Source organism: Gavia stellata, chromosome 12 (genome assembly GCF_030936135.1).
Source record: "Gavia stellata isolate bGavSte3 chromosome 12, bGavSte3.hap2, whole genome shotgun sequence".
NCBI lineage: Eukaryota > Metazoa > Chordata > Aves > Gaviiformes > Gaviidae > Gavia > Gavia stellata.
In genome coordinates this window covers 6,041,401-6,112,916 of record NC_082605.1, presented here as the reverse complement: position 1 = coordinate 6,112,916, position 71,516 = coordinate 6,041,401, and the positions used below count along the sequence as shown (strand labels likewise).

The 71,516-nt window shown below is 48.6% G+C and overlaps 1 protein-coding gene across 2 annotated transcripts; it reads right to left on the bottom strand.

Annotated features, from left to right (window-relative positions):
- Positions 1-17,127: 17,127 nt before the first annotated feature.
- Positions 17,128-71,280, bottom strand: RBM6 (RNA binding motif protein 6). 2 transcript variants are annotated; one of them, XM_059823102.1, is made up of 23 exons: positions 71,187-71,280; positions 67,818-69,156; positions 66,953-67,042; positions 65,887-65,956; positions 53,479-53,552; positions 33,288-33,362; positions 31,276-31,336; positions 30,104-30,172; positions 29,711-29,713; positions 28,747-28,998; positions 28,067-28,227; positions 27,829-27,926; positions 27,293-27,335; positions 26,640-26,700; positions 25,583-25,674; positions 24,718-24,870; positions 23,541-23,630; positions 22,684-22,773; positions 21,779-22,048; positions 21,122-21,196; positions 20,460-20,557; positions 19,082-19,193; positions 17,128-17,273 (listed from the first exon to the last, which is right to left on the bottom strand). In XM_059823102.1, exons 1-23 carry the CDS (start codon positions 71,228-71,230, stop codon positions 17,148-17,150), a joined length of 3,546 nt encoding a protein of 1,181 aa, XP_059679085.1. In that variant the 5' UTR covers positions 71,231-71,280; the 3' UTR covers positions 17,128-17,147. The 2 variants fall into 2 exon arrangements, with proteins under 2 accessions (XP_059679085.1, XP_009810149.2); XM_009811847.2 differs by lacking the exon at positions 29,711-29,713.
- Between the last annotated feature and the right edge of the window lie 236 nt (positions 71,281-71,516).

Here is a 71,516-nt window from a genome sequence, read left to right as displayed (position 1 = left end):
CATTGGAGTTAAGCGGCACGGGCGGTGACACCGCGGCGCTGGGCTGACTTTGCGTGGCAGCAGTCCACGGGATGCCCTGGTCCCAGCGGTTACCCTGTGCTCTCCCCTCCCTTCCCTTCCACTGGTGACCTGCACAAGTCCAACAGGTTTAAGGCTCTGGGCTGTCACCTGGAGTTACCGTTTCATGGCACGGTGCTGAATTTTTCCTTTGGCAACAAAGTCCCATGGAAGGTCTTGCCAGAGACTGAGCAGCACAGGGAAAAGACAAATCCCTCCTGTTTGAGACATGCGGGTATGGGAGGGAATTGTTTAGCCGTGAAAGCACCAGTTTCCTCCTGACAACGCCTATTTGCTTCGATGCTGCGAATAGCATAAAACAGCCCAAATTTCAGAGGGGGAAGGGCCCTGGCAGTGGATTTATCGGGCTAAGGATTATCTCCCGAGAGGGAAGAGCACGCTGAACTCGAGCTCTTCAGCCATCCTGCGGCACTGACAGCAGCCCCCCACGCTGCCACCCTGCCCAGCGCAGCCCGCCATGTGCTCCACCACTTTCACAAGCCCCGATTGTGTCCCAGCTAATCCCCACACACCATTTGCAGCCTAGTGCCTTCTTCAGTTACACGGCGGGGCTGGCCGGGCCACGGGCTGGGGGACGTGCTGGCCCCCAGCAGCTGGGGGACCTCAGGGGAGAGGGGCTGCAGCCCCTGTCAGCATTCAGCCCCAGTGACCCTCCCTGGGGGGGAACAGAAACGCTGTGCTAGAACTCGCTGTGAGAGAGGGGAGCCTCAGGGAGCCGAGACCCCCCGCCATGGGCTGGCACTGCCCGAGGCTCCCGGGCAGCCAAGCCCTGGCTCCCAAACCTCAGCCCCACGCTCCTGAGACTGTCCTGCCTCCCCCCGCAGAAGCCCTGGGTGCAAACACCCTCCTCTTGGCCTGGGAGGGCAGGTACTGCTCTGCCACTTTTGGGAGCCGGGAGAAAGGAGCCTCACCCTAGCAAAGAACCTGAGGGGCAAAGCCAGGCAAGGAGGTCCAGCAGACAGGAGAGCCATCAGAGAGCCTCCTCCTCTCCCGCGCCTTCCCACGGCTCAGCCCATGTGCCCGTCCCTGCACGCACATCCGCACGTTGGTCGCGTGCACGTCGGTCTGTGCCACGCGAACGCGGTGCCACGCATGCAGGGAGCGTGCACAGCTGGAGCTGTTGGTCGCGTGCCGTGGCGTGCACCCCTGCCCGTGGCTGTCCCTCTTCCTGAAGTGCTGCCTGCCCCCCTTCCTGCCCACGCAGGCACAGAAACCCTCCCTGCTCAGCCCAGGGCTTCGGCTGTTCCCCTCCATCCCGCGCAGGATGATGGATGCCCCAGCAGCTGCAGGGAGAGGCAGCTGTCGTCCTTCTCCAACCAGGAGGACAAAGGCACCGGGGTGGGCCCTCAGCCCCCTCCCTGCCTTCCCCTGGCACTGCCTGGCTGGGGCAGGACTGACGCCGGGGAAGCCTGCGGTGCTGAGCTGCTTGTGGGATGGGGACGGAGGCACGGGATGGGGACGGAGGCACGGGATGCTCCGGCAGCATGACACCAGAGCCAGGACCACAACATCCAGCGCCAGAGCTCAAGTGGCACCGGGGTGTCATGGTGTGCCCTGCGAAATAGCAGGGTTTTAGTGAACCCCTCAGTAACACAGGTCACACGTGCCCACACAGAGCCCCAAAGATCGAGGGGGAGCGGATTTTGGAGGGTTTAAATGGAGGAATTGTTGAACAGCAGCAGAAGGCTGAGGGTGCTGAAGCTTCGCCCATGTTTCTCCGCCATCGCATGGCAAGGTTGGCCAGTGGGCTCCCTTCCAGCCGGGACATCTCCCGACAGCCTCCTACATTCCCGCCTCCTGAGATTAAAGCCCACAATCACAATTAGCCCCAGACCACTCTTTCTTGCCAACCACCGCTGCCAAAGCGTGCCAAGTGCCGCGAACGGGGGGAAATGAGTTCCAGCTGCTGCTGGCACACTGCGGCCCTTGGGCACGCCACCCCTGCCAGGCAGGAGGGCTCCTCGCGGACGGGCACCTGGTGAGAACGGCGATGGGGCAGGGACAGCTCTGTGCTCTGGGTGGTATCGCGGCGGGGGGGCTTCACTGCCTGTGGTGACACTGCAGAGCATGAGCGCTTTTCCCCCTTTTTTACTTTGTATGTGTGCTGATGTGCAAACGTCCCTGGTCCCTGAGACCTGGCACGTCACTTTAGGCGCAGGCCAGCTGTGCCACCGCACAAACACGGACCTTAGGCTCTGCAGCTGGTGTTCCTCCTCCCCTGTTGCGCAGACAAAGCGGTGCCCATCACGGGCTGTGAACCCACCCGCCAGCACTGCCCCGGAGCCCGGCAGAGCCCAGCCGGCTCTTCTGCCCAGGCAGGAGTTTTCTCTCTGCGTGGGGCTTTGGTAGGTGGGAGCCAGGCTCAGCTCCTCATCTTTGGGGGGGGGTGGGGGGTGGGGGGGGGTTAAACCTTTATGTTTGGAAGAGCAAATACAGCATCTTCTCTAACGGTGTTTGTCTCCCTGAAGTTTCAGTAGCTTAAGGCACGCTCGGGTTGGGATCACATCCTTTGAAAGCAAATGGGGAATTACCAAGCCCAAGGCTGGCCAGGATAGCAATTAATAACTGTTTATGAAGGGATAAGGAGCTGGCTTCACTTAACATCCTGCTAATCCCTTTCTCAGGAGGCTGCTGGCTCAGCCCCTACATTTCCCTTGCTACTGAGAGCGGTGAAGCCTGCTCTGGCTTGGCTCTCAGGCATCAGGCTGGGAAGCCAGCGAGCGGCTGGGCTTGTCTCACTGCACAGTGATGGGCACAGCGATGGGCACGGCGATGGGCTGGACTGGCCCGTGCTTTCAGCCAGCAGTTCCCACAGGGCTTTTTGGTGTTCCCGAACGTGCTGCTTGAGCCACGCAGTGCCAGTTGAGTAACTCCACCGTTCCTGCCTCTCATTCACTCCAAAGGCATCGAGCACCAGGGAGGTAGCAAGTCCAGTGTGCAGGGAAAGCCGGATGGAGACGCAGCGCAATCGCACTTTGCAAGTCTCCCCGCACCTAAAACGCTGCCAGAGTACAGGCAGCTTCCAGTGCCGCCGGACTGCTGAGTCTGGGCAAACACACCTCGGGGAAAACCTAGGCAGGCAGGGACTTCTTGGGACTCTGCGCACCCTCCGGCTCTCTCCTCGCCATACCAGCACCACATTTCCCCACTTCTGTTCACAGCTTTCGTGCCTGCATCCCCAGCACAGGGCAGCGCTCAGGTCCTGCTGCCACGGCCCAGCTCAGGCAAGCGGCTGCGGGATGCTGCCCAGGCCAGGGCTCCCGGAGGGGGCAAACCATGCCAGGACGCCAGCCGGCAGCGGCGCAGAGGCGAATTCGGAGGAAGAAGGCTGGGCTCCTCCCCAGACAAAGCGGAGGGTCAGGGAGGTGGGACAAGCACGGAGCAACGGTGTCTCATGCTGGGCAGCAGCCGTAGAGCTCATCTCAGCCCGGCCAGGATTGACTTGGCGTATTAAACTCCAGATTAACTTGGTATATTCAACTCTGGATTGACTTGGCATATTAAACTCCCAACCTGCCTCCTAATGCAATTGAGAAGCTTAAAATTCTTTCACGTTTGGGAAGGGGCTTGCCACCCTCTGTTGTTGTGTTAGAGAAAAAGTACCCAAATAAGGTCACGAAGAGGCTCTGTGCTGCCCGCTGCGCTGCCAGGCCAGCTCCCCAAAGCCTCGGGAGTCCCCAGAGGCAACACCGCATTCCTCAGAGCCATTTATACCACGACGCTGCCCGCCGGCTGAAACCCACCCTTGTCACCTGTCCGCCACATGGCCTGACATTCAATACAGCCCTCGGCAGGCTCCGGGAGCGCTGCCCTGCTCCGGAGCTGTTTTAGCCCCTGCTAAAACCCGGCAGGGGCTCCAAGGCCAGGAGTCAGCATGGACTCTAGCCAGGGACAGGTTTGCTGATGCTTCTTGCCCCAGGCTGGCTGAAAAGCCTCTGCTGGGGAGAGGGGCCGGGTGACACCCAAGGTTTTCATACAGAGCTTGCCAGCTCTGGGTCACCAGCTCGGACCTGACAGGCTCAGCCATCACCTCGTGTCATGGGCTGCTGCTCTTATGGTGGCCCCTGGAAAAGAAGTGGTGGGCTTGGTCAGGGTCCTGCTGCGCATCTATCAACATCCCGGCGGGACCTCCCGGAGGTGCCTGCAGAGAGCCAAGGGATGGAGACAGCCCCATCCCAGGGCTGTCTCCTGAGAGAACCCGCTCTGGGGAGCACAGAAGCACCCCTGCTCCCTGGACAGGCAGGCTGCAGCCTTTTCCAGCGCTCCCAAGCCAGAGCCTACTGATGCCTTAAGCTGCCAAGGGATTTTGCAGCAAACCTGCACGATTTATAACATGCATTTTCTTCATTCACAGTGAGATTATTGCTTCCCACCTCCAGACCTATTGGGCAGGGATGCTCAGCATCTCTCAGAGAGCTGTGGGCTTCGCCACATTTCCCCAGCTATAATCCCAGGGCCATTCCAGGTGGGAACTGGCTGTGAAGCACCTGCTCCGCTGCTCGGTGACCCGGCTCATCCACTTCACCATTGCCTGCCAGCAACACGGCTGCCGGTCGCTCTCCCAGGGCCTCTCGCTGTCCCAGCCGGGGCCGCCCGCCTCCCCCAACACTTGAAAGCTCTGCAGTGTTTTCTTTTCATCAACGGGAGCCCTGCTCTCTGCTCTCCCTGGCCCGCTGCGCTAATTGGAACAGGCTGGGCAGGCGTGGGGGGCTTTGCCGGAGAAAGTATTTTAATGAGGATGGAGGGTGCCTGCACTGTTATCTGCTTCTTCTCAGAGGCTCTTGGCTGGGCTCCTCGGTAATTACAGCCTGGATTGCCGGGTAAGCTCTCTGGCTTGCAAGGCTTGGACCCCTGCAGAGCACCACGCTCCAGCAGCCTCCTCAACGGGCTGCCCTTTGCTCCGGCACGCTGCTCGGGGAGCCAGGGGACACAGCTGTGCCTGGCGGTGAGCTCCCGAGTGGCTGAGCGACCTCGCGGTCCCCACTCCAGCAGCGCTGCGGTGGCAAAGGGAGTTGTCCGGAGCAAGGCTGCAGCCTCTGTGCAGGGTGTTTCCTAGGATCAGTGACCAGCAGAGACACTGCGGATGGACGCTGGGCTGTTCACCCCAACTGGCTGCTCCTTCATTCTTCCCCAGGAGACACCAGGTCATCTCCAGGCTGAGCTGAAGACGAAGGCACATCTGGCAGGGGTTGGGGCAGGTCAGTCGCTGGTCAGCTGCCGTAGCTTTTGTGCGAGAGGAACCAGGGCAACTGCTGGCAGCAGCATGCTCCAAGGCAGACAGATCCCCTTGGTGCAATCATTTAACTGGCGAGCCAAAACAGGGATAGCCCAGCCCGGAGGATGGTCACAAATGGAGGCACCTCCTCACGGCACGGCTGCCCCTGCCAGTATCCCCAGCTGCCCAGTGCAGCCCAGCAGCAACCACCACCGCCTACCACATCCAAGGCGCTGCTCCCAGCACAAATCCTTCCCCTAGTTCATGTGAAGGCGTCTCAGTCCTCCCTGTACTCATCCGCACAGCGTCCTGCTGTGGAAGGCCACTGTGGCTGTCATTATTCCAGCGTGGAGCGGAGGTGCAGACAGACTAAGTGATCTGCCCGTGGCCAAACGGGGACCCTAGCAGGGCAGGGATTGACCCCAAGAGTCCCGCCTTTCTCCAAACAGTGGATCATCCTCCTGCAGCACAGAGCAGAGCTTTGAGAAAGCTCAGCGCTGAGCCTGACTCTACCACCGCCCATGCACAAGCAAGCACGTAGTAGCACGTGGTGTCAGAGCTGTCACCACCTGCGTGGGAGCACGCACCGTGGGAAGACCAGCTCTTCTCTCAGTGGCCGACGGACAGACTGAAAGCGAAAGCCTTTTTTTTTTTTTTCACACTACAAAGTGCTCAGGCCAAATTAGCTGACATCAGTGGTCTCCTCCTGGAAAACGGGGAAATAAACCTGAACTCGACAGTGGGAGAAGCAGAGTAGTTCCTGCGCACAATAAATGGCAGCTCGCCAGCACGCGAGACGAGAACAATAACCCCACATGGCTTGTGAACGGCATTGTTTTAGGGAAACCATATCCTGGGCAGGCTCCCAAGTCAACCGGGGGTGACACTGGCAACAATCGTGCTCCGTGCCATGCCATCCCACTGGCGGAGCTGGGCTGTGCCGGCCTGGAGCGCACGCATGGCATGCCTGCAGGTACAGCAGAGCCGGGGGTGGATCGGAGCGTACGTGGGGTTGTTGAGCGTGGAGATGGCAAAGCCCAAATCTCCTACAGCGCCCACATTGGGGAATAATAAAGGCTTCTCTCTGCTGGGAATATGGAGTGCTCCCTCCCAGGTACCACAAAATCACTGTCATTCCTCGGCATCTAGCTACAGGTAGATGCTGGATATTCATGGCTGTGATTTGGGATAATCTAGTCTATAGGGAGGCAGAATGACTCGATCCCCTGCGCTGTGAGCCCAGCTCTGCAACCTGACGCTGGTCGTTTTGCCACTGGGTGCTTCAGTATCCCCAGGCAAAAAGAGTGGGAGAAGGTACAGCCAGCTCCTGTGAGCGGGGCAGAAGTGGGAAGCCGGTGGGGACGCCATGGGTGGCTCGCAGGGACCAGAGAGACCCAAAGCTGGAGACCCAGTCCAGAACAGGTAACGCTGTTTTCGCCCTCTTTCCCGGTGCAGCCTGTCCTCTGCAGGAGCTCCTTGCCACCCCAAGCAGGGTGGAGCGGGTGCCCCTGAGCAGACCCCTTCCCAGAGGAGGGCTCCTCAAAGAGGGCAGGTGAGGCTGGGTACGTCCCCCCATTCCCCGTCCGAAAGCCGTTCCCAGCTGCCCCCAGCACCCGGGGGTTACTCAGCTGACTGATCTCTATGTCTTTGCTATCAACACCAGGTTTGTAACTGTGTGAGCGAGTGCCTGTAAAGACCTCATTACCCCCTGCTCTCGAAGATGCCTCTCGCTGTAATCCCAGCTGGAGTGGGGATAGACCAAACTTGGAGGAAGACGCAGCTCCGAGAGTCCGGGAGCCAAGGTTTACAATAAATCTTCATCCTTGCTGTAAACAGCCCCTGAGAGGGTGTCACAGGAGCGCAGCGGAGAGTGAGGCAGCCAGAAACCCTCGCCGGCGAGAACATCCGCCAGCGCTGCTGGCTCAAGGGCTTGGTTTGGCAAAGAGCGTCGCTAGCAGCGAGTCCTGCCGAGGACCCTGGGCTTGGCTCCCGCTCCCTCTGCTCGAGCTTGGCGCTGCTTGGCAGCCCCACGGCCTGGCATCGCCTCTTATCTAGCAATTCGAGATGGCTCAGACCGTGGCACCCCCTCTCCGGCCTCCACGCACAAGCGCATTGGTATTTGGGAGAACAACACAGATCCTTGGGGGTTTCCTGTTTAAATCTCAACCTAAGGAACCGGAGCAAATGATCCCTGTCTTGCATCCTTGTGGAATTCGGTGAGATTAGATTAGGGATGAATTCTTCCCATATTTCTTATAGAGCTGATATCTCTGCCCTGGCTCTCCAATTGACTTCCCCATCCCCAGCTCATAAATCACAAGGGTGTTTGTGCCTCTGTCGTCTTCAATACCGTTAACTCAGCAGGGGAAATCTATACATTACAGCAACCCATCGTGTCAAGTCAGTGACCCATCAGGGCTGCCAGACCTCCCCTCCCTTTGAAGGCTGTGCGAAGACCGGCCAGCGGAAAGCTGGGACACGCTCCACTTGGCAAAGAGAAAGCTCCCCGCGGCTTGCGTGTGGGTCGCGTGGCCGGCATGTGTGCGGGATAGCCGCAATTCTGTGACCAACTCTTCTAGAGCACTTTCCCCTCTTCCCTTGGGCACGAGGCTGCATCAAAAAATGCTGGTTTCCAGCTTAGCAGAAATTTCATGGCAGCGCTCAGCAGCCGGATTAATGCAGTGATTCCTTAAGGGCAATGAACTGCTTAACTGAACACAGGCACAGCAGCAAGCTGAGGCTTGGGGCTTACCGAAGCCCAGCTACACCCTGCCTGTGAAATGCCTCCTGAGGATTTCCAGCGGGGAGTGCATCCCTCGGCCGGGCTGCCCGGCTGCCATGTAGGGCTGCCCCACGTTTTCAGGAGCCGTAATTCACGCCAGAGGTGGTCTTATTTCAAGATAGTAAGTAAAAACCCTCGTTGTCTCAATTTAAGTTCATCAAGTGCTTTGTTATTTGTTTCTAGACATAAATAAACATTTAGTCTTCTCCCTCCCGCCCTCACGCAGAGTATCACAACCCCATCGCACTCAAACATCCACCCATCGCTTTCAAGACGCTCGAGGTGTATAAGGCACCCGACTCCCGGCCATCTGTCCCCGGGCTCTGCAACGCTTCCAAGCAGAAGGCTCATTAGTTAAAGGACTCCTTTGGAGAGCACCCGGCATTTCTCAGGCTCTGTTTCTTTTCTGCCCGCTATATTGTGTGTTTCTGAGCGCTGAGGCATTGCGCAGAGGGAGGTTGAATGTGTCCCGACAGATTTCATGAAGCCCGAGCAGGGGATAATTCCCCCGCCACGGACCAGGGAGGCTATTTTTTCTCCTCGGACCAAGGTTGTCACAACTGCTCGGAGGCAGATGATCGATATTTATTCGGGGGGTGGGGGAAATCTGACAAAGCTGCCTTTGAGCAGTGGAAAAGTCCCCAGCACGGACCGGGCGTTTAGTGACGATCTATCCAAGACGGGATTTCGGGGGTTAGAGCTCGGCGGCGAGGCAGAGCGGCGAGGTCAGGGAGCCCCAGAAAGAGCAGCTCTGAAGACAGAGAGCTCTACCACAGCAACAAAACCGCCCGGCATCCAAGTGAAGGCACCGATAGATACAACCATAAAAGATGATGGCCACAGCCTTTCCGTTGCCTACCGCGGCACGCTGAGGGCAGAACGAGCCCCGCTCTCTGCGGGCGCTGGGAAGAGGCGGGCGGCGCCTGAGCTGCCCCGCACAGAGGTGCGGAAGGCCGCGGGGCGGAGGGGGAAAGCGGCAGTGCCCGGCGGGCCGGGCCCGCTGGGGCCCCCCGGCCTGAGCGGCTCTCCCGCGGAGGGGAGGGAGGCAGCCGAGCCCGGGCCGGGCCGCCGGGCTCAGGGAGAAGTCAAAGCGCCTCTCGGGGCTACTCACCGGTGAAAGAGCCCGCGGGACCTCAGCGCGGCGACGAGCCCGCCCTGCTGCCGGCCCGGCGCGCTGCCCTCGGCGAAGCCGAAGCACCTGGAGGCTGCAGGGAGGAGCCGGGGGGTGGGCTGGCAGCCGGGGGCAGCCCTTCATTCATAAAACCGGCCCGCGGCCGCCGCCGAGCGCGGCCCGAGCCCGGACCCGCACCCGCGCCCGCGCCCGCACCCGCGGGCGGCCGCCGCCACCTAGCGGCCAGGGCGGGCGCCGGGCCGGTACGGAGCCGCCGCCGAGCGCCCGGAGCGCCCCGGGGTGTCTCGGTCCCGCAGCCCCGGGCCCAGGAGCGGGGCAGGAGCGCGGCCGCCGGGCCCATGGCTCCTTTTTTTGGTGTTGGTTTGGTTTTTTTCCCTTGTGAGTTGGGAAGCCGGGGTGCGGAGCGGGGTGGAAGGGGACCGGCGGGACGCGGGCACCGTCCCGCTGCTGCCTGGCGGGGGGATTTCGGAAGGAAAGCGCTGGGCGGTGGGAGGCTCGAGCCATGAAATGCCATGGGAAGGGAAATCTGGGAGGATTTGGGCTCCGGTGGCTGCGCGCTAGCGTGGCGCAGCGGGAGCGGAGCCATACAACCAAGGCCCCAATCTATGTGCTATACATTTACCTTGTAAACATACCTTGTATAGCACATTTACAAAGCTCAAAATGTATAGCAAAGACATTTACAAAGCTCATCATACTCCAGATGAGCTCTGGGCTGAACGCCCGCCAGCGGCTGGGGAGCATGAGGTGCATTCCTGGAGCGCACCTGATTGGGTTTCATCCGAAAGGAATCCAGCTGACGCTCTCCCGAACCGCTCCAGGACGCAATCCAAAGCGCAGTGAAGTGGGGAAAGGCAGATCGGTTTCAGAAGTGCACCCCTGAGCCAAATTCATCTGCTGGAGCGGACACACCCCGACAGGGGTGTAGAGAAAAGGGACTTTGCTGCCTGACCACCCTACACCCGGAGAGCTGCTTGGCCCCTCTCCTGAGCCCCAGCAATAGGAAGGGCCCAAGGGAGCTGCCCAAAATCCCAGCGGGACCCAGGGAGGGTGTCGGGGCTTTGAGGGGGCACTAACTGGCCTCACCTGGGCCCCCACCCACTGCCCGTGGGGCTGGGGCTCCATTTAAGCCCAGGCCTGGGCCATGAGCCCCATCCCAAGTTGTACCACAGGTAGGTCTGTGCTGGGTCCAGGCTGTTCTCCTGGATAGACTTCAGCCTGGTGTAGGCAGCCCTGGCTCCTGGATGGGCCTCGGACCAACGGTACGGGCAGCTTTGTCACCAGCTTGTTGGTGGGACCCCTCACCACCACCACGCTGGCCCTGCCTGGGTCCCGTGGGGCTGCACCCTGGTGCGAGGGCAGCGCCCGCGCTGGGGTGACCCTGCTCTTCCTGCTCCCGTCTGATGGGAACCCAAACCACCCCAGCACGGGCACTCCAGCTCCTGATTGATCCACTCCTCAGACTGATCCTCTCCTTCCCTCCGGATCAAGCTGGGCATGATGCAATGTGAAGTCACGCGGGACGCAGGCAGACAGGCATCCTGCAGCACGGCGGCTGCGCACTGGGGTTGTCCGCAACAGCGGTGTTTGTAAGGTGATGAGTGGAGGTGGCTCCAGAGGGTGAGCTTCAAGCTGTTATCCAGCTCTCTGCCATTTCTGGACCAGCCCATCCTTCCATTGTGTGGGATGGGGGGGTCTGTCCCCCGGGGGTGTAATGCTCTCATTCCCCAGCTTCCTTACAGCACACCCAAGCGCTCCGCAGGGAAGTGCGATGCACTTTAACACCTGGACAGGACTGGCCTCCTCCAGGCCACAAACGGGCTGAGGAACACACCCATGGAGCAGAACCGTGCTCCTGGAGGTGCCGAGAAGCGCTGTGTACAGCTGGGATGGCCTTCGTGCTGCTGATCCACTTCTGCTTCCTGGGGACAGGGCCAGCCCTGCCTGCCCCAGCACAAGAAGCAGACGCTGGATACGTGCCAGCACGGTCACGGCAAGCTGCAGATCTCCCCTCCACAACTGGAAATCCTATAGAATCGCCAAATGGTTCGGGTTGGAAGGGACCTCTAAAGGTCATCTAGTCCAACCCCCCTGCAGCGAACAGCGACGTCTTCAACTAGATCAGTTTGCTCAGAGCCCCGTCACACCTGAGCTTGAATGTTTCCAGGGATGGGGCATCTACAACCTCTCTGGGCAACCTGTGCCAGTGTTTCACCTCCCCTGTCATAAAACATTCCTTCCTTATATCTAGTCTGAATCTACCCTCTTTTAGTTTAAAACCGTTACCCCCTGTCCTATCAACTGCTTCTGCTTTTTTCCTCTGCTGGGAGTAACCAGCACAACTCATTCTCCTTCCAGCAGCACGTGCACCTCCCCAAGGGAGGAGGGAAGCGGGTGCCAGGCAGGGAGCCGCCTGCAGCAGACCTGCCCAGTGGAGCAGCACGAGTTGGTGGGCAACATCATGCCCAAGGGGGTCCAGAGCACGCGGTGAGGGCTGAGCTGCAGCAGCAGGACCACATGGCAGAGTTCAAGCACTGGGAGGTGAGTGCGGAAGGTGCGTGTCCTCTCGGCTGTCTCTCAGCTGTAGGGAAGCTTTGTTTTTGTGGTGTTCGTTCCCTGAGTTAGTGCTGTTTTACTGATGGCGACGGTGCTGCTGTGGGTCAGCCGGGTGCTATCTTGTCTCGTTCAACCCCTTCCCTGCACACGCCCCAGCAGCAACTTGGCCAAACCATATCCCTTTCAAAATGTGCTGGCAAAAAAAAAGATCCATTTAGAATTTGGACAAGGGCTTGTGTCTGTGCTTATTACAGCTATTCCGGTCATTATGTGACTTACTATAGTGTCATTCATCTTCCTTTGAATCTTTGTGCTACCGGATGCAAGCCTCTGAAAGCGCAGTTTCACAAAGATTATACTTGTTGACATTTGAAAGCATAATGTCCCCAGTGCAAGGAACAAAGAATAGAATGGTCTTTCTTGTGTGCATATGGATAAATACAGAAATACATAACCTACATTAAAATGGGGGCATGATTTGAGTAACAACCTCCTCTGAACATTAAACTCTTGTACCTCATGTCTTAAAACATTAAATAACCTTGTTCGTGATACTCATTGAGTACCTTCCCATATTTAACTAGGGGCATGTACAGATTTTTATTACTATTCTCTTTCATTTCAGATAAAGAGAAGGCGTATGGATTTGTTTGAAAGATATATACAAAAATGACTTATTGCAAGGTATTCACTCCTGAAGATTTTACCAGTAGAAGAACTGTAGCCCGCTCATGTTCTGCTTGCTGGTGTTCCTGTAATTTTGGGGGTGTCCTGGCAGAGGTTTGCCTGTTGAGGACTTGCCTGAGTGCCAAGTCCAGCCGTACCTGTACAAGTGTGCCATGCCCCTGATGTCCAGCAGTAGCTGCACTTGTCTTATTAGGCAAGAAATCCCCGGAGGCTGGGTTTTTTAGCTCACTTGCAGCTGAGTGGTATAAAACCGATGTGTAGAGCATCAGGTTTTGCCTCCGAGAAAAACCTGGGGTTTAATGCCACCGTTGACGGAGTGGGTGTGCCTGGGCTGTAGAGATGGGATGTTTTTCTATGCCAAACTGAGTAAAGCGTTACAAAGAGGGTCCCCAAATGGACCTGCCAGGTCAGGGAGATGCGGCCAGCTCTAGTCTCAGTCTTGGCACTACCCCAGCAACGTGCATTTTGCCCTCCCAGGTCCATGCTGCAGGAGGACGGGTACCTCATCCCGTGCCTACCCCTTGACCGGCTTTTTGGGCCATCTTCGCACACTCCAGCCAGAGCTGCAGCAAGTAAGCGTGCTTGCTCTGCAGAAGGAGCAGTCACGAGCTCCTGCGTTCGTGGACCCCCTCGGTGCCATGCTGCAGAGGGACGCAGCCCCACAGTGTACATGTGCTGCAGAGCGTTTGTTGCTGCCCACTTGCTCTGCTCCCTGCAGCCCGTGCCCCCCTTGCTGTGGAGCTCGTGGAGGGGGCTGAGCAGGAACCGCACGTTAGCAAAAGGCTGTGTCACTCCTGCTCTTTGGAACGGACTCTGGAGAGAGCACGACAGAGATAAAGCAACACTTGTTTTATTCAATCCACAGCAGAGAAGTCCTGCTCCCACCTTGCAGAAGGACAGCTTGCCTCTGTCACCCTGCTCCTCCCAGGGAAGAGCTTTTCACGCTGTGCTGGAGCTGAGAGGGGCAGCTGCAGCCCCCAGCCCCATCCTCCTTCCAGCTGCACCTCTTCTCTCCTTGAAGCAGGTTACTGCTGTGGAGGGAAGCAATGTCACTGGTTTCTTTCTCTCCTCCCCCTTTACAGATGCTTCCCTCATCCCACCCTGCTGTTTTCTCCCTTTTAGAAAGCACAGCTCCACCTCTTTATATCACTATGTTCTGCTTACAAGGTCCTGAATCACTGTGGTATCAATAGTAATATGAATAAATATTGGAAATCAGAGACTATCTACTTGCTTTTCATTGGGAAAGGGAGGAAAAAAGCAGGTCTTGCTCCAGAGCCTCTCAGATGTCCGAATCAGCCTCCTGCATACCAACCTTTGTGGCTGATGTTTGTTGCTCAAAGATGGGCGCCCACCTTGGGCAGAGATCCAAGTCGAAGTGCCCTGCCTATGCCTCCCACCCTCTAAACGGTGGACTTAACCTCCCCTTTGGGCCCCCCAAACAGGCCAACGTGAAGTTCATGGTTCCTAAGAACACCCCTGTGCCGAGCACAGCCTGGCACCAGCGCTGCCAGCAGCCGTGTCCCAGGATCAGTGCCTTCCTTACCCATACAGGCCATCCTTTTAAACCCTCCTTCTGCCTTTTCTTCCCCCGTTTCCTTGTACACACACTTCTATTCATACCCACCTTGGTACTGGTTACAGATTGCCACAGTTCTCCTGTGAATAACGTCTCTATGCCAATCAACTGCTCCAGCACAGGACTTACCTTGTGATCTATTCCAATGCTCTTACCAGGACCTTCCAAAAAATAAATTGTCATCGTCAGTCATACCCACCACCACAGGATGGCACGCAAGGCAACATGCTGTACACGGCACCAGCACTAGCGTAGCTGTGAATAATCTTTGAAATACAAACAAAGTAATTATAAGATATAAAGGTAATTGCAATATAACTGTGGCTTTAAGTGACCATCCTTTAAAAAATATTAAACACATCAAAGCCACTGTACCAACGATAAATAGTCAGGGTTTCTACATCACCACCTATGCTGCCGTTTTCCTAAGAGAATACACCATTTTCTGGCTTGGTGCTTCTTTTTAATGCTTTTAGCTTCTTACTCTATTTACCTGTTCCAGTTTGTTAATAACCTCATTGCAGTCACCTCATCCCAACCCCAGTGGAGGGCTCTTCCACGTTCCCTAATCCTGGATATACCCCGGCTGATGCACAACATGGACAGACATCATGCCTACGTATAGATGTACGTACCTTATATACACACGCACATCTTCAAGGGAATGCACGGAGGCGCTCGCTGGGTTACCTTGGGGAAAAGGAATTAAGTCGGTGTCAAATGCAGGGATTACCTTGCTTTTCCATGGGCTGGTACTGGGATACTCTCTTCAGTCCAGACAAGTGGCGTTTTCAAGCCACACACAACATATCCCCTTGAAATCCCACACTTCTGTGAATAACACAGTATTGTTCCAACATCTTAAGCCACAAGGAATATTCTTGATTTCCCATAATCATTTACTATGATCCTCAAAACAATGGAAGCCAACAAATCTAGTATTTCCATGATTAATATAACTAACGGGAAGTAGATCTACCTCCCTGGAGAAAAAAAGGATTTCTCTTGACTGGAGACAGATGCACCCTGCAATTAGATTTTTTTTTTTTAATTAATTTTTTTTCCTCTTTTCATTGCAGTCTGCTCCTGCTCCTCTCTTCTTCCCGACTTGAGCCCTGGCAATTGGCCTACAAGGAGAGTGCTGTGTTGCCTCTCCTTTCACATATGCACATTACGCTGACTACAAGCGAGCAAGCGAGTGAACGCAGCTAAGACAAGGAACGTACATTATTTAGTGAGGTCCATCTGTCCAAAGGAAGCTGCTCTTACTTTTATCTGTTTTGTTATCTCACAATTAATTACATATCATCAGTCGTTAACAGGTTTTCACTGAGATGGATGTACCCACTTAGCAAGTTAGTAATACCAGATAAAGGGTTCCTGCAGTTGGTGGTTGTAAAGGCTCCCTCCCTTTCTGTTTGGGAATGATGCTCAGTGGGTGTTCATTTTTGGCACACATAGGTGCCCGGTACACCCAGGCGCAGGACAGCCTGTGCAGCAGCTACTGATCTGCTCCCAAATTCCTCGCTTTCCTCCAGTGCCGCTGAAAATGATGTCCCATCACAGTCACCCTTCTTTCCCCTTTGTGTGTCAATAATTTCCAGACTTGAGATCACCAGCTTGCTCCTCCAGACCTCACACCACCATGACTGCTCCCTTTTAGGGAGCTCATCCCCAGGAGCCCATCGCCTTCCCTGTCCTTCCCCTGTGTGCCCAGGATTCCCAAGGGACCGAAGCCCCGGCTTGAGCGGCTCCTCTCCCCTGGTTTGCTCAGGAGTCCCTACACCCATCACGGAGGGGCTCTCCGGCAGGAGGGGGCTGTTACAAACCTGTTCTGAACAATACGACTTGCCCTGGGCACACACGTTCCCTCCCCTCACACCCACATACTCACCAGCACCGCAACGGTCGTCCCCACCTCCACCATCGCCGGGTGCAGCACCAAGGATCGGGGTGCCAGCGAGCAAGTCCTCCACACCTCTCTGGGGTTGCCTGTGTCGGACAGAAGGAAACGCAGCTTGGACAGGTCTTCTGCTCCCTTTAGAAGTCGTCCTGTTGCAGGTGGTCCTTCACCTCCAAATCTTGATGTCTTCCATTTCCTCGTGTCTCCGTTTTTCCCTCCTTGGGGATATTTGAAAGCAATGCCGGGGCCTGCTCCCTGGCAGGCGAGCAGGAAAGCAGTGGTGGGTGCCAGCCACCGCAGCTCGGGCACCACCCTCCTGCCCACCCGGCATGTCACCTGCTCCTGCCGGCCACCACCATCAGCCGTACAAGGCCACACTCAGCCTTGTCACCCGCGGTCCCTGCCGTGCTCACACACGCACGCTTTCACTGTGCTTCGGCCAAACCGCCCCCATTACGTGTCTCTGCCGAGGAGCTGCCTCTGCACCTCCCTGGGCTGCGTGAGCAGCACTTGCTCAAAAAGGCTTTTCCTCTGACAAACACAGCCCCTTGCAGGACTCTAGACAGGCCCTGCCACCCTGCACCAGCACGGCTATGTCCCCACGAGGGTCCCCAACACCACTGCCACCAGATCCAGCCCTCCCCATGCTCTGCGGGGCAGAAAGGGAGGGCTCTGCCCTGGTTGGGAAGCCCAGATGACACCCAGTGTTAGTTAGACCGCCTTTAGCTATTAAGTTGTTGCTACTAATTGAACCCAGCGGTCCTTGCTAACAGCCGGGATGAACCCCACACAGGTCACTCCTGCTCCTGAATTCCTCCCAGGCCTTGGGGCTGTCCCCTGCTCCCAGCTCACATCCTGAGCCACGAGTACACAGCACCAGGAGCATCTGTCCCTGAGCTGGCGGGGAACGCACTGCAGGACAGTGACCAAACCTGTCCCAGCCCCACTGACATGGCCACAAGCCCCAGGGACCTCATCAGCAGAGCGCAAAACACGACAGGAATCTTCCAAAGCATCACATGCTTTTAAAACGCGCCATTTTAAGGAAGCGGGAAGCACTGACAAATTTTCAGTTTTATTAAAAAAAATTCTAGCAGCAAAACCTGTAACAATTCCAAAAAAAAAAAAAAAAAAAGACCAAACCCCCAAGAGAACATGACACAGAGAGAAAGAGATGGAGATGGAGAGAGACAGGCTTGGGGTTTTCTCCACCATTCACTCAAGTTCCTTATAGCGGGCAAACATGACTCTCCTGACGGCATCGCGGTAGGTCTCGTTGGACTGCCTCTTGCTGGGCTTCCCCTGCGCCCCCAGGCCAGGGCCCTTCTTCCGATTTTCTGCCTGAAAACAGACACAGCTTGTGTTAGTGATTTCTCCTCTTCGCCGGCTGCCCATAAAGAAAAAGCTTCCCCTGGGCTGCTTCAGGACAGCTGACTGCTCCCGTATGGATCCGGGAAAGGAGGAACAGCAAGTGCACTGTGTTCTCCAAAAGCTGTTCGGGAGAATCTATCGTCCCTTTACGGGCAACAAAAACACAGCCAGCAAATGCCCGGCGAGAATCGAACCACAGGGATCGGCTGCAGAGACCAACAGCAGCGTACGGCGGGGTGGGAGCGGGCAGCCAAAACAGGCAGCGCGGGCAGACGACAGGCAGCCGTGTGTGAGTGAGGATCGAAACACAGCGAAGGAAAGTGCCAGCAAGAGAGCTGGGCTCCTAGGGAGCTGTTTGCAGTTAGCCTGCATTTGCACAAGCTCAGCTGTTCTCTCCTCTGGGAGAGTTCCCATGGGCTCTGGTAGCCCACTTTGAATTTCAACCAGTTTTTAACGACTGGCTTTTGCAGCCAGCGTCTGAATTATTCAGTAATACCTGCCTACAGTTAGCCCAGGAGAGGAGGCCCAAGGCTGAAAGTTTCTCTTTGCTTTGAAGTCCGACTTATCTGAATATCTGCGATGTGATCAATTAGGCCAAGAGATCAAAGTCCTGTGGGGCTGAAGTGGGCACGTGGCTTTGCCCAAGCATGAATTGGAAGTGGAAGCAAAGCGCATCTCTAGGGCTCTTCTGGGAGGCCTTTATAGGAATTGCAGGAAGGCTGTGTTTGCAACCAGCTCCCCCGTCCGGTCCAGGGAGCCCTGATCAGAGGCCAGACCTCCCAGAGCGCATTGCTGGAGGTGGCTCTTTGACAAATTCCGTTTTATGGCCACAGGAAACTCTCCACGAGGACTGAGCAACATCTGGGGCTGGCTCCTGCTGTCTGCAGTGAAGAGGGAATCTTGCCTCGTGTGTGTGGGCTCAAGCAAACACACGTCATGAAGCCTCAAATATTTGCCTTTCATGATATACTTGACTGCAAGTTGCATGTCACAACGTGAGCTGTGCTGTAAGTCGCCTGCCCCTTGGCGAAGCGCTGACACCGCGGCAGCGAGGCAGCCAGGCGACAAACCCACCGTGACGAGCGACAGCCGACTAGCGACGGCAGCCGCAACGGCGTGGTGCTGCTCACGTGCCCCGGAGCAAGGGAGAGCAGTCCCTGCCGCAGGCCACTTGCCAGATAAACCCTCTCCAGCAAATTAAGGCCCACTGAGAGACCAGCCTGTCCCAGAAGGCAGGATCTACCCAGCCCTGCCTATCCCTGAAGCTCTCTGCTGATGGGGACTCTGCTCCTCATCAGATGACGTACCTTGGCAATTCCCTTCCTAAGTCCAGAGTCCAGAATGGCAGCAAGAGCCTCACAAACAGAACAGACAAATAGTATCACGTGCTCTGTGGCTTTGGTTGTGCTCACACCTCCCCGGAGGAGGTTCACCTTTTCCCCCAGCTCACGTGGCTGCAGAGCACTGAGCTGGTGACCTGCTCAAACCCCAGCCTGGCTTTGGGCAGGCATTAATCAGATGCTCACACCCTCCCTGCTTGCTGTTACTCTATTCTCAACCCCTCCAGATCCGTATAAATTCTAACCTTTTTCACTGCCAACATACCTGCAGCCCCTCCCAGCCTGCAAAGTTAATTAGCACACACATATTATTCCATCAAGTGGGCACCAAGACTTGCAGCTTGACTCTTGTTCCGGCTGGGAACTCCCTTCAGCTATCTTGGGAGACATTACCAGCTACAGGACAGTGCTGTGTTTGGAAAGGAAGGGAAGACTCACCTCCATTGGTGATGTTGTGCCCTGCTGGTTGTGGCCGAAGCCTTTCTTCCACCCCGTGGACTGCAACATTCGGTTCCCTTTGTTGTTACTATCCATCCTTGGGTCATAGTCACTGCAAAAAGAGGCAGAATTAATGGCCTGGTTTTGCAATGCTCCAAACACATGCCAGGGATTTTTAGCTCTGCTAATAGCACCTTCATTGACATTCCAACTTCTCCTGAGGGATACCCAAGTTGCTTGCAAGAAGCGCACTGCCCCAGGAAACCAACACGGTGGATTCTACGTGCAAGGCTCAGACACCTTTGACCGCATAACTCCTTGTCCCATCTCAGGGGAAAACACACCAGGGCACAGGAAATGAGCTCAGGCTCCAAAATATTTATGGTACAAACAAGCCAGGAGCATTCTGTGTTTGCATTTCTTAATCCAAATTCTAGTAATAGCTAGCAAGTGAAGTCTAATCCCTACTGCTCTGTCAGATCTTTCTTTTCTCCCAGTGCTGTGGTCATTGAGCTCAATAGATGTAGTGTTGATTTGGACACCCTTTCTCCCACCTGGTCATTACTCATCCAAGACCATTAACCAAAACCCACAGTTTTGAAAACCACTCAGCACAAAAATAGCTTCCTTCAGGCGAATTCTACCTTTTGGCTGCTGCTGACACCGCACACAAACTGCTTTAGTTTATACACAGCTATTCCAGGAAAACAGAGTAAAGAGAAGATGTGGATTTTTAAACTGCAAGACGTGGAGGAAAGGTCTCCTTCTGAGGTGCTGTACAAGAAGGGAACAGGCACATAACCAGTTTTGTCTTCAACACATGCCTAGCAGCTCCTCAGCCCACTGGAACACGCGAGCTTACAGCAGGCAGGCCTTTTGAGAGCTCCACACAGCACGCACTTTCTTCCTCCACCTACTCTGCATGAGATGGAAACAGCTCCTAGCGTTCCTCTGAGTCAGTGGAACAGATGAAACACAGCTTTGCTCTTTCTTTCAATGGCTAGATGCCAGGACAGGAGGACAGCAAGTGTTGTAAGGATGAGGTGGATGGGAACAGGCTGCATTCTGCTCCCTGCGCCTGGCCAGACACACAAAAACCCTCCATCTCACCCATCCAGCTTGTCTCTTGCTTTCCCTTCAACCCTCGTTTCCGCCCCTGCACTACACACCCCTGGCCCTCTCCTGCCCTCTCTGAGAAGTCCTGCAGCACAACAGGCTCACACTTTGGGGCACTCTACCCACAAGAATCACAGCCCGTCTGGCTGTTACTCTTGCAGATCTACCCCACTGGCCAATTCCTGGCCTTGGCGCGCCAGCAGCACACATGCCATCCCGGCATCAGCAACCCCAAAGAGATCTAACCAAGAGCAGCCATTACCTCTCTGAGTCCCGGTCGTATCTGAGTCGTTTCCTCTCTGGTGAATCCATCTGCTGGAATTTCTCTCTCCGATCATTTCCTTTGTCTTTGTATCTCCCCTTCATAACAGAAAGAACAAACTAAATGTGGGAGCTACAAAGTATTCAACGCTCCACGGGAGACTGCTCTGCAGCCAGGTCTCATCTCATCCTCAGCTGGCTGGAAATCTGTCCTGGGGACCCACACACCCTGGATGTTTCTAGGACCCACAATCCACTTATTCTATCCTGATGGCATCTGTTGGGCTGACCCAGACCTGTGCTTGCAGCCTTCCAGCTATGGCACCGGGAGCAGCTCTGCTACCTTCTGAACAACGGACAGTTACAGCCCTCCCGTTCCTGGCCAGGCAGCAGCTGCCCACACCATCCATTTTAGATGGAAATCTGGGTCCCACTTAGCCCAAAGCCCAGCGCTACCTTGCAGGTCAACAGAACCACACTCAGCCCCTTCTGGGAGGAGGGAGACCCGCTCTTAAGAAGTCACAGCACTATCTACAGGTGTGCCCACAGTTCAGTCTAAGACTCTTTGGGAGGCATTTGATGCCCAGGCGGCAGATACAGGTGCGCAAGTGGAGGGTCTGCCTGGGACCAACATCTTCCTAGTGCCCACTACCACAGACCCACCTCACGCTCTCTCTTCTCCAAATATGCCAGTTCCTGCTCAGATTGTTTGATCTTCATATGTATCTCCAGGTTTTGCTGGAAGGAGGAAAACAGAAGCCGGTGTCAGCAGAGGCTACAAGCTGCCAGGGTCATTTGCTCCACCCATAAGGAGTACAGGTAAAGCAGCATGCTCTTGCACCTGCACTATACCAAATACAACAGCTTCTCTTCCAGCCCAGACTACCTGCTCCCCTCCAGAGACCAGAAGCCCTTCCTCTCCCCAGTAAGGAAGGCAACCAGTCCTATTTTAACCTGTGTGCAGTCTGGCCCTCCTTGAAGGAAGAGCTCAAAGGCAGCACAGAACATGGGGAGGCACGTGCTAAGTTCTTAATGCTATCGGACTCGTGTGTGCCAGCACCCCACTCTCCCCAAGCCTGAGCTATCTCACTACAGCTTAAAAAGTCACACCTTGATGGTCCAGCACTCCCGCAGCAGGAGCAAGCAGCTCGCACAATGCTTTGAACAGAGCTTTGACGGGAGCTTTGCCTGCTACTGTGCCAAACTCAGCACAGCTCTTCCCACCCAACTGTCGCATTTTTCGCTGCAGATCACAAAGCTGTTGAGCCAAAGGCAGCTTGCAGCACACATGCAGCCCCCCAGCCACCAGCTCCCCTGTACCTTGTGCAGGTTGGAAAGCTGCTGGTGCTTGATGAGCACTTCCTTGTTAGGAAACTGCCTCCTGCACAGCAAGCAAGCCAGCTTGTTCCAGTCGGTCAGCTTGTCGTCGCTGGCCTTGGCCTTCCTCGGCTGCTCCTCGCGTTGTGCTGGTGGGTGAGGAGGCGGCAGCCACTGTGTCTGCGACTGCTCCTCCTCTTCCTCCTCCTCTTCATTGTCGCTGTCTCCTCCATACTCTCCCAGAAGTCCTATCAGAGGGTTCACCACCTTGGGCTGAGGGAAGGGGCAGAAGAGTGTGACAATTTGTAGCGTCAAGCCTGCCCTGCCGTGCAGGGCTCTGCTTCCCCAACCAATCTCCCCATGACTTCTGTCTCCGTTACAGCCCAAGAGCCAGAGAGCAGCATCCCAGCAGCAGGGGCAGGGAATGGAAAGAAGCTGGCTGGCCAGCATTTAAACACCACAGGGTAGAAGCCCTTCTGTTCTCTAGACCGGCTGTTTTTTGGTGCCAGGCTTTCCCAATCTGCCACACACCTAAGCACAAGAAGCCGACCGAAGCAGCGGCTATTTGGCAGGGAATTGCTGTCAGTCACTTTCTCCAGCAATGGAGGTCACTGAGGTTTGGCCTTCCTCAGTCTGGAGGCAGCTGGAAGAGTTTTCTGCCTGAGGACTGCTTGAGGGAGGAAACCCTGCTTAAATGCAGGTATTAAATTTCCCCATGCTAGAAGCCCACAAACAAGCTCAGAGTTATAAAACAAACTGCCTTCACCATTCCATCTCCAATGTTCCCTCCTCTGGCATGAGAAGCTGGCACCTCTGCCATCCAAGGTCACAGCCAGGCTTCGGCGAGCCTCCCTAGTCCTCTACCCAGGCTCAAACAAGGCAAAACCCAATCCTATGGAGACACTTACCGGGGCTGCACTCTCATCCTTTTTCACAGAGGGAGGTAATGGTTTTTTAAAGACATCTTCTGCAGAGAACTTCTCCTCCCCAGTCTCATTCTGAAACAGTCAAGATCAGGTGTTAAGACTGCCATAGCATGGACCCAGTACACGCAACAGCTAAGCACCTGTTTAAACAGGCCTCCAAGGAAACCAGCCAGTTGGGTGAAATGAGGTGGTGGTTTTGGTGGGAGACATTCCCATTCTGGGGAATTCATAGCTCTCCTGGAGCTATGCCCTTGGTTTCACAGACAGCTGCAGCAGCTCACCGTGCTGTCCCAGCCTGCTCCACTCTCGCTCTCTGCTAGACTGTGACGCTGACAGCAGTCCCAGCCGTGTCTCAGACCAATGACGGAGCTGGGACAGGGACAGGTCACATTTAGACACCTCTGTGTGTGCACACAGGACATGGAGACCAGGTGCAAAGCCTCCCCCATAGCCAGCCAGCATGGGAGGAGAGAAACCCACCACTCCAGGAAGGGTTACAGTCCTGCTTGCCTGTGAGAGATGAGACAAAGCACAAGTACTACAGATGGGGAGGGGAAAGGACAACAACATGGCCAGGCTCAACCAGCTCGGTGGTGTTTCCAGCATCTTCCTTATACTGGGCAGAGAACACCGGAGACCGCAGTCACCCAGCACTGCAACAGGATGAGACTGTGATGCATACTTGTACGTTGAGCAGCACAAAGAGTAGGCTGGGGTGAAGTTTCATGTCTACATGCTTTACAGAGAACCGGTCTGAAACCCTAGACATGCTGTAGTTTAGGGGTTCATTAGCTACTCATACTTGACTGGGGAAAGACAAGAGCTATGCAACATCTTACCAGGCCTGCACTCTCATCCTTTTTCACAGAGGGAGGCAATGGCTTTTTGAAGACATCTTCTGCAAAGAACCTCTCCTCTCCAGGCTCATTCTGAAAAACCCAAGATTGAGCATTAGGCCATCAGCAGCACAAGGGTCCAAGAGTGCACACAGCAGCCAGGAAGCCACTTCTGAGCATCCACGGAAACCAGGCGGCCAGGAAAAATGATGGCAGGATTCCTACTGGAGATGCTTTCACCATCCATTCAGACACCACCATGTTTCTCCTAGGTCAGTGCCCTTGAAAGCAGGCATCCTCCATACCACATGAGACTCCTTGACTGGCTTGGTACCAGTATCAGGGACAATTACACCGCTCGGGTCCCAACTGCCCAGGACAAGTCATGCCACAGAGCATATCCAGACCAACAGGTAAGGAGAAAAACAATGTTTCTGCATTCGTGGTTCAGTCACTTCTACCAACTCTCTTGGCATTCCTCAGGCTCAGTCGGTATCACAGTACTGTTGTGGAAAATCCTGCTCCAAGCACTCATGCTCAAACATCACTTTGGGCAGCTACTCCCCATCAGCCGCTCCTCACACTGGGGAGACAGCGTTTGCTCACTGGGAGCAGGACTGAAGGGCACTACCCCAGGACTGGGACTGGACTCCGGGAAGGATCGTTCGTCTGTCACAGACGCCTATCTGCATTCGATCTCGGTTCACCTTTGTAGACCATCTGCATGGCCTGCCTCATCTTCCTGTCTGTCTGTGATGTTTGAAGGGGGCAGGAACTGTGGTTAGGGGAGAGCTGAATCTCCGTCTGTTATTATCTGACTTTGTATGTTTAAACATCTCTGCTATTCTTCTGTTGGCTCTGTTACAATAGCTGGGTGCTTTCAGCAATGTGAGTGAAATGTGTGTCTCAGTTACCTGGATGTTTCTGAATCCTTTACCATAAAGAAGGGATGAGAAGCCCTGGCTTAATGTCACAAGAGAAAAATCTCAGGAACTTACTCCCACCTGGCCAGACAGCAACCACGTTCCTGGCCTGCTGGTGACCTCATGTATTTCATCGTTTTCTCTCACTGTCCCTCCCTTTTTGAATCCCTTATAAATTACTCCCTATTTTCTAACCTCTCTTACCTCAGCCTCCTGGCCTCAGATCTCTGATCGTTCTGACACCTGGAGGGATTTACCTTAGTAGAAGTATTTTTCCCTTTCTCCTTTTTGTCCCTATTGTCCCTGCCGTGCGGCTCCTTCCTTTCATTTGTCCGTTCTTGGCTTCCATGCCGCCGCCTTCTGCTCTCTGTAGGTGATGAGCAGGCTTCTCGGTCTATCGTGACTTCTCTCTGAAAGAGGCATTTGGAACAGACTTAGCCAAACCCCTGCGATCTTCTTATTGGGCTTATTGTCCCTATTGGGCTGGGGAGACCAGCACAGTAAGAAGGGACTGCAGAGCCTCAGACAGCTGAGGGCAAAGGTGTCAGAACTTTGCTGGGGCAGAAGACAGTCTACCACAGCCAGGTCATCAGAGCACTACCCTGCTCACCCACAACACAGACATCTCCAGTATCATGAAAACAAGATGACAGACCCAGAGAACCTCTGCTGATGGCTCTTTTTTGGCATCCTTGTAATTACTGCTGGCTGGGGTCGGGGAGCAAAGAGACCACAGATGAAAACAGAGCTGTGCTGTCCATCTTTTAATACAGAGAGCCACATACCACACGTTTTCAGTAAAATCTAGCAAGAATGTTCTGTCCATAAGTCTACTCAATGAAGAGGAAACCAAAAACCCTCCAAAGGCAGGGCTTCAGAGGCCAAAGAGGCAGCTACAGTATCTGGTTCAACACACAGCTAATGGGTTCCTAGCCTCTCATTAAGTTGATATTTTGGAACGTGCATGTCTTTTATTCAGGTCAGAGGTCTGAGTAAGACAAATAAAGCTGCCTCTATCCGTCCCATGCTAGCCTGTCTTCAGGATCTAGGTGCAAAATCTCTCCAGAGAAGGGCAGTTGGTAAGAACGTACTATAGGTAAAGCTTCCCTTCCACGCACTCACCTGAGTCCTGGGGTCATAGTATGTCCCAGCTATGGGATCGTAGTAATTCCCAGTTTCAGGATCATAAATGTATGTGGACACATCTGATGGAGCTGAACAGAGAGACAAGAGTTAATACCACAATCTTCCAAAGGCAAAACTTGCCTTTTACAAAACAAAAGCATGAGCAACTATTACACTGGTGAAAGGATCAAAAGTGGGAAAGAATATTTTTTCTCTCCTGGCAAGACAGGTATGAGTATCCTCACATCACTCAACCTACATCTTCTTTTCTTTAAGGAGTAAGAAGGGAGATAGGTTTTCACAATTCTGCTGGTTTAGGACTCTAACAAAACTTTCACATCAAAACACACTTACAGGGGCTGTGCTGAGATCACCAGACCACAACACTTGGCCGGACAAAGATACGAAATTCAGTAATTTCCCTAAGAATGGGGTAATGAATACCAGGCTGTGTCCACCCACCCCTGTGAACAAGGAAGATCTGTGCTCTTTCGAACAGTCTTCTGTTTAAAGTGATGACACTCCCCACATCCTTTCTGCCCACCCCGTAAGTGCGTGAGTGCATGAAAGCTCCCGACAAGAAAGGGGAGCAAACTGTTTCTACAGGAAAAGCCAAAGGCCTTAAGGGCAGGCCCATAATGCGAGGAATGCTTCTCATTTCCAAAGTGTTATTAGATAGAGCTCAGCAATACTACGTATAAGTGAGTAAAACAATCAGGAGTGTTCTTCCAGCTACTGGCACTGCTGTGTATTTTCTTCCGTCTCACCTAGTAATTGCCAGGCTGATTTTATCCCATCAGTTTACCACAACAAGGAAAAGCATGCAGCAAGTTTCCTTTATCTGCATGTAGTTTTGCTCAGTAAGAGCAGAGAGAAACACATCATCAGATAGGAAAATGTGACTAAACAAAGCTGGCGAAGGAACTCAGAAGTGGGTGTAGCAAACAAACCTACTCTTAGCCTTTAAAAATATTTTTGGGCTGATTTCTACATGTCAGTGCCCTTTTAAGGAAGAAAAGTCTCCACAGTAGGAGTGAGGCAGAGCTTAACTTACACTGTGCTCTGGTGCGTCTCTGTGATTCGCCGCCCCTCCTGTCTCTCATGCCCCTTCTGCCCTGGAGTAAGTGAACAACAGAAACAGATCAGGGACTCTTTGACAAACATCATATTGCTTCTCCTCCCTCTCATAGGCCCGAAGTTCAGGAAAACAGCTCATTTAGCTACCCTAAATAGAGCACAAGCAGGCACAGCTTTTCATCTACAGAGCAATGGACAGTGTTGCAAAGCACAAGATCTCTGTAGCTTCCATGAATCTTTAAATGAGATCCTCATGGCAATCCATATAGAAGCCTCCAGCCCATTCAGTACGGCAAGATCCCTGTAGTCTAGTAACAAGCACTAGAGAAGAGACATTCACTCCAGGAACTGAGATCAGTCATCAACTAAGTCACTCTGTAAAAGCATGGTATAGAGTAATCCAGCCCAGAACTCTCTCGTGCAGCATCTGCACTCTGACTTGCACTTCTATGCACATTATAAACAGTATTATGGGCACTGTAGCAGTGAAGAGCACACTTGAGCATTATCATCCCATCTTCAAACATGTTGAACTTTCAGCAGCCCAAAGGGAAAAAGCCAAAGTCAGACCCAGCACCCCCGGTGCTCCCTCCCTTTCCGGCTACCTGCAGGGAAGCTGTGCAGACCTACCGAGCCATAGTAGGAATTGTCACCGTGTTCCCCATAGTCATTCCTGTGGAAATAAAGGTTACAGGTTAACATCAGTCCAGCTTCACATTAACCTCAGTATACTCATAATGATCAGCAGGACTAATAAAGGCAGAAAGACCATCCTTGCTGGCCACTTGTTGGATTGTGTCCATCCCAGGACACAGATTTTGCAGATCACTGTCTCCACAAGAGTTACGATTACACTCTCTGTTGGGTCCCCAGAGATGAATCTCTCCATCTGCTTTTGAAAAAGCTGAACCCGTTAATTCCTTCACAATGGGATCTGATGGCTGGACAACAACAAAAGGCCAGGCAATATGACGATTAATCCCATACTGCTCAATCACTGAAGCTTCTTGTAGCTCCAATGCCTTCAGCTCTACAACATATTTTTAGGTTGTAGGAACATCTGTGCTAATTCATGTGCCAACCTTTAAGCACTGGGTCTGACAACACAGCTCGAGCTTCACAGCACATCACACAAAGGACAACCCTACTGCCTCATCTGTCTATACCTTCTCCTTCCTGTAGCAAGATTCACTTCCACCGTACGTCCATCAATGCAGATAGGGGGATCCAGATTCTGCAGTATCTTTAGCAATCTCAGTGCCTCCTGTAAAAGGAAAGGAGAATTTCACATCCATGAGAAGGAAACATAAGCCCATTTCCCAGATCCAGATTCCTGTGGTTTCTCTACTTCTACAGACTATAGATGCCAACAGGGGGAGCATGTGAAATCAGGAAAATACTTACAGCATGTGAATCCAGTTCAATGAAGCCATAGGTCTGCCCCATCCGGCCAGCCTTGTTCTTCATGATGCGCACGCTGGATGTGGAGAGACGCACATACGGGGCCAGGAGCCCCACAATCACTTCTGGTGGGGTGAATCGAGTAATACGCTTCAGCATAATTGCTGTGAAGCACAATGAGGGAGGTGGCCAGGAAACAAAAAGTAGTAGAAAAAGGTAATTCAGATCTGAGTTTATTGTGACAGCACAGGTAAAACTAAACCCACTCAAAGCAACAGCATGGCTTCTTGCAGTTGAGTCTGGAAGCCATCGCTTTTTTTCTCTCCACTTTGCAAGATGCTCAGAGTACTGCCTCTAAATGCTAACCTTTCCTTCCCAGAAAACAGAGCAAAAAGTAGGCCTCTCCTCAGAGGAGCTCAGCCCAGGGTAACTTCTGGCCAAAGAGACTTTTGCTGCTGTGCTAAGGTAACTGTAACATTGTGAAGCCAGCTTGCCCTGAATTAGTTTTCCTAAAGGCAATTCACCAGAACCTTTGGAGCTGGACAGCCCACCATTACTCGATGCCATGATTTGCACAACATGGAAACAGCCTCCAGAGGTTTTAGTGAAATGCTGCCCTTTCTGCAGATGGCCTCATGGAGTGCAAGCAAGAGGAATCCAAAATTGGGCCCTGTGCTACTCACTTCTGCTTCCTCCACCATCCTGTGGTGTGGCTTCCTCTGCTTCTCTCTGAGAAGGCAGATCCTGGTGCCTGTCCATGTCCCGTCTCTTCTCCTGTGAGGGCCGCCGCTCTCTCCCTTCATCTCTCTTCCTTGGCTCCTGTTCCTGAGGCTGGCACTCCTGCTGCGGAGCAGGAACCGAGGGCTGGAGAGGCTGCTTTGGAGATCCTGGTTGTCCTGATAACTCTTGCTCAGGTTTTTCAAGCTTTGCCTCTGCTATTAGAGAGGAGAAATGGACTGGTTCCATATACAGTGTTTCAGCACGTATTTTTCTTCTGCTATTTTCTGGCCATTGCAGCAGTGCCCCTTAGAAAAGGTTAACCTGTTCTGCCCTTTGCATGTTTCATGTCTTAACACTCTGCAGATACAAGGTGTGTAAAGGACAAGCTAGGTACTGCTCATCCTTCCACTGCCTTGTTTCATGTTGGCCTCCTTTACCTGACCTCTGCTGCCAGAGACAAGAGCCTTTCTGGCCTCCTTTTAGGATTGGCTCTTGCCTGGGCAAACGTGAATCAGGGATGGGTTTGGATATGTTCCTCCCATGTCCAAAACAATCTATATGGCAGTGATATCCTTACTATGACTGATATATTCTTGAACACCCATAGCTGAGCAGTATCAACTAGTAACTCTCACCCCATGTCTATGCTAGAGGAAAACTGAGATCACTGAGTGAAATGCATCATAATGCAATCGGTGATTTTATCAGGTGCCTACTTACCACAGATGAGGCAGATATTATGGGGAAACACCCTGCCCCTGGCCTAGCTATGCAATACAGAGAAGATAAATCCCATCAAGTTTCTGTGCTTGAAGGCCTCTGAAGCATCTGGCTTCACCTCAAAAGAGATCCCTACCTGAGCTTCTAAAGTTGGAAAGGGAAGCCAAAGCTGTGGGGCTGCAAAGTCAGACATCACCAGCCCTGTACCTGCTGCTGAAGCCTCTTCCCACAAAGAGAAAGAAATGAGAGTGCAAGACTTGGCACAGCAAAGCTTCACTCTTTAATGTGCCCCAGAGCACCTCCCCGCTCTCATTCTGTTCGGGCAGTGGGCAGCATGATGGAACCCACGACCATTTTGCACATAAATGTTGGGAAAGCTGCACACTGACTTGCTTGGCTGTCAGCACAGCTCATGTCAGACAGACCCATACTAATTTGTCTGCAGTTTGCAGTGTGCAGAGTTTTGGCTACGCTTCATAAGCAGAACCTCATGTAAAATTTGCATATGAAACCAGTCTGCACGTGCAGCTGTGAAAACTGCCCATGCAAATCACACAGACATGAGCACAACCCTGGAGATGGGGAGCGCAATTATCTTACTGAATTCTTGCTCAGCTGATGCGTCCTCTCCCTCAGAACCACCTCTGGACTCTGGGCCTGCTCTGGTCCCTGCAAGAGAGACATATTACAATCCATTTCAAGACCATCAGCCACAAAGAACGCAAGAACTCATGCAAAGCTGCAGTAATGCCAGTATATGCCTAGAGAGTTGTTTTGTTTCACCCAGCAATTAAAGGACGGTCATAGAGAGGTTACCTTATTACACATGTTCTCACAATCAACAAAACCAGGTCAGTAAGAAGCATGTTCCACAATCTGTCTTCACAGCATCTTAAATGCTCTGTTTAATTTGCTCCTCTGCAGTTTTATTACAATCCACAGTTGTGTTGGGCCAGCTATGTGAATTTTGCCTTCATAACGCTGATGGAGGAGTCACAGTGCACAGAAAACACAACCATGGGGACAGTGCTTCAGTAAATAAAGAGTTCTGCATCAGCAGTTATTTTAATGCCCTTCTGCCTGGGGCATGTGGGTAAGAAATGCAAAACGTAAGAAATCTGCTCAAAGATACAGAGTCAAAGCTTACAGAGTGCCTGGAATACCTGCTCATCCCAAAGAAATCAATTCCTCAAGGGAGCGTGTTTTGGCTTTCGCACCCTCGCACGCAAAAAAGCAAAGGTGTTGGTGGGGTGAGGAGAAGCTCCTGGAGAAGCAGAACTCCTCTCCATGCACTTCTTACAGTCAGCAAGGTGAGTTCAGCAATTCAAGTCCTGGATTCACCTCTGATCTGAGACCCTCAAAAGAATAACACTGAAAACATGCAGCTGCATCTCCCAAGGACGGTGGGTTGAGGGGAAGCCATCTCACCTCCAGCCAGCAGTACTAGCTCACAGCCCTAGAGGACACGCAATCTGTAACTCTGCGGATGAAGGACAATGCCAAAGCAATAGGAAGGGAAGGCCTTGTGCAGTAAGACACCTCTCCACCAAGCCTCACTAGAACAGAAAACCTGGTAGCAACATATCCGCATGCAACATCTTTAGTGTGGACAGGGAAAAGGGTCTAAACGAAGCAAAATTATTAATTCTCCTACACAGTGCTCAGCTAGTCCACCAAGAGGGATGCCACAGGGAAGCCAGAAGAAAAACTTACTTGTCAGGGCAGATGAAACTTTTAACCGACCAAACATCTGGGGGACCAGATATACTCACCATCTCTTGGGAGCTTGCAATAGGAGCAGGAAGATCTGTAGCCCACAGTACACACCTTACACTGCAATGGAAGATGGACAGCATGAGGAAGTGATGTTTTGAAGGTAGTGGGTACAACCTATTCCAGAAGGCCAGACTCTGCAGCGCTTTCAGAAATAAGTAATAGCCACGGAAAAGTTACAGTGAGAGCTTGAGAGACAGGATGGGTAACGGCAGCAGGAGCCCTGCCTGGAATGGAAGGGAAATGCTCACATGGCTCACAACTGGGATTGCCTTGGGAACAGGATTTTCACACAACTTCTGAGCACAGATTTGTTCACACCACGGAGGTACTTCACTAGTCCTTGAGATGGGACCCTTCCCCCCCTCACGTGACGCTGGACCAAAAGGGTCCCTGCTAGGCACCATACTGCTAGCCACCCTGTTGTTTCAAAGAATTCAAAGTTACCTTTGTATTCTCTAATCTCAACTCACTCCTAAAGCAGTGACAAAGTCCTTATCTGAGCTAAACTGTAGATACTGGTGTAATTTGCTGCACAGGGAGAGGCAATGAAGAGGTGCCCAGGGAGGTGGTAGAGTCACCCTCCCTGGAGGTATTCAAGGAGCGTGTGGATGTGGCATTGTGGGATGTAGCTTGATGGACATGGTGCTGTGTGGTGTTGGGTGGGTTGTGGCTTGTTATTGTTGTTGTGTGGCGTGGGTTTTGTGTTTTTTTTTTTTTTTTTTTTTTTTTTTTTTTTTCCCCCCAGGTTGGACTCGATGATCTTACAGGTCTTTTCCAACCGTACTGATTCTGTGATTCTGTGATTCTGTGTCTGCTAACCAAGAGGTAGAGCTGTACAGTCTCGGATGGTTATCCCACCACCATGGAAAGAGCCAAGTGCCCCGTCTTCACAGCTCTCTCCGAACACAGCATTCCTAACTTCCTCTTCAAGCTCTTTGTAAATGCATTGCTTCTCTTTCATACATTTTTTTTTCTCTCTAACTAAAGCCCTGCAAAGGCTCTGTGGCATGAGAAAGCTCTTTCAGGCCATGCTTGTGCACAGCAACAGTAGGGACACAGGCTCCAGCTACTTCTCATTGCACTGAGAGCTGTTGTGAAACCACTGCCTGAAACTGCTGTCTCTACTTGATCTCCGGAGCGTTGCAAGCATAGACGAGGTGCCCAGCAACAGCTCTGCTGGCAGCTGGCACGCATCCAATTAGCCTGGATGAGGGCCTTTGTAGCCCAGCGTGATCCAGTGGTCAAAGCGGGAGTCTAACCAGAACGAATCCCTACCTGCCCTGCTGCAACCTCTCGGTCTGCAGTCAGTGGGAATGCAGGCAACAACCCCACCCTTTGCTCTAGCACTCCTCCCCAGCCTACAGCCGAAAGAACTGCGGGAAGGACATGGAAACAAAACTGACCCTCGGGCAACTGTGCCTCCCCAGAAATGGGCGAGTTCCAGTCTGTACTAACATAGTCTGTACTGTGCTGCCTGGACTTGGACTCATTTCCATGCTTCCTTCCCTGCTGCACTTACTACACTCAAATCTAGATCATAGGTTCCTGTGTGAGACAGAGGGGTGGTTTGCAGTGTTACACTGGTGAAAGCTCTGGTTACCTGGGCAGTGAAGACACTTGCGGTTACACACGTGAACCAGAGTGAAAGCCTATTCCATTCCGGTTGGCAGAATCACTGTCTCATTTTGATTGTAAGGAGAAAGGATCCACACACTATTTTTCCCATGTTACAAGGGAACCACTGCACAGAGACAAAACTGCTCTGCGCATAAAATACTTGCTACCTGTACCAAAGCAACATGCGCTCATAGGTGGTACCAAAAACAAGGTAGGGAAAACCACAGAAATTTAGACTAGGCAAGAGCTTCAGGACTTTACTCTTTAGGATTTACTCCTTTACTCTTAAGGATCTTCAGCCGCTGAGCAAATATCTAACACTCCTCTCTGCTGCCACTGCCGTGAGAGCCAGCAGGGGAAGCATAACACAGCTCTCTGATCACATACTTACACGTTTGCAGCGCCAAAACTCTGGGCACGGAGTGTACTCAAGGGTCACTTCTTTGCCACCGATCGAAAGAGTTCCCTGTTGAGACAAGGGGGTAAATGACGAATGTGCCCAGCACACGCAGAACACTCAGAGGCAAAGAAAGAGGTTAAAGCTCTGGTTCCTAAAGGTTTCGCAAGTGAAACAGGGTGAAAGGGGGAAAAAGTCTCCCGGTTCAGTTAGCTGGAGCTTTGCCATGGAAGTGGAAGGGAAAATGCCTGTGTCCTGCTCTAGCACGGGGCTACAAAGCTGCGTGTTAGCTCCAGAGGAACTAGGCAGAAGAGGCTTTGCCACCTCCCAGGAAGAGCAGAGACAGAGTAACCAGAGCACTAGAGTGAAACTGCTTTAAACTGCTTTTGTCCACATGCTGGAAAGGGGCAGCTGGACAGCCTCCTTCACCCCAGCCACCACCAGGCTGGCCTCAAGGCAGCTACTGGAGGAGGAATACAAGGAAAAATGCCACCGAGGTGAGAGAATGTTCAGACTTGGGTTAGTCTTCACGTCACCCATGAAACCCTGGCTTTCCTTCAGGGAAGTATGCAGGCACGTGGCAAGGCCACTGGCTCCCCAGCCAGCAAGGTCGCTGCTCTGCAGCAGTGCTCGGTGGGGCCGGCCTTGAGCACCTGGGCAGCAGCAGCAGAGGAGCTCCACTGCCTACAAAGACACACTGCTTTCAGCTCCACGCATCACCCTTTGGAGAGATGTCAGGAGCCCAACAAATCCGCAAGCTTTGCTGAAATGCAGATGATTTAAGGGTGAAATTAAGTCGTAGGTGCAAGTCCCCCAGCTCCTGCCTGGAACAGCCCATAAAAGCAGTGAGCAGCAAGGAGTCCTGGTTGCTCTCATCTGCCGTGGACAACAGACCATGCCTGGGCATGCAGGATGCAGACCGAGCCGCAAACGCACGGAGCCATGAGACATCTCATATCACTGGAGGCACTGCCAGACCACACAGTCTGTATTTCCCAATACCACAATATGAGACTCGGTGACAATAATGAGACTCAGACCCAGGTCTCCCAAGTCCCAGGAGAGCAGTCGCTCTTCTGGCCCATTGCTGGATGGTACAGACAAATGTCAGGGAGCTGTAAACGGCCCCAGGCTATTTTGGGGACCTCTGGTGAGTCAGAAGCTTCCCAGGTACTCTGACCCAGTAGCCTAGTCACGCAAAAGCCCCCAGAGCAAACCATGAACATGAGAAAACAAGTTCCCAGAGTTATTATTCAGAAGTCACGATACACCCATGCATAAATTGCTGTGCAGAATGTGAGGGAGATGCTAGGGAATATGTAAAGTAGGACGGAAGAGTTCATGGGAGGGAATCACTCAGCGGCAGTACAACAACAATCCTTTAACCCCTACAAAAAAATGCAGAAGAGAAAGTTGGAGACCAAAGGCACTGCTCTGTAAGGTCAGGTACCACCACCTCCCCGCTCAGCAGCCTGCTTTTCACGGACCAAGGCTGTCCTTTCCTACCAGGTCTATATGTGTTGAACACTTCAGGTGTTTCCTTTCTGCCACCCAGCTGTTCAAGCACTGCTTTCCAGCATGGATTTGCCTTTGCCCTACAGAAAGCTGAGCCGTTCCTAGACCTTGCTGAGGGCTGGCGTGTGCACCCAGCGCACAGTGTTGCAACCTCAGACACAAGGAATCTCCTCAGGGTCTATTCACAGCGTGGAGTACTGCCTACTTAACATGTCTAGGAGAAGGTTTGCACCTTCCTTAAGGCATGTGAGCAAACACAAGTGAGAAAGACAGGGAAGTGGAAATCAAGGCTGTGCCACTGGGAGTGTTGGTCCCTCCGAGATGGACGTGCTCCCTCTCGCAGGCAAGGCACCCATCACATCACACACTCAAGCAACAGGCAGTGCCAGGAGAGCAGGCTAGAAACACCAGTATCTGCCTCAGGACCCACCGAGCACAGGCAGGGAGAGAAGGCAGGGTGCACATCCTCACGAGCAGAGCTGCGGCCACTCTGTGAGCCCAGGAAAGCCCTCGGAAACAGCAGCTCCTCAGCAGGCAGTTGCAGCCCTGCCCACGAGCTTGGGAAACAAGGGCAACTAGAGTTGAGGACACTTCCTCTGGCAGGGCAATGCATCGTACGGCTTCATCCTTCTACCAGCCATTGAGGATAAAACTTGCCAGAAAGCCTTAAGTTTATTTTTGGTTTTAAGGAAAATGGGTTTTAAGTGCATGTGGTGCTGGTCTCTACTGCAAATTCAGTTCTCGGAGACTGCAGGAAGTGTCACTTGCATAATTACTCCCTAATTTCCTTAACACCCTGCTGATTGCCTGCTAACTTTTTCAACAAGCTCTCTCTTACTGATTTCTTCTTGATAAAGTAATTTTCAAGGTTGCAATCATCATTTAACACACCAAAATGAGTCCTTCATTTAGGACACACATTGTCAGGATTCAGTGACTTTAAATTCCTCATTCTCCCATTTTGTTACTAGATTCCATCCCTAATATTTTCAGAACCTTTATTTCCTCTAGTCCCTGTCACTGCTTATTCTTTTTCATCTATATCTTCTTCCTTTTCTCTGCAAAATGTTTTGGATAATACTCTAATTTTCAGTTCACCACTTTCAACTGCGCAGATCTTTGTGAAATCACAAAGATTTTCTGAGAATTTCAGGGAACAGTGTTGGGGGGAAAGGAAAAAAAAGGTAAGCCCAAGGTACGCCACACGTACTGTCTGGTACCCAGACAATAACAATCTCTTCCATATTAACGCATTTTATCCTGGACCTCTCTCACCGACTCAACTGCACTACGTCCGTTAATTCTCCTCGTGGATTTTCAATATCCTGTACTTCTGAGCAGCTTGGCCTTTTCTTTCTAAATCAGTATGCTACAGAAATGTCTCTCTGGTCCTCCCAGTCAGGAACCTCCCCCTCAAAACTAGCAGTAAACACACAGTTGACTCACCAGTGAAAGGTTGAAAAGGCAGCACAGCTCTGCAGTACTAGAACACTGAGCTCTCAGCCATGGAAATGCCTAGATTTCCATGGGCACGAGCAGATTCTACTGTTTTTTCTGAATTGCCAAATTAATCAAAACAGAGCATCAGGACTTTACTGCTGGGAGCAATGATTATGCTACTGTTCGGTATCTTTCAAACACAGTTATACATGTTTTTTTACTTAGAGGTCTGTTGGAGATGCAGTACTGTATTCCAGTCTAAGTGATACAATTCAGTACAAGCCATTTCAGCTAAAGCTACTAAAAAACCTGTATCATCTGGAATAATAGCCGATGGCCTAGTGTGTAAATATTACTGTCAGTAGACTCTGATCAACTGAGCAATCCCATCATGAGGTGGTTCTAGAGAGCGATGCCATGAAACCGTAAAGCCTGTTTGCAGAAAGAGCACACAGCTAGCAGCAATGTCTCAAAGTCCTTCATTGAGCAGGGACAAAACCCACAAGAACAGGTTACTTTAAGAGAGGGAAAGAAAAAGGGGAGATCCCTTAGCCATGATATTCACGGGTGATGAAATCCTTCCAAAAGCACTTTGGAGACTGTACATCAGCTGGGCACAAGGCTTCGGCAACAAAACTCCGGTTTTACTAGAACAGTTTCCAAGCTCTTTGTCACCAAAGGCAGTTAAAACAGAAGCATTAAAGAACATCAATAAGATCCAAGTGGTAACGGTAACCCTAACTGTATGAAAAAAAACAGACCAGGCTCCTAGCACACATCATGTCCACTCATGAGGTCGCTTTTAAATGATCTCTAGTTTAGCCTCTTTGCAATCATACTACTTTAGCACAGAAAGAACTCACCTCTCGCTCCAAACAGAGCACAACTAACTCACATGGGCAGAAGTTGTGCATGCTACTGAGTGGCACAGGTATGTGAGCGCAGATCGCTTTGATCACGCTTCCCAGGGACGCAACGCAGCTACTGACAGGGCCAGGAGACAGACTGCCGCAGGTCCGGCATGGCACAAGTTACCCACTTCAGCTGCTTATCTCTCAATTAACATTTACATTTGGCATGCTGGTATTTTTCATGCTTGTTGACAGCCTTCTAACGATGATGACCGGGGGCTGAGGAGGGGGAGAACTTGCCAAAAAATGTATCTCTATGCTCTCCAAGACCGAGATGACAGAAGAATACAAATCATCAATGTCGAAGTTTTTGATAACCATTTCTCTGAAAAAAACTTAGAGCAACCGAGAGTGACCTAGAAAATCTGAAACGTGGAGAGCTTTTGGAGCACGGCACACTCCCTCAAATCAAACCAGGCTTCTGCTTTAACTGTATTTGGCCAAGCATTAAAACCTTCAGTAAAATCTCACTTTGGAGCCTCTTAACAATGAGCTAACAGCTCTCCAAGTATTCCACCCCACGGGTCATGCTTCAGCAGCTACCACAGGGGCTGCCAAACCGCACGGAGACGTGGATGTAGCAACTAGCGCCGCTGAGGACTGCTGTGGAGGAAGTGTGCTCTGGCTCTTCCAGTGGGATGGTAACCGCATGCCACCATCCCTTGTCACAAGAAAGGCCGTGGGTATCTGACTCTGTGGAATAGCAGTTGTCAGTCTCAGTTTTACAGATCACACACCTGGAGCAGTACAGATCATTTCTGGAACAGAAACAAGGCTCAGCTCTAGAGCCCCCAAATCCACAAGGATTAATAAGCGGAAGTTTTCTCCTTGGCTACAACCACACAGCAGCAACCAAGGGAGTGCAGGAAGCACTGACCCCACACTCCTCAAAGGAGGTGCCCGGACCACAAGTGAACCATATTCAGATCTCCTCCAGCAGCTGTCTCATGCACAAAACCAAACACCACTTCAGCTAATTATTTCCTTATATTATTCATAGTCTGACTAAATGGAAAATATCCATGCCATGAACTGAAAGGTATCTGCTATCCTTCTTGCCGAGGAATAACCAGGTCAGAAGACTGACAAGGTTCCACATGTTAAAAATGAACTAAAAATATCATTTGCAAACAGATATAAAATTGCATACAAAGGTTATGACAAAAGAATGCTTACGGGCAGCACAGCAAAGCAGTCACATTAAAATACCAGAATTAACCTCTTTTACATGATGTTAATTCAGCCCTCTTATGCATATTTACTAGAATTAGGATGGTTATTCAAAATTCATTATACATCCATCATTTAAAAATTATTTAAACCAATAAATGACTAGTGTTTATTGCCTTGGGGAGGCTCAGCTAATACCCCAAGAGGCAGCCTGGGAATGCAGAGGGAGCCCACAGTCCCAGCAGCACTTCCTAGAAGAGTGAGCTCTCACCATCCTCAGGATATTTTCCAGTCCTGGCCTCCAAATGCACTGGATGGCACAGCACAGGGAGACAAGAGGCTGACAGCAGAAGTCTGGTTATCTAATTGTAACCGCAAATCAGACTGCTTTCAGGTTTTTCTCCTATTTGAGTATGGATTATAAATGGAAATTTAACAACCCCAACTGCAACACAATGTAAATTATGTAATAACATCCTATTTCACTGGCATGGTTCTCATCTCTGTACAGAGGCTGGAGGGAAGCTGGCAGGGAGAGCACAAGGCTCTCTCTCTCCCTTAAGGCATTCATCTTCAGATAAAGCAGGCAGACAGGGTCAAACACCAAAGGTCCCTCTAACCCACGCATCCCCAGCTGCTCGTGGAATTCAGGAGGCAGCAGCTTCCAGGGATGGAGCAAAGGGCCAACACCAAGACACCTGGGACGATAAGAGACCAGCTGGATATATTTCAAAACAAGATCATCTCAGCCACAGAAACTGGCTTCTCATCCCATTTTTTCCATATGCTGAAGTTTTTATCTCCAAGCTCTTTGGCAGCTGCTGTACAAGGGACTCAACTCTACAGAGCAACAGGCAGTACATCTGCTTACCTTTGACAAAAAGCAGATGAGAAAAGCTGTGAACCCACAAACCACAATCCATCTGTAATTAAACATTTAGAAAACAGAGCGTGACATGGAGAGGTGAAGAAACAAGAGCAATCCAGCCTGCTGCAGGGTATTGCAGCAATCTGGCATTTCCTACAGGAACAGTAACTACAGGCAAATTCCTAGTGTAGTGGTACTTCCCCAAGGCTCTCAGCCCCCTTCCCCAGTTCCCTAACCATTTGCAGCTCAAGACTTCTTTTTACTGGCCTGATCTATCAGTGTCCAGTACTCTACTGCTGAGTAGCTGACAGCCAAAGCAGAAGATTCAAGATACACAGGGGAAAAGGATGGTCTCACCAGCGGTGGATCCCGGGGGAATGGTTACATCACCACGTGGATCCATACAACCTTGCTGCGTATTATTACTACAGGTCTCTATCAAGACTAACACTGAGATGAATCTTGCACGATAGCCGTGTTAGTGGGCACCTGGAAAGGAGGATGTTTGGCTCCTGGGCATCAGTGATGCTATGGAGCTCAAAAGCACATGGCATCACTTTGAACCATTTAGTAGTAAGGCATTCGTTTCAACAGTATCTGATGCCAACCAGCATGGTGTGCTCAGGGCTCATGGTCTTCAAGGTCAGAGAAGGCCTGAGAATGAGAGCCCAAAGATGTCATCATCAATCCTGAGTTAACAGAACATAATTTCAGGCACATCATTGATGGGCATGTTAAACAAAATTGGCACTAAGGCAGAACTGAGGCATTAGGAGGATAACTTAGAGAGTCCTAAAGATGTAGTAGCTAAATATAACAGATTAAGATGCTATATAAGGATTATTTTATCCCAGATAGCACTCAGGGCCTCTTTTTCAAACTCCTTTCATACAAAGCCCATTACCTGCTTGCACTGGGACCATCCACCGTGACACCCAAGTTTCCATTTCCACTTGCTCCCAGACAGCCCTCCTCAGGCCTCCCTTTCTGCCTGGTTATTCAGGTCATTTGTCCTTGAGCAGAAAGTGCCAGTCTGCATCCTTTAAGTACCTTATTTCCACAGACACCCAATCTAGCCTGCTGAGACACCTACAGTTTTCTTCCTACGATTTCTAAATTCCCTGGATACCAGCCATACTTTTTTTAAGCAAGTCCCAGAATCTTTCTACAACTCATCTCCTCCTGCTGACATCCTTTTCACAAATATACACAGAAATTGCCTTTCAGACTATGCCAGCTCTCTACATTTTATTGCCTGGATTCTGAACTCCAATTCACTTCCAAGTTAAGACTCTCAAAGTGCTTATCTTTTAAACACAGCATTTGCTTCACTTGTCAGCACACTCAGTCCTGCTCTGAAAACACCACCAAAACAGTCGGTACAGGCAAGCTCCCAATTACGGCTCCAGGAAGGATAACAGCGATGTATGCAGCTTGAGAAAACACACAATGTGCCGAGGACTTCACATGCTCTAGGGCCAGCTTTGGCTGGTAGGTGATACGAATGGCTTCTGCATTTCACTCTTTAAGGAGATTTCAACACACCTGAAAGTTTTCTTTGATGCAGTGAAGCACAGTGGACCTTTTACCTGCCACTGAAAGCCCTAACGTCCCCCTGTCCAGCTAATTCTAACCTCCAGCTTCCCTCACCCCTCTGAAGAGGGCACCTTTGCAAATCAGCATTATAGGATCATTGGAATAATGTGGAAATTTCAGAATGAAAGCCTTTCCTATACAGTATGAAGGGGTCAGAAGACGATTTCTGGAGTCCAGACGGTGAGGGTCTGGGGGCATCAGGAGATAACAGCTCAAAGGGGGACAAGTTCTACGCTCTGGTGTTAAATGGCTGCGCTCCCATTCCACAGCTAAAGAGAAGCATGGATGGTTAAGGACTTATTACAGGGCAAGCTAAGAAGGTCATGCGTATGACCTTCTTTAATGGTTGGACTCGATGATCTTGAAGGTCTTTTCCAATGTAAATGATTCTATGATTCTATATCAAACACTTGTTCCCATGCCTAAAAAAATATGAATCAGGTTGAATCCTCTATTTAAAAAATATACTTTAACTATCCAAACTTAAGAGTATTTAAATATTTAGCATATTCATAGATGGCTCTAGGGAAGGGTCCCCATGGCTCTGCCTCATCTATATTCCTTTTCTGATTCATCACGGTCTACTGCCTGGACACTGTGTTTGAACAAGAGCTGCTTCAAAGACTCCCTTCGCTCCCAACACAGGGATTTCCCTTCTCCCTCCAAAATGCTGCTCTAGTACCTGGACATATTTCTCAATACTTTGTTATATGGCCACCTTCCTCCTCAAAGGTCATCTCATCCCACAACACTGTTAAACAATATAAAGATTAAGCATGTTGGCACAATGCACTAATCCACCCCAGGACCTTCCTGTGCATTTCCCCCAGGGGTACTTTACAATTAGCAATGGCCATAAGGAAGCTGGGAGAACACTGAGGAAAGGCCCAGTTCCTTACTCATAAATTTGAAGCACAATATCAGAACACTAAAGAGCAATCCCAATGCAAAATCATGCTGGAAAAAAGCCAGGCTGGAAAGCTCTGCCTTAAAGGGGTAAATTTATTCCTAGACAATTCAGCCTATTTGATTAAGCATTTAAAGACCCCACACCCAAACGAAAGCGTGTCCTTTTGCTGGAGCATGTAACCGTGGGATTACACACCAATTCCAACACGGCTTGACCTGCGTGGTGAACAGAGAGCAGGACGTTCTGCGCAGCAGCAAGCGTTCGCAAAGAACGCGTCAACTGTAAATGGGGGAGAGAGCAGTCCAGAGGCTCTCCCAGACATGCCTCCAAACTCACTTCTGCGCCCACTGAGTTAAGCACTCCAAGCCTTCACTGGCAAGGCTTTCTCCGCAGCCCGTGCTCAGGCAAGCTCTCTGCAGGACAGCCTCTCTGCTGAAAGGAAAAAACCCCAAAAACCTTGGGAAGAGGCAGCAACTTGCGATGCAAAGAGGGTTTTTTCCTTGGAGACTTCATTTCTCAACATCCCCAAATTCCCAACTAAAGGCAAAAGCGGGTGCCTGATCCTGACTCCAAAAGCGTAAGAGAGAGAACGCTGCCAGGGGAAATGCACCAGCAGTGCAACACTTACCTGTGCTGTCTCAGTGATGATTCCCAGCACGTCACCGTGACCTTGAGGTGGTCTGTCCAAAAGCTAAATCCAGATGCGTAACACTCAAACCCCCGACAGAACCACAAGGCCGCTGGCACATCTTCAGGCTGGCGCCTGTACCGATTTCTACATCTGAGCAGGTGCTGCCTCTTAAGAGAGCTCTTCTTAAGAGGTCATTTGGGAAACAGCTGCTCTAACCTCTTTGGTCAGTATTTGCCCAACAAACCTGGCACAGTGTGAGAACAGAGCCATCTGAGCCCTTCGGAAGGAAATGAGTTTCTCCTGCCAGCCTGGCTTGGCTGTACGTAACCCTAGTGTGTGTCACAGCTCCCCCAGAGGACCCCGCAGCCCCTCCTTCACAGGGGCACTGAGGTTTAAGAAGTTCATCCAGGCAACTGCACTGCACAACACCCAGAGGTACATCCAGATCCCTCCTTCCTGGCCAGTTCCCAGAATTGCTGAAGAAAGGAGCTTAGTGCCTTGTCAGGGTGCAAGAGGCAGAAGCAGCAACTCTCCTGTGCGAATATCCATCCTCTGAGGCTGCGGTAGCTGACCTCAGCTCTTCAAGAACGTCTAGTCAGAGAGGTGAGTGTGCAAGAGAGCAGTTCCTACGATAACCCTGACACCGAGGAAGGAAAAGAACACAATTCCCTGTTGTGTCAGAAATGCCCCAGCTTGGCTGAATTCCTAAGGAATTGGGAAGGGGAAACAGCACGCACAGACATCTCCTTAAACTGTCAGATAAGCAGGACAGTAGCGGGTGGCTCAGGTATTGCCACTTAAACCTCTCGTGGAACTCTAATACCTGGGGACGTATCAAGCCAGGCAGCGACACGCGGCTCAGCACAGAGACTGGCCCGTGCAGACCACGGGCAGACAGACACAGAGGTACTGCCTGCAGCTCCTTGCATGCGGCTGCTCATCTCTCAGTAGCAAGCTCTGGAGCACTAGAGAGGTGATGTTTTCAGCTACTCCTCTGAGAATCAGATGGATCAATCATTTGCTTGTCACTTAGAGGTGTCCATTAAACATTTTGGAATTCACCTCTTACATTTAATGATGGGCCCAATACACACCAGAAAGAAGAAAAACAGACAAGCTAAGTTAGTGCAATGGGCAGAGAAGCAGGCAGTGGTAGAGGGCAAACGCCGATCTCTGGACCAGGCACAGAGGAACGCCTTGTCAGGGGAAAAAAAAACTAAGCCACCTCAGGTCTCTTCTCCAGTGATAGCAGAAGTTGGGAAGAATCACTTAGGCTTTCAAAAACCTAGGACTATAAACACTAAAATACCTTAGTCATCGTATCAATGTACAGCTTTGCACCGTGAGACAGCTTCTTAGTGAGACTTCCCAACCTGATTTTACGTGTATGAAAATACATCTTGGGATTCTGAGGACTTAAAATTACTTTCTCTATTAACTCTGCTCCTGAGATCCTTGATGGAAAAGTACATCAAATGTTTGCTTGGGCTTTTACTGCCATCCTGGCTCAAATCTGGTACATGAAGCCCATCTGAATATTGCTAATTTCCTGCTACGACAAGGACTGTACATCACAGAAACTAAGATTCCCCCTGCTGTCTATGAAAACGAGAGAGAATTACTTTCATCCTCTTCTTCTAAAGAAGACAGCTTCAGGGATTTAAATACTTAAATCTCATGTTTACAGCTTTATAGCTTTGACCCTCATCAAAAATGTAATTCATTACATGACGCACTTGATTTTAGACCCCTGTCCTTTGGGGAATCTACTTCTGGGAGCTGTTTGTTCATCCTGTGCAAGACAGAACTAACCGAACTTATAGGTGGCCTGAAGTGATGGAGATGCAGGAGGACACTTGGATGCAACATTTGGTAGTTGTCAACACATACACATAGTGCAACAGCACAGCAAACCAAACCTTAAGGCAGAATGTTACTTTACATCAGACACTTCACTGCAGCAAGTCAACTGCACATTGTACAGCTTCTGTTGCTGCAGAAGCCAGGAAGAACTTTCCACCTCCCTCCTGTGTCTCCTTGTACAAAATGGCTTCAGGATTTTCCCCCCATTGCCCTCTTCTGGGAGCAATCGTAGCCAAAGATTCAGTAAGTGGTACTGAGGACCTCTCAGTTGCTGTCCCACTCACACATGTTGGGTTAAACAGGTTGCCAGATATGATGCAAGAAGAAATTCTCCCCCTCTGAAACGAGAGAGGATCAGGGGAAGTTTGTGCCTTGCCTCGGAAGCGCAGAGGCCTGTTGTCTGCCAGCGCCCTTGGTGCTTTTCCACCCAACGTGTCTTCTTGTCCTGCACAGACATAGAATGACAGCAATGCTCCTGATCTCTGATCCTGTAGCATACAGTGTTTCTTGTGATCTCGGTAGGTATTAAAGCTTTAATAAGGGTCTTGAAGGTGCCCTGTGGCTTGCAGGGAAATGGGGTGGATAATAACTGTGTGTCCTTCTGTGTTAAATACCTGTTTCCTTGTTGCCTGTGGTTGATGGATAATGATACAATAGTCCATTCAGGCATGCCAGCCCCCATTTTCCACTGTAATCATGTTTCATTTCTAGTCAAGAACATTAACAGCCCAGTTACAGTCAAATGGAAACAGAAATTCACAAATAAAAGTTGTTGACTGCCATAGCTTTGATCTTGCATCTTCAAACTTGAACCATCTGAATTTAATCTTTTACTTGTGTGAGTCTCATAACCCAAGCAGAAAATGGCAAAATTCAAGGTACTCTTTTTGAATGTACCCCAACTCAAGGTAGCCAAACTTCCATGATTTACATTGAAAAGGTCCAAAACAAACTCAGCTGGGAAGAAAACAGACTAAAATCCGCATCTGAAGGGAATTCCAGCTCTTTCTCGCTATCATAACCATAGTTATGCAAAAAAAAAATACATAGTTTCTGCAGAAAAACAGGCAGACCATTGCTCTTCTAAGAGAAGGAAACAGTGCTTCTGCCTTCCTTAACCCCAGAGAGTGTGCAGTTTCACATTTTTTTCCAGCCTCTAGACTCAACCTTTTACCTTCCTGTTCCAGCAATCCAACATCAACAGTGTACCAAGGAATGGGAAAGCAACCGCCGTTGAGATAGCATAAAAGCATGAACAGTCCTGATGCTGAAGCTAACAAAAACAACTCATCAAGTGAAAACTGCAACAACATTTTGGTGTACTCCCACATATCAAAACAGTCCAGACGGACGGATTAGTGCTATAATCTGGCTCATACACTTGTAAAACATATCTGGTGTTCCCCTCGCCACTGCTGGGATTGGGCTGAGAAGGACTGCCATCTCTCTCACAATGACAGGTCTTATGCAAACCATTATGGCAAAACCATGATAGAAAATGGTCTTGCTCTGGAAGTGAAAGTTATGGTGTGCTCACCGAGATGCCTTTATTCATGTAAACTGAACCCATACAGACATTTCCCTCTCCCTGCCTCTGTGTGTCCTTTAAGTAACTTCAGTCATACCATCAGCACCATCCACTTCCAAGAGTACAGAGGAAATTTCTGATCGTGCATCTGCAGTTCTGTTAGTCACCAGCTTACGTAAAGGATGACTTCAAAAGCATCAAAGCAAATTAGTGGCATGAGTCCTACTAACTTTCATATAGGAGCTTGATCAAGGGATTTTACATCTTAATCCAAAATCACCTTCTGACCATGTACACAATCTATCAATTGCGGCAACACACTATCTGTCCTACAGCTGTTTTACCATACCCCTTTGAAGCACTTTGATGCTACAATGATAAACACCTTCCAAATGGTTACACAAAAATATATTTAGAGTTTCTGCAGATCTTCATAGAAAATCAAACCAATCATGACTGTAAACACAATAAAAAACATACAATCTGTGATTAAGAGCAGCCAGCAGTAAAACATTGCTCTTCATTTTAAGGTGAAACTGCACCTATACGTAGCATCTGTGACTAAGATTTCCTCATTGTCACACAACTGCTCCATTAACACGTTAGGAGGAGAGGACTTGATAGCTGCGCAGACAGGGTAGCATCTGTATCCTCCATATGCATCCAAGGACTGCTTCAAACCCTTTCTAGCTCAAGGCAAAATCTCACCTACAAATGAATTCAAAGGAATACTCATCCTTTAGATGCCAGATGCCATGTCACTCAGGAAAACGCTTCGTATGTTGACAATGACTGAAACAAAGCTATTTCTTAGGTGTTGCCCTGCCAGTGAGCGCTCTATGATACAACTTTAGCCCTATGGAAGGGACATAGAGCAGACTTATCCGTGGTACATGCTGCACTTCATATTCACAAGCAGCAGTTTTCAAGTACTCCCATTTTTACAACAGCCATGCTGGACATGACCAAAGGTCCAGCTGCCCAACAGTGGTTCCTCACTTTGCGCCACCAGTGTAGGGAGTATCCACCCCCCTGCACCCTTGGATGCTGCAGAGCGGCATGTGGTACCCATCAGGAGTGAGTGATGCGCTGCAAGTACTGGTGTATCACACTATACGATCAAACAGTCAGGGAGGACTGGACACTTATCTTGGCAATCACTCATGGATCAAGTTATTTCAACAAATTTCAGGAAATCACCATTATTCCTTCATGCTTGCCGGCTCAAGCTCCTGGCATTGTAAATAGAACATCTATCCCAACAGAGAAGAACTCGATTAACAAGCCATTTGAGATCTAAAGGGAAAGAATGGGTATTTCAGAGATACATCATCACACAGATTTGTTAATGTCAACTGGCAAAAAAACCCAACAAATCCATAACCAGAACACAAATGCCCAGGGGCCGAGGGAGAGCACTTTCATTTTAGAGAAGGGTAAGGAGGAATGCTTTACGTGGAACAACCTATTTATACAGTAGCCTAAGTGAACTTCAGCACATGGAATAGATAATTCTGCAATATACAGCAATATTTGAGTCCTGAGATAACCCTGCTGGGCCATACGTCCCCAGCAGCAACCAGAGACACTAAGGAAGTCCTGCTTAAGCATCTGCTGCACGCTCCAAGCACCTCACCCAGAAGCTGTCCTCTGGGACAATGCCATTACAGAGCAGCAGTTCAGCAGCAGCAAATGCATACAATCCTCATCACATGGGTAAGGCGAGGCTGAAGGAAAAAAGGAGGAAGGAAAAAAGGAGGACAGGATTTTGGAATAAGAGCAGGGAGGTAGAGGGACATGGCAAGCTGAGATCATACAACCAGAGCAAGAAGATGCAGCTTCACAACTCTACCAGTTAAAAGTGCACTTATTTTAAAAGACGTTGGTTAGCATGGTTTGCTTCCTGAGGCAAGGCAGAACAGAGCTGCCAAGAACGTCGTTATAGTTTTTTTTATCAGGGTAGGGCTAGAAAAAACACATTGATGGGCAGCTACCACTGGCTAAAGGAAGAGTGTGTGAAGTCTTTCACAGAAGATCTCTTGCGACCTCCTGTGCCAAAGGAAGAGAGACTAAGAGGATTCACACGGCTTGAACAGTTGAGATGACAGAAGATATTGAGATGACAGAAAAGAAGAAGGTCCAGAGAAGTATTTTCAGTATGGGAATTTTTTGACAGTTACATTTTACAACAAAAGACACCTGTCTCTGCACAAGGAAGGTCTCTAGCATGCAGAGATTAAGTCAGTCCTTCCAAACAGAAATGCAGACAGTGCATTTATCACAACATCACTGCAGGATATACACATGTACACTTACACCGAGCCCTGTCACAGGCCATTGCAGGCAGATCCGACTGCTTATTCACAGGCAAACCTCTGCCCAGCACTAGCAGCCTCCCACTGCAGACTTCTGTACGGATCTCAGAGGCTTACAACCCCAATTAAATGATGGTACAATGCAGTGATTAGTGAGACACAAGTGGGAATGAACAAATGATTGACTCAGCATGTCAAGCCTCAGTGATGTAAGACCAGGATGAGCTCATGACAAGGTCACACACTGAATCAGACACAAAAAAAAAACCCAAACCAAATCAGCTCTGCTGCCTGGAAATACACTCATCTGATTACAAGGTAGCCTATGGAGGGAACTTTCCATAGGTCACTTGGATCATAAAAATTACTCCATAATGCGCATGTTTCCCAAATCATTAGGATGTTTATAGAAGAAACACTGCCTAGGTATACAAGCCTTTCCCCTCTTTATACACGCGTTCAAAGTGGAAGACTCCAAAAGGTAATTCTATAAATCCACACATTCAAAAGCAGAACAGGCTTAATAGGGGAAAAAAAAGATGTGTTCTAACGACACAACCTGAGCAAAATCCATACATCTAATACACAACAAGAAAAGCAGAAGATAACATCAGCTGATAATCCAAGAAGGACATATCAAAAGCAAGGCCATCTCCAGTACTTTTAGTCTAACATGCAAACGGATTTCAGGGTATTTGTGGACACACTCAGTTGTCACCATCGCCCTCAACTGCAGGATAAAGCTAAAGAGATGGAGTGACGTTGTCAAGCGAGTAAATGATGGATACCAGACAGCCCGTGAAAATACACTTGACGCAGGTGTCATCTTCCATTACAGGGGGCATTTTGCACATTCTAGTAAAAAATGCCAGACTCTATAACTCAGCGTATCCTACGAAAAGGAAAACAATTATTTTTGATGTTTGGACACACGATTTCTCTTACAAATTGCAACACGCTCCTTGCACCATAGGCTTCAATAAATACTCCAAGGCTACAGGTCACCAGAGCAGATGCATTATCAGGATAACCACAAGCTCCTTCTGAATTTAACTGGGAAGCAACACAGAGTTGTGACTGGTTACTGCAGATGTTTTCAGGACAGAAAGTTCAAGGCTTTTCCTGCTTGTCACAGCATCTTGTGGATTTTAACACCAATAGCTACACTGAAAAGCCTGTGAAGTCTGATCTGTACCAGAAGCTATGTTCACACTAAATGCAGAAAAGCACTGCAGTGAATGGATAAAAGGGGACGGGCTGAGAGCAGGAGAAACACAGCTGATGCTTCCAGTTGCACGGTGGTGGGACGTGCTCAAGTGAAGTGAGCACCCACAAAATCCACTAAGAATCCCTCTTACCCTCTCCAGCAAGAAACAAGCAGGGAATGGAAGTATCGCTGTGCTCAGCAAGCTGAACAAGGACCGCACAGCGCTGCACGGGAAACCGCTCCCCAAAACATGCCGGTGTCAGTGCAGGAAGGCACAAGAGCAAGTCTTGGAAAGACTGCTCTAGCAGACGTCTGGAGACCTCCACAATAATTGACAAAGAATGTATTTTCAAAAGTTCATGCTATAGCTCTCCCATTTTTGCCCTCTTACTTAAGAAACAGGAGGGAAGGATTACAAAGATGTTAGTTACTAGCAACAAAAGCTAGGAAATATTCACGCTGCCACTGTTGCTAAGTTTGAGGCCTGAGAGGATCTGGAGACCATACTACATAGTCAAGACTAATAATTTGCTCCTAAGCTTAAAAAAAGCTTCTTCTGCTTCCATGTCTATAACAACCAGCTCCACACCTCAGCTACACAGTAAAATATCCAGGCAGCAGAGACAGGATCTCTCCATTTCTCCTCCTTCACCTGCCTTTATGATATGTGACAGTCCACAAAGGTTACTTCATTTGCTGCCTGATTTTCTTGCACCCAATAACAAGCTTATTATGTGTGTTTCTTCTACAGATGAAGGAGGAGTGCAAGAGAGAATTCAGAGACTCAGTGGGACCCCAATGCATATGGAGAACAAGAGCTGTGGGATGTATTCCCAAAGTTGTCTCCTAAGAAGCCAAAATGGTGCCCCAAGACAGAAACACTACTACACCATGGGCTACACAAACCCGTAATGCAAAGAAAATGCAGTAAGATAAATGCCACACCACACTACAACCTTGCAAAATGAGAATAAAGGAGGGAAAGACTATTTAGGAGAAACCATGTGACTCACCAGACAGAAACCCCATTTTCCATATAAAATGTCTGTGCCTCCCCAAAAGAAAAGCAGCTCATCGCAGACAGAAAAGAGGTCTCCTCTCATAAAAGTCAAATGACAGCCAACTTGTAACAAAAGACCAACAGGACCATCACAACCATCAGGCTGCAACAAGGTTCTGCAAAACAACTCAACAGCCCTTCTGCCGCGGCAAAGAGCCTCCCAAAGACAGCAGGAGAGCTGGCAGCCGGCGCTTCGCTCAGCCAGACCTGCTGCCCAACACCTCTGCACCAGCAACAACGGCAATCCATCACCTTTCAAGTACGTTAGATGGGACCCTTTAGCTGTAATAAATTGCCAACGCAACAATCAACAAGGCAATGAAATTCATAAGGGAGGTATTTTCGTTATGTTAGCTGCGGCAATTAATACAAGTGGAATGAAAAAACCCTACAAAATTAGGGCAACATAGAAGATGGACATTTCCTTATCACGATGTACTTAATAGAAAGCCCCCTCAAATCTCAGCCATCACATACACATGCTAGACTTACTGAAGGGAGGGAGTTGGACCTGGTAAATCTGTAGTTAGCAAATTTGGGAATGATCTTAACCGTGTGCTGGTCTGTGCCGAGTAAAATAAAACGATTCCACAATATAGGAATTATACAATATGGGCACGTAGTAAATTGTTCTTTAGGCAGGAGCAGTTAAACAGGAATTAAACAGCATCAAAAATGCTCTGAAAAAGCTATTTATTCCTAGCCTACAGATGACTGAGAAAGAGGCAAGTTGACTAGTGAGGGGCTACGATGTCACTGTGGGCTGACACTGTTTTGCTATTTATGCTCTCACAAGCAGCTGAATTTGACAGGGATTGCTGATAACCTTCCGAAAATAACTGAACTACCAAAGAATCAAAGTCCTAGCTAACACAGCTTTTGGGTTTTGCAGCTTGTAAAAATGCAGATTAATTCTCAGTCTAAGGAGATGATCTAACAACTCTACCCTGGCAGATATCAAAATGGGGTGTCTATTGTCTAAGGACAACTGAATTGCGTAACTCCCTTTCTGAATACCTCTATTTGGCTTTTACTGAGAACTTATAAGTCAGCTCCCTCCCTTGCAGCAGGTCAGATACAAATCTTACTACTTCTCTCTCATTTAACAAAAAATGTAAATAATTAGAAGGACCTTTTTTTTTTCATGTTCAATCAAGAGCAAAATAGAGAAGTTAACCTATGTGGGGCAATCTAGAGGTTACAACCAAATTCATATAGCTTGGGTCACCCCAAGCCAAAAAGCACATTTCTTGCTTCACTAATGACAAACTACTGTAGCTCTACTAAAACACAGCGAAGATTGGAACATGCAGGCTTTGGAGATGATCCCCTCCAACCACTCCATCTTCCAGGTTTCCTCTCCACACACACAGAGCCATGTACAGCAGGAAGGAAAACGAGAAGACTTCATACCCTATCAGATTTTAACGTGTCCCAGGTAGAGCGCACGGCTGGGACCATTACCTGCACTGCTAGCAGGGTTCTGGCAGCACCCTCCCTTAATGTTGGAAGGGAAACACGGCAAAAAATTATCCAGCCTGAAGGCCTGCTGTAACTGCTGCTGGGGAGGGTCAATGTGAGCAGCAGTTGAACGCCAGCCAGAACCTCCTCATGTACAGTGATTTACTGGGCACCTCTAGGCATTCAGTTCAACTTAAGGTGCTTATAGGCTCTTTGCTATAGCAGTGGATCAAATCTGATGGAGTCAAACACCTGTCCAAGTACATAGGGATGCTCCAAATGGGAGAAGGGGCAGAGCAGGCATCAGCAACAGGAAAAAGAGGAACTCCCAAATTCACAGGTATTTGGGAATTGCTCTCATGTAGGGAGACATTATTTCATGTGAGCAGAATTGGGGAGAGAACATGGCGAGGCATTTGGTTAAAAGGAGTGTCATACATAATTACAGATTTCCCAGCGAGAAACAAAATAAACTGGGAATTGTAGCAACACTAAAGGGAAAACAAAAGTTCCCACTGATGGTAAAAGCAATAATTGATTCTGGAGCCTTCTCTCTCTGTGCTCCCCACCACCACCCCAGTGGGAATGCGCTAGGCTCTTTCCCAGGAACAGAATTACTTCTGTAAAACATTTTTGTAAGTTGCAATACCTCTGTAACTGAAAATAGAGGCAAATGCGAGCGCTTAGTGGGACCTTTGAAACCCCAGCTGTGAAGACTCATTAACTGTAAGTACATTTTTGCAGATGCACAGCTCTGAATCTGACTCATGACTCTCCTCCCATGACAGCAAGACTTGGGATTCAGGTAAAAAGGCTTTAGATAATTGATATGGATCCTTACTCAGGCAAATTAGGAGGAATAAGGCAGCAGAGAGGAGACTTAAAGGATGCAGTGAGGGAAGGGGGATCAATCATTTAGTGGTTTTTCTTGAGTGATCCATCACCTGCAGTTCCAAGGCACATGGAGAGTGGTGCAAGATGGGAATCTATGTTTTACCTAACAAATTTTATGCATCTTGCTCTTGTATGGAGGACAACAGCTCTAGCCTCAAATACCAGGTCAGAGTAAAGGCTCCCCTTGAGTACTTATTCACAGGGGATTTAAGCCATTTTGTACTTTTAAGGGCTGGAAACGTTCAGATTTACCAGGCACAACTGCACATAGGGTAGTCCTCATGTTTGCAGCTCCAGCTTGCCGAAGGACAGGATAGATATGGGGGAGAGGCACAATTAAGAATCTCTCCCACACACAAGGCATACGGAAAAGCGGAGCGTGCAAATCATAGTTGACTCAGAGCTGCATACCAGAGGCCTCACCTACAGTCACATGTGTATGTGTGTGTGCACGCACAGCCGGGGGAGGCATTTGACGCTAGCAGAGATCTTTCCAACTGGATTTCAGTGTGAGTACAAAAGCATCAGGGCCAAAACCTGCATTAGGAGTCTGTCAGCCACCAGCCTCTGACTCTAGCCAGCGTGCCGACATACACTAGGGAAGAGGGCAGACCATATAGTCTAGCAGCTCTTTCACACTGGCATTTCTAAGCCTTTTACAAGTTTCTGGAAACAACATTTAAACCGCAGTGTTGTGTATTATACAAGAACAGATCTTCCTTTGAATAGTTCAAAAAAAACTCATTGGCTTTCCACCACCCCACCAAAAAAAATTTTAAAAATCTTCTAGCAGCATTGACCGAAGTTTAAAGCAACCTGGTTGGCTTCCATGCATCCGATGGCCTCTTCCAAGAGTGAAAACTCCACGCAGACATAGCCATAGTCGTAACCTGGGGACAGCATTTAAATACAGACGGGAGTCATGTTAGTGCCTTGTCATAAAGAAAGCCACATTAAATATTCAATTTCCCTTTCCCTCCAATGACAAACCCTCTAACCACCACCCCTCTACTCCAGAATGAAAAGGAGAGAAATCAGGGACTAGCTGGATGATGATTAACTGTGCAGTTTATCATGAATGTTAATAGTACAGTGTTCCCACTTCCCCTTAACACAACCCAGTGACAGGCACACCCTTCCTTAGGGCAAGAAATAATTGCTTTGTTGTTTTTTTTTAAAGGCATAGTGATTTTCCATTGCTAGTTTCACATTTTGTACTACCTCGGAGGCAGTGCTCTCCAAAGCAAGTGTTGATAAGTCATTTCGAAGTACCTTGCTGCAAATGTATTTTACATGAATAGCCAGCATTTTAATTGAGCAATATTTCAGAAAGAACTAACATGATTCCTTTGCCTTTGCTGTTTTTCCTTCAACATCTGCCTACTTTTGAAGTCCAAACCCTTGTATTATGAAAATGTGCAGTGGAGCAGGAATGAGAACTCCCAACTTTCTCAGTTTGGTATAGATGTTATTGCGCATGTACCAAGAAGGTGTGGGAGCTTAAGTTTAGATGCAAGAAACTAGAGAGCCTTTACTGTTCTCACTTCTTGGAAAGCTGTCATCTCAGTCAGTGGCAGAAGGGACCTACTGATTCAACTGCGTACTCCAGTTACCTGCACTGAAATGTTACGTCCCACAGCAAAGTGCAGTACGAACACTACAGAAGCTAAGACCATCCTAAGAGCCATCCTTGATATTGAAACTATCTCCAAGAACTGAAGCACTGAGGAACAACCTAAAGTCACAACCTCACCCTTCACATGCCAAGGCCACCTCACTCCAAAACAGTGCTTTCCAGATGACCACGGGCTGAGATGCTTCTACATGGACAAACAGCGAGAGGAAAGGCTTGGTTCCCTCCTCCTGCTGTTCTTTTGGCTGGTTAGGAGCGAGAGGAAAGCCAGTCTACGTGTGGATTGTACCATTTTAGGTGCCTAGCTGTCCTGGTGAAGAGCTTGTCTCCTCTCCTAAAGATGCACATCTTAATACCGGTACCTTCAAACCAGGTACGTATCTGTTTCCTATTGCTGCAGCCCCTCACCTTCGACAGGAAGGTAACTCCACGTGCACTTCTTTCAGGCAAGGCATTCCAGTCTGCTGGAAAACAACCCCCATCTCCTGCAAGCTGCCAAAGAACACTCGGTCCAATTTTTCCTTCTCTATGTCTACCATCCTTGTACTTAACCACAGCAGAGACAAGGCCATACAAAACTGTTTCATCATCAAACCCTACTGATTTTTTTTTAATTCTGGGAGCTCTTTGTACACTGTTCTAACAACGCAATCCTGACTTTGCACATTTGCCTTTATAATGGAGACTCCAATTTGAATCTAGCTCCTCCTGTACCTCACATATCCCCCTTCCTCATATTATTTTAGTCAATATAATTACACTAGAGGGAAATTTATCAATCTGGGTGCTTTTTAGCTCAGTGAAAGACGCAGGCCAGCAGCACGCCATCTGTGGTGGAATGCAGCTAAAGCCACTTGATATTCTTTCATGAAGTGAGCACCTGGATCTAGAAGGTACAGTTTCAGCTGGCAGAATCGACAAAACCAAATTCACTCAGCTGTTCCCATAGCATCCATTCCACTCTGCAGTTCCAGCCATGCTAAATCACATTTTGAAAAATGAAGCAGTCCTCCTCTCTGCAGAAGAGAGCTGCTCTCCAGGAGCAGTGCTGCCCCTTGCTGGGAGACTGTTTTGCATTCTGGTCAGACATCTCTGCTACTTCACGGCGCAGCATGCAGGCTCACACGGTACATTTTAAAGTCTTGTTCAAATCCAGAACTCTAGAGTCACTTGTCTCCCTCCTGATCAGAAAAGGGCTGCATGAATGATATTTGTCAGCCTGTAAGGCTCCCGATTCCTCTTCATGGAGAGGATTTTTGAAAGCTGCCATAATCAGCAAGCTAGGATCAGAGTGCTATCTTATTTCCACGTGCATATGAAGTAAGGGGTCTCCTGACAGACAGAGAGCAAGATTGCAGAAGTTTTCACTCTATTTGCTCTACAATGAGAGGCAGTTTACATCCCAGTCCTTGTGATGTGAATGAGTGGTTAGATGTGGATTTAATCCAGCATGACACAACTGAGAGTGTGACGCTGAATGTTATACGTATACAAAAGCTGAGACTCCCCCACCAAACTCAACCCCCCTAATAAGCATAGCTGCAGTAACATGTACAATGAGAACCAAAACCAGAAAGTGTGGCCCATATCCTGCCAAAAAGCAGCTTCAGGCCAGATATTCAGCTCTTGTGGTCAGGTTGCAGAGGGACACAGCGTTCTGCAATTCACTATGAGCTGTTCTTGCACAGACAGCACCAAAGTAATGATGCAAGAATAGAGCAGCCTGGAGCCACTGCTCCGCTTCGAACCGCTGATGAAGATCAGTGGGGGATTGACACTTTCCCTCGCCCCCAGATCCAGCTCTTCACGTAGATCTGACAAGCATGCTCAGTACGCGAGAACTATGGAGTAACATCAGCCTTGGGCGGTACGGCACTCCTGCTCTGTCCCCCTGCCCCCAGATCCACCAGAGCATCCTTCCACTTTAGACCATAATGGAAAGGCCACTGAAATGGAGGCCTGTGGAAAAACAGCGCTGCTACGGAGCACCTTCAAAGCGCAACGTTTGCTGCTTTTTTCCCCCAATCTGCAATAATCACATTACCCAGAGCACAACGCTTGAAACAAAACCAAGTGACTTGAGGCTGGTTCTTAAGGGGAAGCAGCTATAGAGGCTCCCGCCACCAACTGTTGTCTCTCTTCCCTGCCTCCTCCGTAGGGCTGGTTCAGCTCCTTGTGTCAGCTGCTGAGCTTGCATACTTTTATTTCCAAAGCCTTCACACAGGTTCCCTGTCAGAATGCAGCAATTCAGCTGCTGTTACCAGAAGCAGGGCAGAGGATTTTGACAGAGGCATGGGGCAGGGACCTAATGGCAGGAATTGGTTCAATAGGCATCCCAAGGTAAGCTGACATCCCCTGCGAATGAGAGCTCTCGGGCACTCACTGGTATTCTTCATTCAGGTCATAATAATAAAACCAAAATGATCAAACCATCAAAGCAAAATCACTGCTGAAGACTACAGTGGGTTTTTTTTGACTCAAGGTGGCCTAAATTCATATGCAAGGTTCCACATGAAGATATAAATCCTGCTATCGTCTTTATTTGATCCTTCACTTACTGATTAGTACCATACTACAGTTTCAGGATCCACAAAAAAGTAGAACAGAGTAAGAAGTGCTTTATGTTTTGGCAGAAGTATATGTGATCAACACAGACTCTGTCAAAATGAAAGAAATCAATATTTCCCCACTCACAACCTCTAAGCACGTTGCAGCACAGTTACACTGTCCAAATGAACTTTGCAACGGGAACAGTCCTCCAACACTTGAACTCATCCAGATTTTGGCCCTAGCATAGCCATAAAACATGCATGCCCTTAGCTTCCCCCATGTTTTAGGTCAACTGTGTAAAAGGACTTTTGTACGTTATTTAACTACTTCCTCTCAGCTGCACAAGTCTACAGTATCACAGGCTGTATACGACAGGTGAAACGGGAACACAAGGAGAGTGTGCACATAAAATCCAGAGAGCTTCTGTTTTCCCTTAAGTGCTTCTATGTATACACAATCCTTTATGGATGTTCCCAAAGCACGCTCAGTTGTTTTCTGCACTGAAAACGGGCATCATTGCTTAATACTTGGGAGTAAGGACACATTTAGAGCTCTAGGAAGCTGCTCTACAAACATTTGAATAAGGAATATTTTACCTCTGAAACAGATGTGTTTTACTGAAGTGAATTTTGACCACAAAGAGCAGGTCCCTGTCAGCATGCCATGGTCTGGCTAAAAATCCTGAAAGCCTGACTTAAAATTACTGTTCTTTGGCTTCAGTAAAAAAGATCAAAGAGTTGGGATTTAAAATAAGACTTGTTTCTATACACACACAGTTTCTACTGAACAACTGACACATAGTAATGTGTTACTTCATGATAGTTTGTTATGTCAAAGATCTAAATAAAGGAAAACCATAATGTTGTTCTGATAAGGGCTGTAAGCAGTGTGAAGACATCAAAAAATATCTCTGGAGTTTTAGGAGGCCAAATGAAAAGATCACGTAACAACAGCAGCCCTGTCTATGCCAAGCCAAAGATACTTTCGGAAAGAAGGCGTGACGGCAACATGACAAAGGCATCCAATATGAGAGGCGATCCAGCTCCTTGATGCTAGGAATGAGCACGCAGCAAGTCACGTTACCGCCCACCCCTACAAGCTTAAGGTATTGGGTAACCTTAAGTCCATGGTGAATCGTCACCTGCCTTCTCAAAAACAACTGCTACAAAACCCCTGTCTGCTGTGGTGCAACATGAAAATATTCTCCCCCCTCACTTCACTTATGTTTTTTCCTGTAGGATGAGACAGAACTACCACAGAAGAAAAGCACTGGCAGCTTTGGACACTTCTAGGACTCTGATAGCACATTCAAGCAGAGCCATGGCCAGCCTGCTGAAGCAAGGATATTCTTGCTGCTTGCTCTCTCCTGAGACAGCATGGCAAAGAGGAGTGCAGCCGGGGAAATCCTCTACAGAATTTCACCCATGTTAGAGAATAAAGTTCGATTGCTTTAAAGGCAACTACGGCATAAAGTATGGAGTGAATATGAAAGACTTCCACATCCCTTGAAGGAATCTGCAATCTCACACGCCAACCTTTGCACAGCTTGGATAGTGGAGACAGGATTTTGCACGCTGTTCTCGGAGAATCTGCTGTTCTTTGGTTGATAGCAAGAGCTACCTCAACTGTGGGAGATTTTGGCAATAGGCCCATAACCTCATGCACAAGTTTTTCTGTTTCCTCCAAGGAAAGATGCAGATGTAGGTCATCCGTACTAAAGAGTGAATACCTCATCACAAGAAAATACTGAAAAACACAGGACTTTCTCTGTATCTGTATGCTATTACAGTGTACTAATATTAGCAAGCATAATACACTCAATGCTTCCAAGAAGCCAGGAGCTCCTGAACATGCACAGTAGTGGCTGTATCTGTGCTTACGCAGCGAGTCTTGCTGTTGCAGTGAGGATGGGCAACAGCGTCGTGCCTTCCGTGGCGAACAGAGAAAATAAAGCTGTCCGCACAGTCTGAAAACTTGGAGGGCACCCCCACAGCACGGCAGGGAATGGCAGCAATTTATCTATGCTAACGCAAGCTCAGAAGCCAAAACCGAGAGCTCTCTCAAGACCAGCTGGTGGATTCTGAGCGCCCATAAATTTGTCAGATCTCTTTACTGCACAGATAAATTGATCTTCAGAGCTACTAAAGCTGAAGAGCTGTAACAGAAAAGCTCACTGTTGAATACTAAACAGAACGATCTGCAGCAAGCCATCTCCCCAATTCCTTTCAAAGGCTGAACATTTACAAGCCACACCTGGCTGCTGGGAAAAAGCCTGCCACTTCACACTGTCCCTCTGTATAAAAAAAAAAGTACATTCTTATGCACTCATTCATGACAGCGCTGCACAAGAGAACGGCACTGAAAGCACAGGATATGAAACACAGCTATATTCTGAAAGGCAGAGCACTACAGTCCACCCTCCTCCCTCCATTCAGGAGGACAAGACGGAGAAATGACCTGTTTCAGATGCCCTCAAAGGCAGACACAGGCAGCCCCATAAACTACAGGTACTACAACGGTCAGAGCCCCAAATGGCTGTCAACCCTTCTTGGCCCAGAAGGAGGGTAGTTTGTACACCAGCACAGTGGAGAGGAAGGAAAAACCCACAACGCTAAGATAGTACACACTGTATGTAGCTTTATTAAAGACAAAGTATTACATTATACTTGTACAGAAACCTGTAATCCAAGGAAGGCTGGGGCCATCACAAAACTCCATGAGAGGACTAGAAGCTGCATACCTGGGAAGGTGCTGCAGACAGGAACCTGGTTTTACAAAGCTGCTAATGTGAACCTGGTCTCCAGGATATAGGATCTGTCATTTAGCATGAATGACTCAGAAAAACAATCAATGCAATAATGTCAGCGCACTGTGAAAAGCCTTGAAGTTTTGTGCTAGAGATGCAAAAAGAGTGAGCACGTTTGTAAAAATAGTTATGGACAGAAGGATTCTGCATGTCAAAAAGACTATGAGCATGTTTTATGGATGAATGCGTTTGTTGCCTTTTCTGCTGAACAGGCCTTATAACCCTGAACCAAGGTTGATCACTATCACAAACACAGACTTAAAACAGATTTGTACTTCCTGTTTCCTAAGCCACAGATGAGGAAAGATGGGCAAGAAAGCCTTTTGCTTCCAAGAGACAATGCACTACTGCCCTGAAATAAAGCATGACTAGCCAAAAGCCTACTGCCTACAGAGCTGGGAAAACTGGCAAGGACTGGTATAGATGACCATGGACTAATTCCAACTAAGTGCTTTTTTAGTCCTCACCAGCTTATTCTGGCTACAAACAAGAACCAATTGCTTCACGCAGATCAGCGCTGAAGATATTTCCCCAGCTTCTGAAAGGTAAGCCCCTCCAAACTGAAGAACTCTGCTGGTGAGCCAGTGATCTGGTTGTGCCTCAAGAGGAAACTCCATGTGTGCTACAGCATCTTGTGAGCTTGTGGATGATCACTTCAGCTCTCAGCAAGTGCCCGAGATCTGCGTGCCCTTATTTGTAGCTGATGCAGTAGAATGGGCCCCACAATCTTCACTGTGCAAAGCACTAAACACAGCAACAGGAGATTATTCTTCCTGTGGTGCATTAGTGCCAGCCTTGATGGTGAGCCAAGTTGTCTTCTGGATAATTAGCCCAACAGGCAAGATGCACCTCTGTGCCACAGTATGTATTAGAGACACCTCACGTCAACCCACAGCACATTCTTTATACCAAACCAAAGAATGTAAGTCCTTGTGGGATCTAGTCCTAATCAAACTCCATAGGGTTGGCGCCAAACCCTCTTCGTGAGGAAACCACTAACTGGCCACAAATCCCCCTTCAGAGGGGTTTCCCCAAGGGCACAGCATCACTCCTGAAAGGAAACAAAAGGTCTCAGTTTAGCACAGTTCTGCTGCACAACTCCAGAAACATCCCCTCCCCATGCAGAGAAGCAGCTCAGCTCTCCAGCCCTACCTAAGGCTGGAAGCTGCAGCATGATGGCATCTGTGGCATGCAGGAGCTGGGGGCAAGCGCAGTATTTCACCAGCGCTTCTGACCTCCAAGAGCATTACTAGCCCAAACCCCCCCACACATGTACAGCTACAGTGAGGAAGCTACGACTCAGTTATATGTGGGCCAGACAAATGTATAGCCATGTCTGCTACCACAGTGGGAGCTCTGCTTTAAGGGAGAAGAGATCTCACTGCCTTGGGATGCACTCCAGCCATGGAAAATGGAGAACTTATCCCTAGTATGGAGAGGTGCACCACTCAAAAATCTGTACCAATTTTTCCATCATGAAGTGTAAACTTCTGGACCTTAGATTATGAGTTTTAGCAAAATGCAACACTAAGGAATACAATCTTAAATTTCAGAGACTTCCTGAAATACTCCTGAAATCAACGATTCACTGTTCTGCTATACAAGATAGACTGCATTTGGAGGAAAAAAAAAAAAGCACCTTTTAAAGGTTTATTTGAGGGGCTTATTAATATTTAACAGGGCACCAATGTGGCAGAGCTTAGTGAGAACAAGCAAGATAATCCAGTTTCTTCTAGGACTTGGCCAAGGCAGTTTAAGTTTAACAAAGGGAGGGATAAGGGGGGCAGTTCCAAGCACCAAGTAAGGGCCAGGTCTGGAGAAATAAAACCAAAAATAAACGCTAGTGCAAGAAGATGGCTAAGCAAGCAATGTAGTATGTTTAGTGCCAATACTACTTGCTAAAACAAAAGCTTTTCAAAACGGAGCAGGCAGCTGACATTAAGTAGCTGCTAGGTTAGTCACATTTTCGGGTTACACTACGTTTCCTGCATGTACCTCCACCACAGGAGGATGCCTGTCACGTAGCATCAGCCACCTGTATCCACCTGGAGGTCCCTCTGGCCCCAAACATGACTGCTTTTCAGAGAGCCTCCTCCCTGCTCCAGTCATCCCATTTCCATGGGTGCTTTGCTCGTCAGGGGTGCAGTGTTGCATTCCCACATCCCCACCCAGGGTTCAAAAGTGAGTATTCAGAAGGGTCAGAAGAGGGTTAACAAACCCAAATCTCCTAATTTCTGAAGTGCTGCACTAATTTAGAGGGTACATAGAGGGGCTGGGGTAGACCTCACTGCTCCTTCGGATTGCAATCCAGCTCACCTGGTACCTCCAGGTCCGCTTCACAGAGCTCCTCTCTGCGCATGCTGCTTTCCATCTCAGTCAGCGCGTCCATTCTCTGCCAGGCTCTCCCAGCTCAGCAAAAACTCCTCTTGGTTCCCCAGATGGGCTTGTAGAGTAAGCTAGAAAAGCTTCATGGGCTGCCAGCAATTTTTCAGGCTCACTTTCCCTGAACTGCTTTTCCCAGCTGCTGGTACTAACCCTAACATGAATCCTGGTTGGAAAACACACATTCCAAGCTTGTCCCACTGCAGACCGCATCCAGGAGAACAATTTGAACAGAAGGCTCAGAGCATGCTTCATGTTTTCACTTATTACTTGGACATCATTGCAGCATCTTTTAAGGGCGAACGACTCATCATAAGCAGCCCTTTAAGATAAAGATAGCTCCGTGTGCTCTCTTCTCCAGGGCATACATGTGTGTCCAGCCAAAGAGTTCTGTGCACATCAGACACTCAAGATGATATCTCAGACTTTGCTTATGTTTAACATTAGTCAGGAAAGTAGAAATAAAGCTTGATGAGAATCAGGCAGGAGATAAGTTTAAAATATGATCAAAATCAAAACCAGGACAAGGTGTGTTCGTGTTAGATTCCTCGAAGGTCAAAAGGTATTGGTTTCAAGTCCCTGGCAGTCAGCACCAATGCAAGTGCACAGACAGTAACAGGAGAATGACAGACACCGTGCCACAAGTAGCCTGGTGCTGTCACACGCTGCACTAACAGCTCCCCAGAGGGAGGCCCACACTGTAAAGCCACATGAAAGCCTTGACCCCAGTGAGCAGAGACAAGTACCTTCAGATGGGACAGGGAGAGCTCACAAGCCGGTACTGACAACCCCTTCTCAGAGAGCTGCTGACAAGTCATTAGGGCTAGTATCTACTGAAGCAGCAGTACATCCACGGCTCTGCCTCCGCATGAGGCAGCAGAGGCACCAGGAGATACTGCAGACTAAAGCTGCTGATGGTATTTGAGAAGATTCCACTATCACCTCAGAGTTTAGTCTTTGTAACAATTAATTGAACAGACATGACCAAACACATTTGAAAAGGCAAGCTGAAAGATAAACCGACAACCTAACACAGTTATTTCTGCCAAGGCTTACGCATTACATTGGAAGAAGTTCTCTTCCGCTCACAAATGGATTTGATACTTCCAGTCTGAACATACAGGCATCAATTCAATGATCTAACTGATGGAAATTACAAGTTAATGTTGCGTAGGTAATACTATAAAGTCTGACTTTGATATTTTATCATTGCCTGTAAATATCTGCCTTTTTGATTTAAATAGAATTACTATGCCACTTCTTAAGGTCTCGCCTTTCACTACCTTGTTGAAAATCTAGACGCTGTTTCAGTCTGTGGGCTTCAGAGGCAAAATCATCTAAAGAATAAACAGCTTGAATGCATACCAAAATCACACCAGGTATATTAAGAGCAGTGTTTCATGCTCAGCACAACCTTCAGTGAAAATACACTTCCCTTAGCATATATACACAGCGTGTAAAAAGAAAGGGCTTTATAAAAAGGAGTTGAGCTGCTTTTTCCAAGAAAAACAAACCATGTATTTTCCCCTAAAACAGAGTCTTGTGAAAGATCATACAGTGGAATCATCATGTTGAAGCTGCTGAGATAAGCTTTATGATAAACATTATCTTTTTGTGAAACTGATCCGAACCTCACTTATTTTGAGTTAATTGCGTGTTATTTGTTATGGTTCTTATTGTTCTCCAACAGCTGCAGGCATTCTTCTCTCAAACACACTCAACATGCATACTCATGATTAATGTTATTTTTAACATTTCTGGACAGCACTCAAAAATATACAACCCACTCAGACAGGCTTAGCACGCACTCTTCTGAGCCAGGCTGCCATCGTGCCAGTAAACTGATAAAGCAATGCAGCCAGTGGGCCCAGGTGTATCCGAGACATTAGTAATCCAGCAAGTCTACTTTTAATTCTTACGAAAATTTACATACACACCCCATCATAAAAGCATTGTTTAGCCCATAACTGGCCTCTAGTTTCAAACAGGCTTAGCTTTTCAGAAGTTAATATGAATTCAATTTCACACATTTCTCTATAGGATGACCTAATGTGAAAAGCTGGATTAAATTTACTACAGCTTCTAGTTACCCAATTTCAAGAAGAAGTTTTCACAATTCAGGAAGCTTTTATTGTCCTAGACATACCCATCTTGCGTAAGAAGGATCAGAAAGCTGTTTAAATTAGCAGCTGCATTTGCAGGCTCAGGACATAATGCAAAACAAAGTCTTTGCAGCATCCACGTAACCTAGAATAACGCTACACTGCTTAAATTACTGATGTTGACTGGACAGGATTAAACAACAGCTTTAAATAGCTCATAAACTATGACCTAATTTTAAACTTCACTCTTTCCCTCCCCACAACTGCCAGAAAAACTTTTAAAAAAAACAACTTTGCAGCTGAAGAGACAGACTGAAACGGAATGCAGCTTTTAAAGGGACAGCAGAAAACTGCAGCCCGCGTATCACATGCGACCACCAGCAGATACTAGGTCTTCTGCACGTAACTTCAGACACTGTGTCACATCCTGAGTAGCCTTTGAAATGGGGAGTGGGAAGAAGGAGACAACAGTTCTCTAATGAGGGCAGTAAGTCCTAATAACGTACACGAGAAGAGACTTATGAAGTTGATTTATTACTGAAAAGTGATGTGTTTCAGAAAAAAAACCAAACCCGTCTAATCACGTCAGCACAGGCAAAATTGAGTGTGTTGCAATTACTGAGTTGCAGTCAGTGTTGTGCGGGTGACGACAGCCATGCTGCACTATGCTTAGTAAAGAGGAAAGGAAGCAAGAAAGACTGACTGTGCCCCTTAAGCCCTGCTCGTTGGGCCAGACCAGATTATGTGACATAGGGGTGTTCTTCAGTTCAAAGGTTCACGAGAAGGTTGTGAAATCTCCTTTGACAGCTTCCAGAAACAAAAATATACTTGAGAAATACCCAACTGCCCCAGTTTCTCTCCCCAGCTACTAAACACATAGGAAGCCTTTATATAATGTATTGACACCAAGAATTCCAGCTGCTTCACATGCAACCCATACTGGTAATGAGAAAAAGCACTGATGAAGGTAGAAGCCTCTGCTTTCCTAGGTTTAAAAAAAATAAACAATACCAGTTTCCAGGTATTTCCTACCAGTATCATCCAAACCAATCCCCAGGACTCACCCTGCATTTCCTACCATCGCACATCTTTGTTCCAGTACAACTTTCTCACAAAGCAGCCTTGTAAAATATTTCTTTCTTCAGAATCCTATACATACTGATCAGAAGTACAGCAAAATTTTATTCTTTGAATGAGGAAGAGCATCCAGACCCAGTATTTGGATATTTGCTTACAAAAGTTAGTTTTTCTTTTTTTAACCTGTCTTCTTATCTAAGAAGGGTCAGAGTTCCATAATACTGAAGGAGAAATGTTAGGATGTATCAGGTTTCCTGAGGATGCTATTTGTGCAGGACACGTTCCACAGTAAGACCATCTCAGAAACAACATGTAGAACAATCCAAAAGGATTTAATAATAATTTTTAAACATCTATTGAGGAATTAACCTGCTGTCCCATGTCAGTATTGGCTTTACTCTTGATGGCTATTAGAACAGCCCTACTGTTTTTCCTGCTGCTCCTACATCTCTCTAGAGGCACCAGGACACGTGCTTTACCTCTGAAGTAGCAGTGAGCACAGCCATCAGTTTTGAAGACAAAAGGACAAACTACAAAACTCAGTGGGCATTTTCATTTGAAAATACTTGCAATTATGGCCCCAAAGACTTTAACCAAACTGCCTAAGTGAGTATCGGGTTGAAAAACACCCTTTTGTAAACTTGAAACTAGAAGCACTGGAGAAGCATTCTCACCTGAGCTGTAATCTTTCAGCCGCAAGTCCTTCACAGGCGTCCCGTCAGGCCCTCGGAAAGCGTTGAGAATCTACAGGAAAACCAAGATCCACTTCAGTCTCCAAAAATCAAACCTTAGAAAGTGAAGCTTGCTAATGCACATTTCTCTCTCCCCAAGACTTCTTTTCTTTCTAGGTTAACTCTGTTACAAACTGACACATTTTCCTGATTAAGTTCCAGTAGTACCTGAGAACTGTTTATCAAGTTTTGGGAAGTATTTTTGGTTTTTGTTTAAATAAGCGAGCACCATTTACACCACAAGTGCTGTGCAAATGTTTATTACCCTGATTTCAGCCAAACAGTTCACCTCTGAACCTTATTTAAGGTCAGAGATGTCTTACTGCCTTTAAGAAAATCAAGGGACATGGAGTGACTGTTCTGAGACTTATCATCCTCTGATGGACAAAGTTTCTGCCATGAGCTCTCCAGTATCAAGCCTCAGAAGCTCTGATCATCACAGCTAACCCTAGCAAAAACTGTTGCATGTAGAGGTTCTCATGTCTGGAACTGCCACCAAAAAAACCATTATAATTCAAAGTGGAAGCTTTTGGAAAGGGAGCTTCTTTCATCTTGTAGCCTAGATTATTTTTTGTTTTTTTTACTAAAATCAGCAGTAGCAGCAGACATCTTTTCCATCTTTATAAGATCTCATTTAAGCAATTCCAAGTAACTAGGAATGAACAAGTTCACTTAGACACTACACATCTTCTGAGCCCAAAATACAGTAACAAAGTGGTAACAATATTTGCTATATATAAAGCAATGCTGGAAGTAAGGCATGTTAAAAAGAGTCTGGAGTCAAGGCTTTTAGCCACTAACACCCCACATGCGACTGCAGAAAAACTCATCACTTCCAGACTCCCCAAAACCCAGAATAATCAGATAAAAGATAACATTGCAATGACTTCTAAATCTGGATTTTCCCTGGAGAAAATGATAGACCATGTGAACTACATTAACCAGGCTAAAAAATGGTGCTTTTAGAAACCCTTGACAGAAGTTTTTTGATGAAAAACATCCCACTTACATCATCCTTTGTGGCAGTTTCAGGCACTCCTCCTAGCCGAATGAGCTTGCTTGGCTTCACATATTTGGGACAGGTCCGGTAATCTTGGTCCTTGAGTTCACACAATCAAGATGGTTTTTACAAATGAGAGATGCTAGCTCACAAGATACGCAACAGGTAACAATATAAAGCAGGGTATAACGCAAAGGCAAAGGCCCATAAGCAGACTGGCTCAAATCTTTAACCACAGCACTGTTTAAGAGTCAGGGAGCTCTGGAGGACTAGTATCGCTAGCTTCATATGCTCATGGAGCTGTACAATGAGATCTAGGTCCAGGAAAATAAAACAGGCAAATCACCTCTCTCTGCTTTCCAGCAGTGAGAGATTCAAATTCAATAGTAGTTATTAACTCAACAGTTACCATTACCTTCAGATTTCAACGGTAACTCTGAAGGAAAACAAAGCTTGCATGAGAACAGCTGTACTGTTCTACACAGGTCCACCTACACCAGTAGCTCCTCTCTGGTAGTGCTCATAAGCAACATCCAGGAGAAAATTACAAAATAAGTTCCTCTATATGCTACTTTCCCCAACACCCTCCCTCTGCCTGGTCATTTTCAACTTGGGGACTTTCTGAACCAAATCTGGTTCTAGTGTTTAGCAATTCTCAGTTGCTAAATTGCATTTCTCTTGAGAAGAAAGTATTTCTGAGATAAAAAGGGGTGCCCATTAAAACAACCTGGAGCATGAGGATGATCTCAGAGAAGGACGGTGAAGTAAGATAGAACTGAAGTGATGGGATATGAATGGAAGACTCCTTCCCAGCTCCTTCCATTCTTTGGCCAACACATGTTTAACAGAAACATCAATTGACAAAACCACCTACCTGAAGGCTCTTATAGGGCCTAGAATCTTTGCTGGGTTTTCCTTCTGAAAAGGACTTGCCATGTTCATAATCAAACATCTGATGCCCTGGCAGCCGGTGATCCACATCGCGATACTCAATGTTTCGGTAGTCAGTATCTTGCCTTCCAAGGAAATCCAGGCCACCTTCACCCTTTAACCCAAGATCAGAATCGGATCTTTGCTGCTCCCCCCCAGAAAGCTGCTGCTGTTGTTGCTTGTTAGCAAAGGTCTGAGGTTGCTCCTCTTGGTCCTGAAGAGTAGGAAGAGGTCCACGGCTATTTTGGAAATTGTGTGACGTGTCATCTTCAAGACCCAATCCGAGGGATTCCTCTTCTCTGGCTGGTGCTTCTGAATGTTGAAATTCTCCTTTTTGGCTACCAAAGGGAGTTCTATCTAGACCAAGTGCAGACTCCTCTCTCTTACTGGTGCTTAAACCAGAGCCCTCTCTTTCTGCTAAAGGTACAGTAGATTGGTTGCGCCTAAAATCTACAAGGCTTTGATCCATGGGAGGCATTTCCCTATCTGAAAAGTCCATAGGAGGAGCCACATCTCTGCTCCTAAAATCCTGATCAGACCGGGACCTGTGCCTATTTCTGAAGTCTGACGATGGTGCATTTCTGTTTCTGAAGTCCAAATCAGAGGTGCCCACACCCCTGAAGTCCAAGTCTGGTACATCCCTATTTCTGAAGTCTGAATAGGAATGCTCTCTGCCCCTGTAGTCTAACTCAGACACATCTCTTGCCCTAAAGTCCGAATGAGATCCATCTCGACCTCTGAAGTCTAGATCAAAAGACCCCCTTCCCCTGAAGTCTGATGGAGGTTCATCTCTGCCCCTGTAATCCATATTATGTGTTTCCCTGTCCCTGTAGTTCATACGGAACGTCTCCCTGTTCCTGTAGTCCACTGAAGGAACGTCCCCACCTCTGAAGTCCATAGGTGGCCCTTCTCTCTCCCGGAAGTCTCCAGAGTACATATCCCTGCCCCTATACTCAGAAGAGGGTGGCTCCCTACCTCTGAAATCCATCTGAGACTCATCTCTGCCCTGGAAGTCAGATGGTGGGAAATCTCTGCCCCTGAAATCATGGTGCCCCTCCCCACCTCTGAAGTCACTACGTGGTCCATCTCTAGCTCCAAAGCTGAAAGAAGGTTCCTCTCTGTTGGCAAACTGAGGATTGAGGAGGCCTGTGAGTGCCTGGATATCAAAAGGAAGTGATTCTCTGCCAGAGAAGTTGCCAGAGTGTCTTTCTTGAGCAAGACTATCAAGGGAAGGAGGATATTCCCTGTTCCACCCGGGAGCAAACCTTTCTTCTTGGCTCCCACTGTAGAAATAAAGACAGTATTATTCATAACGTGCTTAGAGTCTGAAATCTACACAGCAGCACATTCTTCTCTAAACTTTTTATAGAGTTGTGTAACAGTCTAAGATCCGCAGAAGATATTGATGTTTGGCAGTTTAAGATGAGGCAGCATACGACAGATGGGAGAAAGTAAACTTGGGTGCTCCCATTTCAGCACAATTTCCAGAAGCACTCAACAGGGAATACCTGCAATATTAATGGGTTAATGATGGTAGCAATCCACATAGTCCTGCACTGCACACAGCTCTGCAGCTGTTCAAGGTTCCTCTACCTGGTGTGTTTGTTTATTAGCATCACCAGCACACGCCTGTGAGGAACCACTTGAGCTTAAGCTCTCCGGGCAGTATTACAAACAGCTAACTTAACACATCATCCTGAGGCACGTACAAGCAGAAGTTACCAAACATGCTCTATTAACATACTACAGAGACTCATTTATGCTTCCTTGTGCTGGAGTCTAAACTGGCAAAATGCTGAAAGCTATCAGTTCAGACTTTGAGGATGCCTTACAGGGATATGCCAACAATCAACGTTCAAGATGATCCTGTGCTCGTGCCTCCAGACTGGCTGTCTTACACCGAGTTTACAGCACTGTAGCTATGAGCTCTCCTGATACCTGCATAAAACCACTCAGGAGGATGTTTCCTCTTAAGACAGTTTTTCAAAACCCAATGAGGTTTTTTTTTGAGATGGAGCTACCTGATATTTCATCTAAGCAAGGCTCCAATACATTTTAAAAAAAATAGAATAATAAAATATCGACACATTTTAAAATAACACCAAATGCTACCCAAATCAGTAGACATTTCCTTAACAACTACAGAAAGTCATGTTGTTCAAGTTTCGCTACAGAATCACTCACCAACAGAATGCAAGGTGACATCTGCACAGTTAATCAAACCATATACAGATTTCCTAAGCTACACGTCCCTGTTTCACCACCATATAGAACAATAATTAAAACTTGGTTCAAGGTTAGAATTCCCCACCCAATACAGTAAAGAATCATGCCAATAAAATCCACTTGAAGATCAGCACTACTGATATCATCACAAAACACAATCACTCCCTCATCAATACCGTTAAGACATGTTCTGGAGGGTACTGGTTTTCGTAGCTCAAGTGTCAGCAGCTTTCTCAACACATTACAGTTGGACATATATTTGAAGTATCCGTATTGCAGAAACTTAAGGTATGCCATGAGGAAGTACCTTTATCACACTGATATTCAAGTAACTGAGGTGGACACATGAGCAAAGGATTAAAGAATTATGCACAACAGAGGAAAACGCTAGCTTTTGGTGCCTCCGTTTTTATTTTTTTTTAATACCCAGAGCCCTCTTGCAGACACAGGGCCTAGTAACGACCAAAGGAATATAAACTAAGAAAAATACCATGCTGTGGAGGTCAGTTGCATACAGATCTTTAAAACAGTTTCAATGACATTCAAAAATGTCTTATGAAGGAGTATTGCCATGAACATGGGGATATATGGTCTACTTAACCTCATGGGGAAAACTAAACTCTCCAGGTTTTCATAAAATCCTGTGTGCAATGAAAGTGCCAGTATTTCTGAAGTTAAGGCAAGCACCGTGGTTGAAGAGAATCAACACCACCCTATTAGGCGCTTCTCTTCTAGGTCTTAACAGCACATAGCACCAAAATCCATGCACATATCGTGACCTCAGCTTACAACAGCTAAACTAAGTATCACTAGAAAAGGTGGTGTGGAGAAGGAATAGAAATACTTAAAGCAGCTGATGTTAAAAAAAAAAAGAAATGAAAAAACTTCACAGAAATGCAGAAAGTTACACTGTCCCTTAACTTGCCTATTCTTTGGCAGTCACGCCTAGCTCCACACAGACCTCAGAACTTTTACTGAAACAGTCTGCTTACAGGAGGATGCGCAGAAATATTGACAAACAGAAAGTTCCTATGGCTTACTGTATTTAAGAATGTTGCTGAAACAAACCATACATTCAAATGCTTACCGAAAAGACCCCATTCTGTTGCCTTGTCGATGGTCTCCCCACATTTTGATCTTGTCTGGTAGGTTTCCAGAAATGGTTAATTCACTCTAAGAACACCAAGACAGCACAACCTGTTGAATAAATAACATGACAGTAAACCACAAGGCAAAGAACATATATCACGTAAGAAAAACACTGCTGGTTAGGAGGAGGAGTGTGTGGAACATCTGATCAGGATCCACAAATATACAAGACCACACTCAGGCATGAATGAATTTAATTGTTGCGTTTCTCCATGTTCAAATTTGCAAGCGTCAAACAACTTCTGAAATCAAACTGTCAATATGGGTG

Excerpts from the sequence above, each read along its gene's own strand:
- RBM6 (XM_059823102.1), bottom strand. The coding sequence starts at position 71,230 with ATGTGGGGAGACCATCGACAAGGCAACAGAATGGGGTCTTTTCG. Across the intron at positions 27,336-27,828 it reads CTTGCTACAGGAAGGAGAAG|GAATGACTATGGGGAACACG; the intron begins GTATAGACAGAT and ends TTATTTCCACAG. Across the intron at positions 19,194-20,459 it reads TACGACCGGGACTCAGAGAG|TGACTATGACCCAAGGATGG; the intron begins GTAATGGCTGCT and ends CTCTTTTTGCAG.